Here is a 72,089-nt window from a genome sequence, read left to right on the forward strand (position 1 = left end):
CTTCAAAATGGCTTCGTTGGGGATAACTTCTCTCCAGGGGTGATAGTAAATCATCAAATATCATTTTACCCACGTCGGCTTCCAATATGCTACGACCAGTAGCATAAACTTACCTTCACTCACTATGGATCTTGTGTTTACATTTTGCCTCAGCCACATATTCATTTATTCTTTTCTTTTGCTGCATTTGTATCTGGTTTCAGATATATGATATTCATAATATTTTGAGTTTCCCCTGTGCTCGTGTATTTGTGTTTCTCCCTGCATGCATATAACATCCTCACTAATCACTGCTGGGAAATGTTTAGCTCAATCATGAAGGTTCATTCAGTATATTGCAGAATATCCATCATATTTTGTTCAGGATACACTGTTTCCTCTCATCAACTTTCAATCCATGTTATATGTACCCACTGTGTTGCATTAAAACACAATCAGTTTCACTGTGGTTCAGAATAAGTTGTAGATTGCTTGAGTTACAGAAGTCTAGTTCCATTGGATAGCTTGCTTTCCCATCGAGCATTCTGCTCCTTCAAGTAGTCACCCTGTATTGCCGTAAGCCATTAGCCTTTCCCAATAATATCAATCCAGGCCAATGGATCGGTATCTCACCAACCTTTAGTTTGAATTCTTTTAATTCACGGCAGTTGTCATCGTGAATTTGATTTGGGGCCACCAGAAAATGATGCAGGGAATAGGATGGCGGACAATTGAGGTCATCCACGGGGGTTGATAAAAAAAAAAAAACTTGGCTGAAACCCCTTTTGAACAGATAAGCGACAGTGCTTCATTCTTAGAATACCCTCGTGCAATCCTGAAGATCCTATATCTGTGATGAAATATTCTCAAGAGATGGGCCTCCCCATCTGCAATTAGCCTTATGATACCCTTTTGAATTGTGCTAGAGACAGACGTGATTCTCGAGAAGGTTGTGGCTCCATCAGTCACAACCCATAGTGCTCTCACTAAGCTCCCCCTTCAGAATGAGTTTGAACCAAACTACACGTAGATTTGCTGTAAGAGCCATTCCGCTGATAGTGAATTCCCCTGTTAATACCTAGGCTTGTGCAAAGTTACTAGAGTGCATACATTCTCACATTTTAGCTTTTCATAGCACATTTTTGGTTCCTTCAGCTTCTGTCCTTCATTTCAGCCTATATCTGCACTCAACCATTAAATCCTGTGTTCCATATATTTTGCACACCCCCCCCCCCCATAACACATCTAGTTACACTTGTATATATATATACATATATATATATATGTGTGTGTGTGTGTGTATTTGTTTACTTTGTTTTTATAATCTCGTTCCCTGTTTTCATCAGTGACACTTCTGGGTTCTGATTTGCAGTGACATCCTTCTTGTCTATCACACCTCATAATAGATACACACATATTTCCTTTTTAGGCTCTGGGAATCATTACATTAGTTGTTTCTTTTTCTTTCTGTCATTTTCTCAGATTGTGAAAAAAAGTTATTTTTTTTTTTTCATCTTCTTGCTCCGGTTCACCTGTGTTTATATCTTCAGCCTTAAGCATTTCAAAATTTTTGAAAGCTTTAAATGTGGCTTCATTATGTGGCCATTGAATACCTGTATCGGGCTGCTGCAACAGATCATCACTATTGCTTGGTTTGCCTTCACGGTTCCTTTAATAGTTGCATATACTTTCTGTTGTTATATGAATTCATAATGAACACCATTTCTGGATTCCATAAATATATAATACATTGCAGTTGAAAAGCCATTAGACGCACGGTATCTAGAGGATGGGTATTTTGCTGGCGATCTTCATTGGATCAACTACAACATTGGACGCAAATTGTGCTGCGAAATCTTTTAGATGTACCAGATCACCATTTACTGTATATAAGCATCTGCGGTTTTTATCATCCCTGGTGTATCACTATGTACACAGTCCACCTTACATGCATCTGCACCTACATTTTCTACAAGAGGCATCGTTCATCATAACAGTACCTCTTGTAACACATACTGATATTTATTAGTCTACCTTGATATTCATCACCACTTTTTCATAGTACCTGCATGCATATTTTCCATTTTTCAGTGTATTGCTCACTTGTAAGAACCCACAGCCTTCACCCGTCAACATACTTTCACAACCTTTGTATAGCTTACATATTATACACCTATTCACTGCCATATTCACCTACCACCTCCAGCATAACATTCAGTATAATGCTGCCAGAATTGTGTTTCATTGGTCAGCACAAGCGAGCTTCACCAATAAATTTTGAAAATCCTGGGTGATTTATCATGACAGCACCATTTTCTGTGTTTTCAGTGTGATCTCTGCTATGAGGGTCAGCTCCTTTGCATCTTTTTCTAGTTGATTCGGTTTCTGTGCTCCTTATTGAGTGATTTTGCAGTACTTAGCTGCAGCCTCCGTGCTCCTTACTGCATATGCCATGGCAGTTCACAAACAGCCATGTTGCACCTGCCCACCACACTTGGGCGCTCAATGCTTCCCTTAGAATAGCATCCTCAGCATAATATTTACCTACTGTAGTAATACATCCAATATCACAAACATATGTCCACCTCATTGCTGTTATTATTCTTACACTTACCACTGTTTATACCTTTCACATTCATCATTCCACTTATACATAGATGTATATATATATATGTATGTATATATACATATATGTATATACATATACATTCATATCCTCATACACATATGTATATAAGAGTATGTATACATGAGTATATGTACATAAATACATATCAATTGTATCTTTTTCCACATTTTGGATCTCAAATATCTTGACATATGAACATTTTTGCTATTGACATCTATGTAGCATGTACAGTTTCCTTCCATCTTCCATACTAACTCAAGTGTTTTGCAGGGAATATGTGGAAAAGATCATTATTTGGAGCTGTAAATTCTATTTCATGTATTTGTAATAGTTAGATCTTAAATGAGAATTTACATTTCATGTTTTAGATAGAATGAATGAGCATTGTAAATATCATGATTTACTTGTTTTTCATGCATTTTTTTTTCTCAAATTCCCACAATGGTGAAACACGAATGGCACGTGCAACTTTTCATAAGAGGTAAGTTAATTCTAAGTTGATGATTTACACCAACGGCCATAGTCGGGATGTAAACAAAACTTAGTATTCTTATCTTTTATGAAATAACACTGGATCCGCACTGGATCCATTTTCAAAATTCATCATGTTTTTCTAAAATATTTTCTTCTTTTATCAGAATTTAACTTAAAATTAACTCAAAACATATACCAATGGCCATAGTCAGGGTATATTGAGAGTTAATTTCATTTTAAATTCTATAAAAGCACTAAAAATGTGTTTTATTCTTCTTTTGAATTTAAATATAGATTATCATATAATATATTCAATGACCATAGTCAAGGATGTATTATATTTTCAATCTTATTTTAATTCATTTAAAGAATGAAATAGCTTTTCAAAGTCTAAATTCAAACTTATTCAAATTCATTCATCATATAGGGTAGAATTGCATCATATTTTTCAAAATTCTTTCAAAAATCCAAGTGATATTGGGCATCTTCTCTATTCTCCAAACCTATCTCAATTTCAAAGTCCAATTTGACTTTGAAATTTCCAAAATTATTTCAATATTCAAAATCCTAACTCGATTCAAAATCCAATTTCAAAGTTCAATTTAACTTTGAAATTTCTGATTCATCCTCTGATTCAAAATCAAGTTTTCTTCAAATTTTAAATTAAAGTTGAGATTGACTTTGAATCTCAAGTCCAAACATTCCTAAGTTCAATCTGGGTTTTCAAAACCCAGATCCATCTTCAAAAGTCCCTTTTTGGACTTTTCAAAAAAAAAAATCCTAGTCTCAAACTTGGACCCAAATTTCCAAGTGTAAAACCTTATTCCATTTTGGATCTCTAATCACAGATCCAAATTTCATTTAAAATCCAGATCCAATACTACTTTGGATCTCAAACTTCAGATCCAAAGTCCAATTCTCAGGATCTAGAATCCAATCCTACATTGGATCTTAGATTTCAGATCCAAATCCATTCTAGGATCTAGAACCCAATGCCACTTTGGATATTAGACTTCAGATCCAAAATCCATTTAGGATTCAGATCTTATTCTACCATTGGATCTCAGATTCAGATCCCAATTCCAATTCTTAGGATCCAGAATCCAACCCTACTTTGGATCTCAGACTCCAGATCCAAAATCCATTCTTTAGGATCTAGAACCCAATTCACCCCAGACTTCGGATTTCAGATCCAAGTCCAGTTTAGGATCCAAAATCCAAATTCTACTTTGGATCTCAAAATTCAGATCCAATTCCATCTTAGGATCCAGAGTCCAACCTTATCTCGGATCTCCGATTTCAGATCCAAATACTTTCTTGGATTCCACATCTTGAATCTAATTCCATTCAAAATTCCAAGTCCAAATTCCACTTTGAATTCCAATTCTCAAAGCCAGCCCCATCTTTCATTCAAACCAAGTCCCTATTTCAAATCCTAAAAATGAATTCAAAACTCTATCCAGAATTTGGATTCGGATTTCATCTTGAAAATCCAACTTTTACAAACCTCATTTCTCAATTTCTTTAGATTTCCCATATTCAAAAGTGGAATTCAATTCCATTTCAGATATTCGCCCAAGTTCAAAATTCTAAATTCAAAGTCCATTTATGACTTTGAAAAATTTCCTCCATTCTCTTTTTATTACAAGACTTCAAAATTAACTTCCAAATTCCAGATTTATCTTTCCAAACTCGTGATCATTCTAAAGACTTAGAACTTTTAAGTTCTAAGTTAAGAATCATTTTTCTTCACTTTATCAATTTCACTTGGAAATTCTTCAAAATATTTTCAAAAGGAGCATACCTCTTTGCATTTGCACAAGCATGATTCATTGTGCATTTAGATTTAGGATAAACACTTAGATAAATTCATTGCAAAGCAAAAGGCATAAAAATTCGACCCTTGGTTCGATTACCCCTGGTAAAGGCGCCAGGAACGGTCGAACCTCGTACCGACGAGCGGATCCCGTCTCCCGATTTTCCCGCAAATATTTCAAAAACGGAGGCGAGTTATTTCAAAAATTCTTTAAAATTAAGGTCAAGTGAGACCCGCAAAAGAGTTCCTCTTCTATTCTCTTCTCTTCTTTATTTTTCTTTTCTCCCTTTCTTTTCCGTTCTTTTATCTTTCCTCCCTTCAAAAAGGAGGAAAATAAGAGGTTGGAAAGAAAAAAAGAAGGAAGAGAGAGAACATTATGAGAGGAAAATTTTTGCGATGATCACAGTTTTGGCGACCGTGATGGGACCCGTCTTCGTCCGATTGAATCTATGCCTTTTCTTTTGCTTTGACATTATCTAAGTCTTTATTCTTCATATGTCAGCTTCATTTTCATGCAAACCTTAGGAGCCTAGACTCTGTCCTAAAGCTGAAATCATTGCATATAGGATTTAAGTATGGTTTGGTAGGACCATATTGAGGAGATTATTCCATGCTCACATTAGACTTAGGTCTTGAATACAACTCTCCTCAAATTTTAGGGATTGAATGTAAACAATGTATGCAAGTGTATGCTTCCTTTCATTTAGATCTATCTCTTTAGGACTTGCATTAGAGCCATCTGACTTTTGCCTGTTGAACATGTTTTCAAAAACATCCCTTACCTATATTGTCCCGGTCTTCACGTTGCTGGGCTGTCTCACTGAACCATAGTTCGGGAGAGAGCCTCACAACTGGACCACCTATTTGGGTTCGTGCCCCCCTACCACGTACCTAAGGGCCATAGTCCAAGGTATATAGGTAGTTGCTCAAGGATGTTGGGAAGCCATTACCTTAGAACCGGAGAAATATTTCTATGCCACGTACTTCGAGCTTCGGCTTGGGTATATCGGCGTATCTTGATCGGAATCAGATAATTTGAACCCTAAAGTTAGGATTAAGGTCCTACAAGCCATTTCAAATATTGCATTTAGAGTCAGCCTTTAGGGAGTGCTGTATGCGCATCCTTGTTTGTGCAGCTTTGGTTGTGTGATATTTCTCTTATTTCCTCATATATGTATCAAACCTTTTTCAAAAAACCCTGGGTGTATTATTCAAAACTTACCTTTATTTTCAAAAACCCCAGGTGTATATTTTCTATCTACCTATATCTTCTTTTTCCTCTTTTTAGGTCAAATTTTCTTCAAAACCCTGGAAAACTCTTTTAAAAATCCCCTCAATCTTTCAAAAAGTCCAGGTTTGATTCTTTAAAAAGTCTATCCGTAAGTTCTGCATTCTATCTGACTCGCTTCCTCCTTTTGCCTCAGTATCACTCTGATGGCATCTGAATCTCCCGATACTATCTTTCCTTGGGATCATGTCCTCTATCAAATAAGGGATGGAACCCCAGATCTGCGGGTCATCCAGTCTCGTACTTTCTTCCCACGGTGGTATTATTCTTGGTTCGCCACCTTCTCACGTATGTTCCCAGATCACTTGGATGACTGCGGGTTGGAGATGGCATCAGCGGTAGGCAAGCGAGTCATCAATGGAGCGTTGATTCAGGCCATGGCAGAACGATGGAATCCATGTACCTGCACATTCTGGTTTCCATGGGGAGAGATGACTCTACTGATGGACGAGTTTAACAACATTATGGGATTGCCCGAACCAGCTGGTCAGCCAGATGATCCTGTCGAGCAGCAATTTTTGATCAACATCAAAGGGGTAGATGTTTGAGAAGCCTTAGCAAGAGCAACGGGGAGCAGATCCTGGCCTCTCACCGAGATTGGTGGGAATCAGTTCATCGACCTGTTCGAATTATATCATAAGTACGGAGCCTACAAAGAGGTTGACACTTTATCCCGAGCAGCGAATGACAGAATTCAGCACGCCATGATCCTGTGCACAGTGGGGTTAGCCTTCTTCCAAGATGGTCAAAATTTTATAGACATCAGAGTTGCTCAGCTCTTTCGGAGATGGGGAAGCAAGCAGACCCGTCAGCTCTCAGTCTCCATGGCCGCATTAGCCTTCCTTTACAGAGGCTTGGCTCGATTTGCTCTTGGGGACACCATTCTAGTAGAAGGATGCACTTATGCCTTGCAGTCATGGTTCCTGCGACACGTTCCTTCGAAGGCCAGTTCTTTCAGGTTCAACAGTAAGCAGCCGAAGACGGTCATCCAATGCCGAGCTCTGATCGAGAAGCTGCATCAGGAGGAGATCACCTGGGATTTCTTTGACAGAAGAGAGACTATTTCTCGATACACTTATGCCCGTGACAAGCGCTACAAGTTGATGGGCCCTTTCTTTTGTATTGATTATCAGCCGGAACGATGTCTGAGGCAGTTTTCGCAGCGGCAAGTTCGTGCCAACACCTGTTTCCCGACAGGCAACATGTCAGAATTCAACCTGCAGTCGGATCAGTGGTCTGGGGCATATCATGTCGCTAAATATACCTGGAACGCATTTATTTCTCTGTCTATTTTCCTGGGCCAAATGTATCATCCGAATATCAAGAGTGGTGGCAAACTGTCTGCCCACCCTCTCTTTGTCTTTGAAAAGATATCAATAAAAATTTACTTTTTGGCCAAAAAAAAAAATGTTGCTTTCTGTATTTTGTTTGTAGCGCAAATAAAAGTCACAAAAACTTGAGTGACGACCTAATCCCGGGTAAAAGGGATATTCCTTCTGCATTTCTTCAAATCTTATCATGGTTGACGATCTCGCCTAGGTAACAAGGCACATTTCTCTGTTATCATCAAATGGTAATACAATTATCACAAATCGTGTGATGACCCAATCCCGGGTAATGGGATAATCTCTTGAAATTGTCTACCAAATCCCTTCATTTCTTGCTTTCTCTCAAAGAAATTATGATTTTCAAAAAAAAAAAAACTTCTCCATACTCTAACCATTCCCATATTCTGCAGGAAAGCTTTGACATCTAAAAAAAATGGTTCAGACAAGGGCTGATAAGAGGGCCGCTCAACAACACAGTGATAACGAGTCAGAAGAAATGAATTCTCCCAGATTGTCCAAGAAACATGGCTCCGGAGATGAAAGCGATGTTGATCCGGCCATGTACTGGGTTTTTCAGAAAATGATGACTAAGATGATGGCTGAGCAGGCCAAAGCTGCTCCCAAGAAGGCAGCTTCTAAGAGCAAAGCTAAGAAAAAGCCCATAAAGAAACCGGTTAAGATCAACAAGCAGAAAGTACAACGTGACAGCACCTCTGAGGGTTCTGGGTCAGAAGAAGTCTCTGAGGAAGAAGAGCAGCTAATCTACATCCCAAAACATCTGCGGCAGCTCAAGAGGCCGGTAGAGGAGCCAGTGTCAGTGAACAAGCCCAAGCATGGGGCCCCCGCAGAGGACTCGATCCAGGCACTGACCAAAATCGTCAAAGACCTGCAAGTCCGGGACAAAGGAAAAAGGTCATATACCAGGCAGGATTTCTACCTCGATTTAGAGGGGGACATCAATTTGGAGAACCTCCCCCGAAAATTCATTAAATTTGATGGATCCGGAGATCCCAAGGCCCATCTTGCCATGTTCTTTGCAGAATGCGCCCGGTTCAGCGAAGACAACCGTGCCCTATTTCTCTGTTTTTCCCGCAGTTTGGAGGGGATAGCTGCCAAATGGTACGCTGAACATGTCAATCCCATCGAATTGAGGGATTTTGACAAGGTGGTCAACATGTTCGTTGAACGCTTCCTATTCAACACGGAAGCTCTGCCCACCCTGAACCACCTGTGCAACCTAAAACAGGAGCCCAATGAAAAGGCCAGGGATTTCATTCATAAGTGGAGAAGCCTTTACAACAAAATGAGAAATCCTATTTCCGAGGAGCATGCTCTCCAAGTCATTCTCAACAACTTCTCCCAGCCCCTAAAAAGCCTCCTCTTCCCATATCCCTCCAAATCGTTTATTGAACTGACAGAGCGAGCAGAATGGCTCGAGATGAGAGTAGAGAACGGGATGTATGAAGGTGTCGCCTTAGCCAAAAATGTGCAAGACCCAAAGAAGAAGGCACACTTCACCTACTCCGCCGAGGTTCCAGGGGATGATCAAGGCAGTAGCAGTAAATAGGGCAGTGGCAGTGACACAAAGCCCGAGCAGAACAGAGGAAGGAAAGGGAAATTCTTCAAGAACAATGATAAGCCTCTCCCGACCGGTCCTCAACAAAAGGGGGACCTTCAAGAAAAACCTAAACATATAAACTGGAGCAGGGATCAGAAGTTTTCTCCCCTCGACCAGCCACTGGAGAAAATTTTGGAGTATTTGCTGTCTCACGGGATGGTAAAACTTCCCAAGGTGGCAGATCCATCGGTGCTCATGGGAAGATTTAAGGAACAATACTGCAAATTCCACAGGGCGATGGGCCACGACACTGAGTATTGCTTCGTCCTGAAGCATCTGATTCAGGATTGTATTGATAAAAGCATCCTCATCGAGGATGAAGAAGAGGGCAAAATGGACATTCTGTCCGCCCCATTCCCAAAACATTCAGTGTCAACCATTTCAGAAGGTTCTTTTCTCCCGCAGGGTCACATACATCCTTGCTCCAGCGAAGAAATAAGTTTGCAGCATCAGGTGATGGTTCTACATCAGAATCAACCTGCATTTCAGAGAGGGGATATCCTCTCATTTTTAAATATTAGAAACATGTCAGTTGAGAGTGGAAAGATCCAAGTTTTTCCAAAAAGATTTGTGAAAAGGGAAGCCTGCATAGAGGAAGCAGAAACCTCGGAAGTAGCAGAAGAGCGGGCCAAAAGCCTTCAGAAGCCCATCACAGCGCTCTCCAACATCTCTATTTTCGAATTGACTCATGATTCTCCCCAGCATCAGGAAAAGCTCAATGATCTATTAAGAAAGATCAAAGTAAAGCTGGGCACCACGCCCGAAGACATGGCGCAGATAGTAAACCAAGCAATGACTAACGCGCCTATTACCTTTTTAGATGAGGACTTGCCTAAGCCTCATTCATTCCACAACAATGCATTGTATATAGTGGTCAGGACCAGGGGCATGACCGTCCCACATGTTCTTGTCGATGGGGGCAGCAGTCTGAATATTTGCCCAGAAATGACAGCGAAAGCATTGGGATTAAAAGAAGAAGAATATATGCCTGATCCCATCACCATCTATGGCTTCGATAATCACGGGCAGACTGCCAAGGACAAGATCTTCTTGGAAATTTTTATTAACTACTCAGTCATACGGTGTTATTCCATGTCGTCAATGTGCCACCAACTTACAATCTGTTGTTGGGACGAACATGGATCCACAACGCCAATGCAGTTCCGTCGACTCTTCACCAGTGCATCAAGTGGTCTAAGGGTGGAATGATTACTACTGTTTTGGGCGAAGACCCTGAAGAAAGGCTGCCACAGCCTATGATTCCTCGTCCCACATTTACAGCTGATATTCCAAGCATCCGAGAAGCGGATGAAATTAATCTCAATGATAGTCTGGAGATGCTAAAATTAAAAGATGTCATGGAAGAAGAAAACATTGCAGCCACGGTCCAATGGCAGGGACCTTGTTTCTTCAAGTTAGGAGGACGCATTGATTACGCCTCCTTCAAAGATCATCCCTTATTTCCTCAATTTTCTAAAGCAAGAAAGGGATTTGATCTGCTGATAAAACATGGATACCAGCCATTCCGAGGCATGGGAAAAGATGAAGACGGCATGATCGAGCCCATCATTCCAGTTCGGCATGCAGACAGTTCAGGGTTGGGGTTCACCGGCCAGGATTCCAGCAAAAGGACCATTTTTGTCAGAGGAAGCCAATAAAGAGATGATGCCTTAGTTTTCCTTGCTTTCTTTTCTTATCTTTTGTTAAATCTTGTAGGGACAACACGATCCCATCTTTTGTCAATGTCTTGTAAATACTTTATTTCTAATCAATAAAAGATCAACTTTCTCTTCACATTTTGAGCATCTATCATTTCTTCTTATATTTTGTCTATATCATTGTTCTTTACTTATACAAAAGTTTGATTTGGCTCGTACTTTCTCTTAAATAAAAACCTTTCTTACATTTTCAGGACCATTAACTCCTGAATCAATGACAAGATTTGTTATCAATCCCAAGTATCTAAAATTGGCAAGGTTTCCTGAGATGAAAAACAGAGCAGAGGTCAGTCAGACAGCGGAACAGACTGAAGAGCCAGCTGAATTTGATTCCACTATTCAGGATTTGCCAGAATTTGCTCACATTCAGAAGCAGGATGAACCATCATCTTTGGTTCAGGATTCAACTGAGGATATTAACATTGGGTCGGAAGATAATCCAAAAATTCTCAAAATCGGGTCGAGTCTAAGCGAAACTGAAAAGGCTAGACTCATCCAATTCCTCAAAAAGCATCAAGAAGTATTCGCCTAGACTTACGAGGATATGCCAGGATTGGATATCAAGCTGGTTGAACATCGACTCAAGTTGAAACCAGAAGCCAGACCGATCAAGCAGAAATTGAGGAAATTAGACCCTCGAATTGAGCAACAAGTCAAGGAAGGACTCGAAGATTTATTGAAAACAGGCTTCATCCGGGCCATTGATTATCCTGATTGGTTGGCAAATATCGTAGCTGTCCCTAAAAAGAACGGAAAAGTTCGGATTTGCATTGATTTCAGGGATCTTAATAAAGCCACCCCGAAAGATGATTATCCGCTTCCCAATATTGACCTGTTGATCGATAGCATAGCAGGTCATGCCATGTTTTCCTTCATGGACGGATATTCAGGTTATAATCAGATTAAGTTGGCCGTTCGTGATCAGTCAAAGACTTCATTTACTACCCCATGGGGAACCTTCTGCTATACAGTGATGCCATTTGGGCTCAAGAATGCCGGGGCAACTTATCAAAGGGCGATGGCCGTTATTTTCCACGATCAAATGCACAAGAATATGGATGCATATGTGGATGACATTTTGGTTAAGTCTAAAGAAGAAGAGGATCACCTTGATGCTCTTAGTCAAGTTTTTGAAAGACTTATTCTTTACAAATTGAGACTTAACCCTCAGAAATGTGTTTTTGGAGTCGAGTCCGGCAAGCTGCTCGGCTTCATCATCAGCAAGAAAGGGATCGAGGTAGATCCGGCTAAAGCAAAAGCCATTATTGACATGCCGCCTCCAACTAATCTCAGAGAACTGCGAAGCCTTCAAGGGCGTATTCAGTCTATTCGCAGATTCATCTCTAATCTAGCCATAAGATGCGAACCTTTCAACCATTTGCTTATTAAAGGAGTTAAGTTTGAATGGGGATCAGAATGCCAACTCTCGTTTGAGCGCATCAAGCAGTATCTCCTTAATCCACCAGTTTTAAAGCCGCCTAAGCTAGGAAAGCCTCTCTTGCTATATATTTCAGTCAATCAGAATGCCTGTGGTGGATTCCTCACTCAGTATGAAGAAGGCAGTTTGATAGAGCACGCCATCTACTACGTAAGCAAAACATTCATTGATTATGAAAAGAAGTATTCTCAGATGGAGAAGACTTGTCTAGCTCTGGTCTGGATGTGCCAGAAATTGAGACATTACTTGTTGGCTTCTGAAATTAAGTTTCTTTCAAAGCTTAATCCGCTCAGATACATTCTTGAACAACCTTTTCTCACTGGACGAATCACAAAGTGGCAAGTCCTGTTGATGCAATATGACTTAGAGTATGTTTTTCAAAAGTCGATTAAGGGCCAAGCGATCGCTGATCAGTTGGCGGATTTCCCTCTGACAGAAGAAATTAAAACAGAAGATGATTTTCCTGACGAGCACATCTGTAATGTCCAACAACCCCCAGTTTGGAACTTGTTCTTTGATGGCTCTAAAAACATGTCTGGCATCGGGATTGGAGTCTTGTTAATCACTCCAGAAAAAGAAATGGTCCCTTATTCTCTTAAGCTTGGTTTCCAATGCACTCATAATATGGCCGAGTATGAAGCTTTAATACAAGGCCTCAAAATTCTGCAATGTTTCAATGTCAAGAGAGTGCATGCCTTTGGCGACTCACTACTTGTTGTCAGTCAAGTTAACACTAAATGGCAAGTGAAAGATCCCAAATTGATCCCATATCAGAAGATCGTCTTAGCTCTTGTGGACAGCTTCAAAGAATTTCAGCTCAATCACATCAGAAGAGAGCATAATCAGATAGCCGATGGCTTAGCCAGTTTGGACTCCATTTTATCATTCAAAGGTGGTGAGTCATGTCGCTCTTTCGAAGTTGGCAGACTCGAGCAACCCGCCTTCGATTCAATTATGCAAGTAAACCAGGTCAATCAGAAGGAGAAGCCTTGGTATCAAAGTATCAAGAATTTCATTGAGTCTGGTGAATTTCCACCATAAATGCCTAAAAGGGAGCAACGTGCAATCCAGCGTATGTCTACCCGATATTTCATTCTCGCCAATGTCCTCTACCGCTGTGGATTCAGTTCTGAGTATTCAAGGTGCTTAGACAAAGAAGAAGCTATGTTAGTTATCCAAGAGGCACATGAAGGGATTTGTGGTGGCCATGTTGGCTATCAAACTCTCGTCAAGCAGATCGTTCGAGCAGGGTACTATTGAAATACCATGCAGCAAGACTGTCATAGATTTGTGAAAAAATGCGTCAAGTGCCAATTACACGCGCCTTATATTCATGCTCCGGTCACATATCTACAATCAGTTGTTTCTCCTTGGCCATTTTCTATGTGGGCTTTTGACGTCGTCGGCCCGATTACTCCTTCTGCTTCCAACGGCCACAAATACTTCCTGGCTGCGACAGAGTATTTCACGAAATGGGTTGAAGCTGTTACTCTACGCACAGTAGAAGGCCGCCATGTGGTTTCTTTCATTCATAAGAACATCCTTTGCCGCTTCGGCATACCACATGATATTGTCTCAGATAATGGAACCCATTTCAAAAATGAGAGGATGAAAACCTTCTGTTCTAAATTCAGAATTTCCCATAATTTCTCAGCTCCTTATTACCCTCAAGGGAACGGCCAAGTCGAAGCCACCAATAAAATCTTGATTCGTATTTTGGAAAGAACTGTGAAGACAGGTCGAGACTGGCATGAGAAAATTCATGACGCGCTTTGGGCATATCGAACCACCATTCGGACTCCGACTAATGCCACTCCTTCAGAACTTGTTTACGGGACTGAAGTGGTGTTACCTCTCCATATCCAAAAGCCCGCTCTCAAATTCGCTTCTCTCGTAGAATTGCCACTTGATCAGTATCAGCAGCAGAGATTGGTGCAACTAGATTTACTGGATGAAAAGAGGCTCAAGGCAGCAGAGCATGCTCAAGCCTATCGACAGAGGATAGCTCGACACTATGCCAAGTCCGTCATTGAGAGAAAATTTCGAGTTAATGATTTGGTACTAAGATCAACGGCTCATCTCAAGCATCGACCACAAGGCAAGTGGTCACCCAATTGGGAAGGCCCTTATGTGGTTAAGGAAGCTTTGCCTCGCAATTCGTATCGTCTAATCAACGCAGATGGAGTGGAGATGCCAGATCCCATTAATGCTTTGCATTTGAAGAAGTTTTATACCTGAAATGTTCATTCAAAAACCTTTTGTACTATTCAAAGAGTCATTTCAATAAAAACAATGATCTTCTATCAATTCTTACATTCTTCTCCATGATACTGGGGCATTTTATTCATAAACATCTTTCTCATCATATGCAGGCAGGATTAGACGAAAGTTCTTCTCCTCAAATTTTGTTAATTCTTAATTGATCCTGTGATTTTTATTGTCTTTTCATTTGATTCATTTTGCTTTGATCAGATTTACATCAAGCTAATGCTCGTTTATGTTTATGTCAAGTTTTAACAAATTTTTCAATCTTATTAAAAAAATTTTTTTATCTTCAAATCACCCTTTCAGGATAAGGGATAAACCTGATACCTCCTTTCAATGAGGTATTCTTTTTATTATTTCCCCCGTTCAGGATAAGGGGATAAATCCTGAATTATCTTCTAAAAACTCATTTTGAAAATCTAAGCTCATCTTCAAAACCCAGTTCTCGCACTGGTTATTTTTCAAACTTTTCAATCATATATAGAGCACATTTGAAAAACCCGGTTCTCACACCGGTAACCTTTTAAAATCAGTCTTCTGATCGAAGACCTTTCTCCTTCTAAAAATTCAAGTTCTGACTTAAATCTCTCAAAATTTCATGTATTTCCAAAAGATCCAACACTCGTTGGTCATATATTTCCAAAAGATTCAGCATCTCGCTGGTCATGAATTTCCAAAAGGATCCAACACTCGTTGGTCATATCTTCCAAAAGATTCAGCTTTTGCTGGTCATATATTTCCAAAGGATCCAGCATCTCGCTGGTCATGTATTTCCAAAAGATCCAGCATCTCGCTGGTCATGTATTTCCAGAGGATCCAGCATCTCGTTGGTCGTGTATTCCAAAAGATCCAGCTCCCGCTAGTCGTGTATTCCAGAAGATCAAACCCTTAGGGTGCGACTTCTCAATCCTATCATTTCCAAAACCTTCAAGATCTTCAATCTTTTAAAATTCTATCAGTTTCCCAACCTCTGGTTGCAATATCTTTAGAATTTCAACAACCCTCGGGTTATAATTTCTCAAGTTCAATCATTTTTCAAACCATCAGGTTAAATCCCTCATATTTGAAATCCAGTATTTTTCACTGGTCGGAATTCGAAATCCAGTTTTCATAACTGGTCGGGATTTGAAATCCAGTTTTCATAACTGGTCGGGATTTAAAATCCAGTATTTTTTTCACTGGTCGGGATTTGAAATCCAGTTTTCATAACTGGTCGGGATTTAAAATCCAGTATTTTTCACTGGTCGGGATTTGAAATCCAGTTTTCATAACTGGTCGGGATTTGAAATCCAGTTTTCATAACTGGTCGGGATTTAAAATCCAGTATTTTTCACTGGTCGGGATTCAAAAATCCAGTATTTTTCACTGGTCGGGATTTGAAATCCAGTTTTCATAACTAGTCGGGATTTAAAATTCAGTATTTTTCACTGGTCGGGATTCGAAAATCCAATTTTCATAACTGGTCGGGATTTGAAATCCAGTTTTCATAACTGGTCGGGATTTAAAATCCAGTATTTTTCACTGGTCGGGATTCGAAAATCCAGTTTTCATAACTGGTCGGGATTTGAAATCCAGTTTTCATAACTGGTCGGGATTTAAAATCCAGTATTTTTCACTGGTCGGGATTCAAAAATCCAGTTTTCATAACTGGTCGGGATTTGAAATCCAGTTTTCATAACTGGTCGGGATTTAAAATCCAGTATTTTCACTGGTCGGTATTTAAAATCTAGTATTTTTCACTGGTCGGGATTTGAAATCCAGTTTTCATAACTGGTCGAGATTTAAAATCCAGTATTTTTCACTGGTCGGGATTTGAAATCCAGTTTTCATAACTGGTCGGGATTTAAAATCCAGTATTTTTCACTGGTCGGGATTTGAAATCCAGTTTTCATAACTGGTCGGGATTTAAAAATCCAGTTTTTTTCACTGGTCGGGTTTTGAAATCCAGTGTTTTCACTGGTCGGGATTATCAAAAATCCAGTTTCGCATAAACTGGTCGGGATTTCCAAAAACCTAATATTATTTCATCAGTCCAGTTTTCTAAAGTCTGATTTCTCACACCATTTCTTTAAATTACAGCTAAATGTCTCATCAAAATCTATATTGAGTGATTATCTCACAAAGAATTCGCGAAAATTTTGCCAATTTGCTAAAAGCATTTGTTGATTCTAAAAGTCTGACTACACAAAAAGAATTTCCTCATATTACCTCTAATATTTCCTTCAAAAAGGTGGAACCTTTTGCGAAAAAGAGGTAAAATTCAAATATTTTCCTGTTGATCAACCAAAAGGATGTAAGAAATGTCCTCGATATGATCAATGGAAGAAATCTTCAATGATGTTGAAAAGCCAGAAGCGAATCGATATTGACCTTGGCTATGGCACATGTTTTAAAATGACTTTCTGGCAACCAGGCAGTGGAAATATCTTAAGCTATAAAAAGAATTCACTCAAACCCATATCTCCTCATTTTCGTTTAAAAGTTACAATCAAATATCCGCAAAAGGGATCTCTCAATTGTCGTCAAGATGAAGGCGAATTAAGCGAGTAGACCCCCGGGGCCAAAGAAGATTTGAAACATCTCCAAGATGACGGAATTTGTGACGGATCCTTCCAGGGAAAGTTCAGATCACCGTCGAGATGAAGGCGAGTGTGATGAACCTACCAACAAACCCTAAAAGATATTTGATTTCTGCTATCATCTAAAGACCTTTTGAACCAGTGAGATCAATAGAACCCCTGAGATAAAAGAAGGATCGGAGCATCTCCAAGATGAAGGAGTTGGTGACGGTCCCTTCCCTGAAAAAGAGAAAAAGTCAGGACATCTAAATGAAGGATGAAAAAAAAAAAACCGAGAAAGCCCAATAACTCAAAAAGAGTGCAAAAAGATCATCGTAGGGAAAACGCCCAGATATCAAAACTGCCAAAGTTGCTAGAAGTCATCTTTTCTCATGCAAAATTCTTTTATCAATATCTCTTCATTTCTTGCTTTTATGAAATTAAGAATATTTCTTTTATTCTCATATTAGGGAAATGGATAGCTTCCTTGAAGAAAATCATCAGTGCTAAAATTTTGAATTTGACTCTTAGAACTGAGGAGTTAACCTCATTTGGGGAAATACTCTAGGTAAAAGAGAGAATATCTTTCGCACGTACGTGCATATCTCCAAGCGTTTGAATTCACTATGATTTTATCTTATTGGCAAAATTTTCTAGCTATTCCAAGAATAAAATAAACATTCAATATCCATTTTGATGCAACCTAGCGTTGTTTATATTTCCAAGAAGAGTTACCTCTGAAAAAAGTATCTCTTCCTGTCCCATCACGGTTTTTCTCATTAACGAATTCCGTATGGATTTCCCCACTCAGGATAAGGGGCAAACCTGAACCGTTTTGCGAAAGATCATTAATTTCAAAAGTTATTTCAGTCTCAGCAATGAGACGCCCAAATTCTTCCCCTTTTCGAAGCTTTAGGGAACCCTATATTTTCTCCTTTCGCAAAAACCCCTCTCGGATTTGTTCGTCCAAATTCCAAAGGTCCCATCGTGCTTTCTCCATTTTTGAGAAACCCGTATGGTAGATTTCCTATCCAGATTAAGAGTTAACCCGGAACCTCGCTTCGCGAGGTATCTTCCTTACAGGTTCGGATTAAAACTGAGTCACATTCCAATAAAATTCCTCGTTTTGACGAGATGTTTTCTTCCAGTCCCATCATGGCTCTTTCCATCTAGTAATCCATGCTTTGTATATCCATCCAAGAAAGGATTTTACTTGAGCTTCGTCTCAGAGGCATTTTTCAAAATGTCCCATCAAGGTTCTCGTGTATTCCTTTCCTCATTTCAAATTCATCTTGATATATTTTCGTCCCATCCAGGTTAAGGGCTAAACCTGAATCATTCCAAATAATAGTATCTGGTCTCACCCATGAGACCTGATCAAAATTTTCATTTCCCACCATTTCAGAATTTCCATCTAAAGTCCCATCACGATTTCCTCATTTTCTACTCGATCATATCATCTTCGAGGATTTTGTCTCCCCAAAACCATTCAGGATAAGGTTTTAAAGCCTGAAAAACCATATGCTCAAAATAATTCTCCCACACCCAGTTCAGACCTGCTGACTGGGGCATTTTCAAAATTTGGAATGTTGTCTTTGCCACTAAGCTCGACTTTCAACCGGCTTAGTAGCAAAGAGGGGCATCTGTGAACACTCCAAATTTTTCAAAGATTTACAAAATGACCCTTTTGCCCCTGACTCCATCTTCTGAGAAATCAAAGCAAATTCTTCAGATTTTCTGAATTAAAATTCCATATTGGTACATTCAAAGTTAACTTCGGATCCGAATCCAGGATTTTAAATCTATTTTTCTCCAAAAACCGGATCCAAACCCATTTCTGAAGAAATTTTCTCAAAATGGCTTTAAAATTCTCAGAAAAAAAATTCTCTTTTGTAAATAGTTTACAAAAACACCAAAAAAATTAGTTTTAAATCTTCGATTTCTCGTAAAGCTTTAGGATTTTATTCTAAAAATACAAAAAAAAATATATAACATAAAAACCAAAAAGAACAAGATTTTAGAAAAAACTACGAGGAAAAACAAATGATTTCAAGCTTTGCAAAGTTGTCTTTTGCTAAAAACCTCATTCAAAAAGCCATTTTACAAATTTTTTTTTTAAAAGGAGTCTTCTTTCTGGAAAAAGAGAAAATCCACAACAAACTCCTCCCGCGCTCCTTCCTTCTCCTCTTTCCATCGTTAATCTCAAAACGGCCTTCTTCTCTCTCCATCCTCCATCTCCAACGACTTCCTCTCTGGAGCCTTCCAAGCCCTCTTTAAGAGGAGACCCCCATCTTCTGTGGGGGTATCGCTTTTTTTTTTGGCTAATCATTCACTGAGATTCGTCTTCATACAACAATTTTTCTTGAGCATGCTTTAATCATCTACTCTTTCTCCTTTGGTGTCGATCCTCTACCCTCAAGCATCGGGTCTTCAATCAAGCATCCATCAGTTGGCTTTCCTGGAGGCATCCATTACAATCGACCTTCACCAAATTTCCTCTTCCTGGATTGTTATCGGCACACACTCAACTCATCATCAAGCAACATCTGCAAGCATTCACGGAGCTTCCCTGCAGAAAAATCCACTTACAATCCGTTTCATATCAAGCAACATCCATTTCGTCCTTCCGGCATTTCCTTTACGAGCTACTGAAGACCCTTCCCTCTTTAGGATCCTGAAAAAGGTAAGAAACTCCTCTTTTCATCTCCTTCCTGTTTCTGATTCCTTTTCTTTTTATTTTTTTTTTTTGGGCCCTGTAGAAGCACCAGCGACAGTGTTGAGTTGCTTATAGCAAACTCAACATTTCCATTGTGCAAAAACACTGGAATGATTTCATTCCAACAGATTTCCTTTTCCTACTTTTAAATTCCATTTCTCTTTTTTTTTTTACCATCCGATATGGTTCATCAGAACCCCAAATTCGGATTTCCTGTTTCCATCTTCAATTTGATGTTTATCATCCTTGTGCTGAGTAGTCGATTTTCTGTTTTTGTATGGTCATTTCACTTGGATGTTGTTATTGGTCGCCATTACATTCCTTACTATTATTAACTCACCCAAAAGAAAAAGGATCTGGGGGCGATGATAATTAATTCTAGCTTCAAAATGGCTTCGTTGGGGATAACTTCTCTCCAGGGGTGATAGTAAATCATCAAATATCATTTTACCCACGTCGGCTTCCAATATGCTATGATCAGTAGCATAAACTTACCTTCACTCACTATGGATCTTGTGTTTACATTTTGCCTCAGCCACATATTCATTTATTCTTTTCTTTTGCTGCATTTGTATCTGGTTTCAGATATATGATATTCATAATATTTTGAGTTTCCCCTGTGCTCGTGTATTTGTGTTTCTCCCTGCATGCATATAACATCCTCACTAATCATTGCTGGGAAATGTTTAGCTCAATCATGAAGGTTCATTCAGTATATTGCAGAATATCCATCATATTTTGTTCAGGATACACTGTTTCCTCTCATCAACTTTCAATCCATGTTATATGTACCCACTGTGTTGCATTAAAACACAATCGGTTTCACTGTGGTTCAGAATAAGTTGTAGATTGCTTGAGTTACAGAAGTCTAGTTCCATTGGATAGCTTGCTTTCCCATCGAGCATTCTGCTCCTTCAAGTAGTCACCCTGTATTGCCGTAAGCCATTAGCCTTTCCCAATAATATCAATCCAGGCCAATGGATCGGTATCTCACCAACCTTTAGTTTGAATTTTTTTAATTCACGGCAGTTGTCATCGTGAATTTGATTTGGGGCCACCAGAAAATGATGCAGGGAATAGGATGGTGGACAATTGAGGTCATCCACGGGGGTTGATAAAAAAAAAAAAACTTGGCTGAAACCCCTTTTGAGCAGATAAGCGACAGTGCTTCATTCTTAGAATACCCTCGTGCAATCCTGAAGATCCTATATCTGTGATGAAATATTCTCAAGAGATGGGCCTCCCCATCTGCAATTAGCCTTATGATACCCTTTTGAATTGTGCTAGAGACAGACGTGATTCTCGAGAAGGTTGTGGCTCCATCAGTCACAACCCATAGTGCTCTCACTAAGCTCCCCCTTCAGAATGAGTTTGAACCAAACTACACGTAGATTTGCTGTAAGAGCCATTCCGCTGATAGTGAATTCCCCTGTTAATACCTAGGCTTGTGCAAAGTTACTAGAGTGCTTACATTCTCACATTTTAGCTTTTCATAGCACATTTTTGGTTCCTTCAGCTTCTGTCCTTCATTTCAGCCTATATCTGCACTCAACCATTAAATCCTGTGTTCCATATATTTTGCACACCCCCCCCCCCCATAACACATCTAGTTACACTTGTATATATATATACATATATATATATATATGTGTGTGTGTGTGTGTATTTGTTTACTTTGTTTTTATAATCTCGTTCCCTGTTTTCATCAGTGACACTTCTGGGTTCTGATTTGCAGTGACATCCTTCTTGTCTATCACACCTCATAATAGATACACACATATTTCCTTTTTAGGCTCTGGGAATCATTACATTAGTTGTTTCTTTTTCTTTCTGTCATTTTCTCAGATTGTGAAAAAAAGTTATTTTTTTTTTTTCATCTTCTTGCTCCGGTTCACCTGTGTTTATATCTTCAGCCTTAAGCATTTCAAAATTTTTGAAAGCTTTAAATGTGGCTTCATTATGTGGCCATTGAATACCTGTATCGGGCTGCTGCAACAGATCATCACTATTGCTTGGTTTGCCTTCACGGTTCCTTTAATAGTTGCATATACTTTCTGTTGTTATATGAATTCATAATGAACACCATTTCTGGATTCCATAAATATATAATACATTGCAGTTGAAAAGCCATTAGACGCACGGTATCTAGAGGATGGGTATTTTGCTGGCGATCTTCATTGGATCAACTACAACATTGGACGCAAATTGTGCTGCGAAATCTTTTAGATGTACCAGATCACCATTTACTGTATATAAGCATCTGCGGTTTTTATCATCCCTGGTGTATCACTATGTACACAGTCCACCTTACATGCATCTGCACCTACATTTTCTACAAGAGGCATCGTTCATCATAACAGTACCTCTTGTAACACATACTGATATTTATTAGTCTACCTTGATATTCATCACCACTTTTTCATAGTACCTGCATGCATATTTTCCATTTTTCAGTGTATTGCTCACTTGTAAGAACCCACAGCCTTCACCCGTCAACATACTTTCACAACCTTTGTATAGCTTACATATTATACACCTATTCACTGCCATATTCACCTACCACCTCCAGCATAACATTCAGTATAATGCTGCCAGAATTGTGTTTCATTGGTCAGCACAAGCGAGCTTCACCAATAAATTTTGAAAATCCTGGGTGATTTATCATGACAGCACCATTTTCTGTGTTTTCAGTGTGATCTCTGCTATGAGGGTCAGCTCCTTTGCATCTTTTTCTAGTTGATTCGGTTTCTGTGCTCCTTATTGAGTGATTTTGCAGTACTTAGCTGCAGCCTCCGTGCTCCTTACTGCATATGCCATGGCAGTTCACAAACAGCCATGTTGCACCTGCCCACCACACTTGGGCGCTCAATGCTTCCCTTAGAATAGCATCCTCAGCATAATATTTACCTACTGTAGTAATACATCCAATATCACAAACATATGTCCACCTCATTGCTGTTATTATTCTTACACTTACCACTGTTTATACCTTTCACATTCATCATTCCACTTATACATAGATGTATATATATATATGTATGTATATATACATATATGTATATACATATACATTCATATCCTCATACACATATGTATATAAGAGTATGTATACATGAGTATATGTACATAAATACATATCAATTGTATCTTTTTCCACATTTTGGATCTCAAATATCTTGACATATGAACATTTTTGCTATTGACATCTATGTAGCATGTACAGTTTCCTTCCATCTTCCATACTAACTCAAGTGTTTTGCAGGGAATATGTGGAAAAGATCATTATTTGGAGCTGTAAATTCTATTTCATGTATTTGTAATAGTTAGATCTTAAATGAGAATTTACATTTCATGTTTTAGATAGAATGAATGAGCATTGTAAATATCATGATTTACTTGTTTTTCATGCATTTTTTTTTCTCAAATTCCCACAATGGTGAAACACGAATGGCACGTGCAACTTTTCATAAGAGGTAAGTTAATTCTAAGTTGATGATTTACACCAACGGCCATAGTCGGGATGTAAACAAAACTTAGTATTCTTATCTTTTATGAAATAACACTGGATCCGCACTGGATCCATTTTCAAAATTCATCATGTTTTTCTAAAATATTTTCTTCTTTTATCAGAATTTAACTTAAAATTAACTCAAAACATATACCAATGGCCATAGTCAGGGTATATTGAGAGTTAATTTCATTTTAAATTCTATAAAAGCACTAAAAATGTGTTTTATTCTTCTTTTGAATTTAAATATAGATTATCATATAATATATTCAATGACCATAGTCAAGGATGTATTATATTTTCAATCTTATTTTAATTCATTTAAAGAATGAAATAGCTTTTCAAAGTCTAAATTCAAACTTATTCAAATTCATTCATCATATAGGGTAGAATTGCATCATATTTTTCAAAATTCTTTCAAAAATCCAAGTGATATTGGGCATCTTCTATATTCTCCAAACCTATCTCAATTTCAAAGTCCAATTTGACTTTGAAATTTCCAAAATTATTTCAATATTCAAAATCCCAACTCGATTCAAAATCCAATTTCAAAGTTCAATTTAACTTTGAAATTTCTGATTCATCCTCTGATTCAAAATCAAGTTTTCTTCAAATTTTAAATTAAAGTTGAGATTGACTTTGAATCTCAAGTCCAAACATTCCTAAGTTCAATCTGGGTTTTCAAAACCCAGATCCATCTTCAAAAGTCCCTTTTTGGACTTTTCAAAAAAAAAAATCCTAGTCTCAAACTTGGACCCAAATTTCCAAGTGTAAAACCTTATTCCATTTTGGATCTCCAATCACAAATCCAAATTTCATTTAAAATCCAGATCCAATACTACTTTGGATCTCAAACTTCAGATCCAAAGTCCAATTCTCAGGATCTAGAATCCAATCCTACATTGGATCTTAGATTTCAGATCCAAATCTATTCTAGGATCTAGAACCCAATGCCACTTTGGATATTAGACTTCAGATCCAAAATCCATTTAGGATTCAGATCCTATTCTACCATTGGATCTCAGATTCAGATCCCAATTCCAATTCTTAGGATCCAGAATCCAACCCTACTTTGGATCTCAGACTCCAGATCCAAAATCCATTCTTTAGGATCTAGAACCCAATTCACCCCAGACTTCGGATTTCAGATCCAAGTCCAGTTTAGGATCCAAAATCCAAATTCTACTTTGGATCTCAAAATTCAGATTCAATTCCATCTTAGGATCCAGAGTCCAACCTTATCTCGGATCTCCGATTTCAGATCCAAATACTTTCTTGGATTCCACATCTTGAATCTAATTCCATTCAAAATTCCAAGTCCAAATTCCACTTTGAATTCCAATTCTCAAAGCCAGCCCCATCTTTCATTCAAACCAAGTCCCTATTTCAAATCCTAAAAATCAATTCAAAACTCTATCCAGAATTTGGATTCGGATTTCATCTTGAAAATCCAACTTTTACAAACCTCATTTCTCAATTTCTTTAGATTTCCCATATTCAAAAGTGGAATTCAATTCCATTTCAGATATTCGCCCAAGTTCAAAATTCTAAATTCAAAGTCCATTTATGACTTTGAAAAATTTCCTCCATTCTCTTTTTATTACAAGACTTCAAAATTAACTTCCAAATTCCAGATTTATCTTCCCAAACTCGTGATCATTCTAAAGACTTAGAACTTTTAAGTTCTAAGTTAAGAATCATTTTTCTTCACTTTATCAATTTCACTTGGAAATTCTTCAAAATATTTTCAAAAGGAGCATACCTCTTTGCATTTGCACAAGCATGATTCATTGTGCATTTAGATTTAGGATAAACACTTAGATAAATTCATTGCAAAGCAAAAGGCATAAAAATTCGACCCTTGGTTCGATTACCCCTGGTAAAGGCGCCAGGAACGGTCGAACCTCGTACCGACGAGCGGATCCCGTCTCCCGATTTTCCCGCAAATATTTCAAAAACGGAGGCGAGTTATTTCAAAAATTCTTTAAAATTAAGGTCAAGTGAGACCCGCAAAAGAGTTCCTCTTCTCTTCTCTTCTCTTCTTTCTTTTTCTTTTCTCCCTTTCTTTTCCGTTCTTTTATCTTTCCTCCCTTCAAAAAGGAGGAAAATAAGAGGTTGGAAAGGAAAAGAGAAGGAAGAGAGAGAACATTATGAGAGGAAAAATTTTGCGATGATCACACAATCGCCTGTATTACCCATGTCGTTCACCAAAAAAGCCTTTGCACCATAGTGGCGACACCATCTCTGTCATCTCCTATTTTCGGTGGCCGCTCTAGCTGCCCGACTTCTCGATGTTTCTCTTTCCTTGAAACAGTTGCTTCATATCTCAGGTGTCATGCTCGCATCTGTTGTCGTGGTCTTCGACCTTCTCCCTTTCTCTATGGCACCTCAATCTGGGGTCGTTCTTGAGACGTTGACTCCCTCCTTATTCCCTTTACCTGGTGTTGGGGCGGTGTTCTCTCCGAGGCACCGCCGTTTCGCCCGTCGAGGGCGTCGTTGCAACCCGCACCCCTCAGCCTCCCTTTATGGTGGTTCTCCTCAGCGTTCAGCCAGAGCTCACACCCCTTAGAGTTTTACTGACTTTAAACTATGAAGGATCTATGATGGAATATTAGAGGACTGAATTGTCCCGCCAGCGTCTGTTCCTGATAAATTGGATTCGCCAAGAAATGACAAATCTTATTGCCCTATGCGAAACAAAAATGGAAGCAGTCTCTCGCTCTGTCATTTCTGAAATATGGAGAGGGGCAGACTTCTTCCTTAAGCCCGCAGTCCACTACGTTGGTGGTATTCTTATTCTCAAAAACCTTCTCTGGACATCTCCCAAGTCGACGATGGCTTGTTCTCTCTTTCGATTGCCCTTTCCTTGAATGCGGAGGCCTCTCCCATGGTGGTCATTATTGTCTATGGCTTCAATTGTCCTCCCCTTCGTACAACGTTATGGTCCAATTTAAACATGATTATCGGTTCTTTTAAGGAGCTACACCTTCTTATGGGGGACTTTAACTGCTTGTTGTCTATTCATGACTCAAATTCGCTCGTTTCTTCGCCGGTCTCTATGCGGGGTTTCCAGGATTTTGTCCAACAACATTAACTTTACCCTGTTCCTCCTACTGGCGAGCCTTTCTCGTGGTCGAATAGAAGATTTTGCCCGTGCTACAAGCTGCTTGACTCAGTGCTCGTCTCTCCCGATCTGCTGGAGATCCTCCCCTACATCACATGCTTCCTGCTTTTTCCTTTTGTCTCGGACCATAGCCAGGTTGTCACTCATTGGGGGGAAGGCTTTACCTCTACAAGGTCTTTCGTCTTTGAAAAGTGGTGGCTAAAGGAGTCAAACTTCGAATCTATGGTCTACTGTTCGTGGAGCAAGCTTTCTACTGTAGTCAGGGCCGCCGTCCAGTGCCATGAGAAGCTTTTTTGCTTGACCCGTGACATCAAAGATTGGCTTCTGAATAATAATATCAGTAAATTCCAGCAAATGGATGTCTGAGAACAAGAGTTGTCGGCCATTCATCATTCTATGTCTCTCCCAGATTCCCTTTTCGATTTGACTCTTCAAAGCTTAAAAGTCAGATCCACTGAGCTTTTTTTGCTTCTGCAAACCTGGCGGATCAAGGATAAAATTCGATGAAAACAATGGGCGAGGGTGCATTGGCTTGCAACTGGTGATGACAATACTAGATTCTTCCACTCCTATGCTTCACACAACCACTGGAGGAACATTATTCCCTCTATCTTCATTGGAGGAGTCAGCTACTCCGCCGACAATGTCTTACTCGCGGTTTCCTACTATTTCAAGACCCTTTATGCTGCCCAGATCTCCACCGATGGCACTATTGGTCCTCTTCTAGTCTAGGATATTGATCAAGCTCAAGTCAGAGCTATGCAATCTAAGTTTGCTGACACTGAAATCATTTCAGCTATCAACGGTCTTTCAGGATGGGAAGCTCCTGGCTACGATGGCTTTCCCATGAATTTTTTCTATATCTTTTGGTCTTGCATTCAGCATGACATTATCAATGTCTTCGCTGAGTTCCATCGCAACGGTCGACTGTCGGTTTACACGCACTTAGCCATTGTCTCTCTCATCCCGAACGATGTGTCGGCCTCTGATATCTCAAGGTTCCATCCGATTTTGGTTATGGGTGCACTCTACCATATTATTGCTAAGGTTCTGGCCAATAGGCTCAGAGTCGTAGTTGCTCAAATCTTTTCAGACTCCCAGTTTGCTTTTATCCCCTACAGGCGAATTCATCACTCATTCATCTTGGCCTCGAAAGTTCTTCACTCTTTGCATATCAACGGCCAACCTTTCTTCTCTCTCAAGCTCAACTTTCATAAAGCTTTTGACTCGGTCCATTGGTCTTTCTTATTCCACATGCCAGCCAACTTCAGCATCGATCACCATTTTTTTCGATGGGTGCGAGAGCTGGTTTCAAATGCTCACTCTTTGATTAAGCTTAATGGAACCAGAGGTAGGCAGTTCAAGCTTGGGCGTGGTATTCAGCAAGGTTGCCCTCTCTCCCCTTTGTTATTTAATGTCAATGTTGAGGGTCTCATGTTGGTGTTCAAGAGGGTTGCGGATAAAGGCATAATTGATCCCATGGACATCCAAGAATTCCCCCATCATATTCTCACCTATGCTGACGACATGATCCTTTTTTGTTGCGCTTCCGTGCAACAAATGTTGAGATTCAAGCGCATCCTTCACCTTTTCCTCTCTCTTTCGGGTTTATCCCTTAATGACAGTAAATGCTGTTTGTCCATGTTCAATGCCCCCCTTTCATTGTTGGCTACCGAACAACAGATTTTTAGCTGCGCAACTTTGGATTTATCTATTTCCTATCTGGGTTTCCCTTTGCAAATAAAGTACATCCCCTCAACCGCTTGGACTGCCACTATCTAAAAAGTTCATACCAAAATTTCTTCCTGGCCGGCTTCCTACATTTTTATCGGCGGTCGGCTTACCCTTATTAGGCACGTCGTGTCCTCTATCCCAGAATTTTTTATGTCCATGATTTTGATGCCCTTGGGTGTGGAGAAAAAGTTCTCTCGTTTGATGGCGGATTTCCTTTGGTCTGGTTGTCAACCTCAGACTAAGCACCACCTGGTTGGATGGAACTCATTGGTGTTACCAAGGCATATGACTGGTCTAGGGATCTTCACTCCCAGACTAAAGAGTATTGCTCTCATCGTGAAGTAATGTTGGATGGCGCATTGTCCAGGCAATTTGTATGCTCCTCTGCCATGCTAAGTACAGTTCCCTTGAGTCGATCTACTATAGTCGTCGTCCCCATAGGCTTCATATCTCGCATCTGTGTCGCATGTGGCTTAAGGCCATGTCTTTCATCCTCATGCAAGATGGTGATTCCGGCCTTGATGCACATCTTTTGCAATGGGCAATTGCACCTAGCGATGCTTTTTGCACAAAAACTTTTTATCGGTCGCTTCTTCCTCCTGGGGCTGACTGACTTCCTGAGCACCTTTTATGGGTTAATGACCCAACTTTCTGCTCTCGGTTCTTAGCCTGGTTAATTTTGCACGATAGGGTCTAGACAGACAACTTCCTAAAGAAGGTGGGTTTTTAGTATCCGAGTAGGTGCGTCCTTTGCGAAGCGGTGGAAGAATCCACCTACCATCTCTTTTGGGTCTGCCCAATCTTTGTGGATCTCTATAAAAGTACGTGAAATCAACCTGAAGTCATCATGAGACAGGAATCCTTCACACTCGACCTTCTGTGGGGCCCGCCGTAGGTTCGTAGTTGCAAGCGGTAGCGGCTGACCTGGAGAACTTGGCTTTTTACTTCCTGGTGGGCTGTGTGGATGACTCACAACAATGTGATCTTTCATCAAATTCTGGTTACCTTCAATAAGCTCATCCATTGCATCTTGGCTTATGTGTACGCAATTTTGTGCCTCTCTTGTCATGTTATCCACCTCCTTCAACCACTCTCTTCCTCAATACCTTAGTTGATCCCTATGTTCTTCTATTTTTCTATGTTTTGCATTCCACTACAAGAAAACTGTTAATTAGCGACGAAAATTTGCGACGGATTTTTTTCGTCGCACATTTGCGATAGATTAGCTAGAGAAAACTTTCTTCATGAATACGTCGTTAAGTAGCAATAGATTAGCGATGAAAGTTGTTTCATCGCTAATCTGTCGCTAGTTAGCGATGAATTAACGACAACAATTTTTTCGTCGCCAATTCTCAATACAAGAAAACATTTTAGCGAGGGAATTTTTTTGTCGCTAATCCGTCGCTAATTAGCGACAAAAAAATTCCCTCGCTAATTTTCGATTTAAACCAAGCGCGAAATTTTCCCTCTCTCCCCGTTCGAAATTTAAATCGACCGCGCTCGATTTAAACCGACTTCGATGATGCAGAGTGATCGTTATGCAAGTCAGTTCATGGTGGACGGTGATGATGCAGAGTGATCACTAGAGGACGGCGACGCTGGTTCACGGAGGACGACGACGCCGGTTCATGGAGGACGGCGATGCCGGTTCACGGAGGATGACGGCGCCGGTTCACGAAGGACGACGATGCCGGAGAGCATGCCGGTTCACGGAGGATGGCAACGCCGGAGAGCATGCGGGTTCACAGAGGACGGCGACGCCGGTTCACGGAGGATGACGATGCCAGTTCACGGAGGACGGTGATGCCGGAGAGCACCGGTTCACGGAGGACAGTTTACGGAGGATGGTGACGCCGGTTCACGCAGGACGCCGACGCCGGAGAGCACCAGTTCACGGAGGACGATACAAGTCCGGCGACGAGGCAGAGCGATTGTTTTGTGCAATGCCTGTCGGGCGCGGTATAAGTCCGGCTTATTGCTGCCGGAATACCGCCCGACAGGGATCCATTTTTTTTATAGTTTTTTTAAAATTTAGCGACAGATTAGCGATGGATAATGTCCGTCGCTAAGCTGTCGCAAATTAGCGACTGAATTAATGACAGATAAGTTTTTTCACTAATTAGTGAGCAAAAATTCGTGATGGCCTTTATCCATCGCTAATCCGTCGCTAAACAGTTTAGCGACGAATTAGAGACGGATAAGCGATGAATATAGTCCGTCGCTAATCCACGATTTTCTTGTAGTGTTTGTGCTTTCGGCCCTTTGATTTGGATATGTTGTTTGCTTGCGGGCTTAACTCTTTGTTGATCCCCTGCTTTAGTAATGTTGGTATTTCTTTCGTCTCTCTCTCTCTCTCTCTCTATATATATATATATATATATATATATATATATGTATATATATATATATATATATAATGTTTTGGGAAAATAAGAGAGGATGACCTACTTTGTATTGACAATATTTATATATATATATATAATGTTTTGGGAAAATAAGAGAGGATGACCTACTTTGTATTGACAATATTAGAACAGGCAGGCTGACTGTACATCTGATGTAGAGATTACTTGTCTCTTTTGCCAATTGAACCACAATCCAATTGGTTTTCTCGACGGGTTTTCCAGTTCTGCCAGGTGACAAATTATAACGGGATGAAGTTAATCTGAAAATTTTGTGAAAAAATATGGGTGAACAGAAGATTCCAAAGTATAACTATAGAATAAGAAAAGGGTATTTGAAATTTCATTAAAAAAACTTCTTTTTAACTGGTTATGAACCTTTTAAGGGGATGCACTTGAAAAAAGGCATGTACAAACAATACAGGCAGCCTTTCCAGGGAGGCGAAGGTCCTATCCTTGGAGTTTTATGCTTCTGGGACGATGACAGGTATGGCAGGCTGGCCAGTGCGACGAAGTCTTTGATCATAGATATGATTTTTTTTGTGTAATATATATATATATAGGCATCCTTCATATGGTCTTAATTTTATAAAATGAGTTCAATGAACACACATGTTTGAGATTTGTTATTGAAAAAATCATGCCAGAGAAACTATGAGGTTCAATTTCATGACTCAATGTAACACAAACCTGAGATCCAAAAAAAATTGGATTCATAATTGATATTTTTTATCAAACTTTTCGCATTATAAACATTTAAAAATAAAATCAAGTATTTGTACCGATTATTTGAATTTAAAAAGACATGTTTTAAACAAAGTTTTGCTAACTATAGTTTTGTTTTTTGACAGAGAAAGCTGGGTTAGGCAGACGCATACAGTTATACGACTATACCGTTGGGATTCGAACTTGCAACGTCAACAGGAGGTGACGTGCACTAACTGCTCCTGCCAGATAAAGAGGTTGGTTGCTCTCTATCGTTCAAACTACATGCATAGCAACACTCATAAGGATAAGATTTAAAGTCTTATTTTAAGAGGCTTAGGAGTTGGTTCACCAATCATGTATTTTAGAGAGACATGAAAATAGCACTAAGAAGTATCTGGTTTGTCTCTTGTGAATATATCAATCCTTCAAATAAATTTCAATCATCAAATCAAAATCAAAAGTGCAATAATTGGATTCGATTGGATTGGCTTGGAGACAGGTTGTGGACCATTTATTAGAAACCACTATGGATCGAATGCAATTTTCCCAACTCAATTTGAGCCCTTGAAGAAACAAGAACCGTCTCTCTCTCTCTCTCTCTCTCTCTCTCTCTCTCTCTCTATATATATATATATATATATATATATATATATATATATATATATATATATATATATATATATATAGCAACAACAACTATGCCTTCATCCTAAAACAATTGGGGTCAGCGATATGAACCAAAAAAGAAATTCATTTTGGGTCTTCCACATGAATCCTTTTCCTCCAATCATTTCTATCCAATGCCATGTCCTCGGTGAGGTTCAAAGCATTCGTATCCTTTCCTATCATCTTCATCCAAGTCTTCCTAGGCCTACCCCGACCTCTTTTAACTAATATATTTTCTCATTTCTCCAACCTTCTAACTGGAGCATCATTAGGCCTTCGCCGAATATGTCCAAACCACCGTAAACGATTCTCTCGCATCTTATTTTCAATGGGTGCAACACCTACCTTCTTACGTATCTCCTCGTTCCGAATCTTATCTTTTATTGTATTTTCACACATCCATCTAAGCATCCGCATCTTAGCTACACTCATTTTTTGAATATGATGTCTCTTGGCAGCCCAACATTTCGTACCATATAGTAAAGTGGGTCTAATAGTCGTCCTATAAAACTTTCCCTTCAACCGCAATGGCATTCTACGATCGCACATCACTCCAGTTGCACTTTTCCATTTCATCCACCCAACCTTTATTCTATGATTTACATCTTCATCAATTTCTCCATACTTTTGAATGATGGATCCCAAATATTTGAAATAATCATTCACCGGTATTTTTTGCTCACCAAGCTTCACTACACTCCCATCACTACTTCGTTGCTTACTAAACCAACATTTCATATATTCAGTCTTACTGTTACTCAACTTAAAACCTCTAGCTTCCAATGTCTGTCTCCATAATTCTAACTTAGCATTAACCCCAGCTCTAGACTCATCAATCAAAACAATATCATCAGCAAACAACATACACCACGGTACATTTTCTTGAATTGATCTCGTAAGCTCATCCATCACTATCGCAAATAGGAAATGGCTTAAAGCAGATCCTTGATGTAACCCAACCGTTATCGGAAAATTGGTTGTCACCCCTCCACAAGTGCAGACATTGGTTACTAATCCTTCATACATATATTTAATTATACTAATGTACTTGAGAGAAACATTATATATATATATATATATATATATATATATATATATATATATATATATATACACACACACACCAAGAAGGTCCCTTTGTCTGGCAGGAGTAAGGTTATCGAAAGTGTCATACCATATGGGTTCGAAGCACGTTTCGAAAGCGCAAAATGTGACAGTTTTGAAACGTGCTGGGAAGCTCGTTTCCTATTATTTTTTTATTTTTTTTTTCATTTTTTCTAGGTTGCTTTCTAATCGCTTCTTATGTCTTTTTCGAGACGATTTCTTGTTTGTTTTTAAGTTGTCTTGCGCTTATCACTTCTTAAAATTTTAAAAGTGTCTTGTTTTTCGTTTTCGCTTTCCCCTCTCACTTTCGGACTGGCAACTCTTGGCAGGGGCAGTTAGTGCAAGTCACCTTGTAATGCGACATTGCAAGTTGGAATCCCAATAGTATATGGTTGTATAAGTGATAGGGGTCTGCCTAACTCCAAATTTTTCTGTCAAAAATAATAATAGTGTGTGTCTATATATATATATATATATATATATGTGTGTGTGTGTGGGGGGGGGTTTGATAATGACGTTAGAATATGGTCCCTGGTTTGATAACAGTGATTGTTCTGTTTCAGCAAATGGTTGCAAGTTTATTGTTGGTCACAAAGTGGTTACGTTAGAAATACTTAAAAAAAAAACATTTTTTTAAGAAACAAGCTAACTCATGATTGGCTCGTGACAAGCTTACACGTTGAGCGCAAGCAAGTGTTTATGCTAAATGAATCAAGCTCGGGGTCGTTTCGGCTCAGTTACCAACTCTATCTTCGAGGACTTTCACTTCACCTATCAGAGTTTTTTTCATTAGCTTCACTAGTCTTGTGGCAAGGGATTCCCACCCCTGGATATCGAACTCTTAACATCCTTCAACTTGAACACCTTACGCTGATTCACCTGGTCAAGTGTGCAGAGTCATTGTGGGCTATTCACTGTTATATCTTTAGATAGACATAGATTGCAGTTTTAAAATGTGAAATATGTCCAAGGGAACAACCGATGGACATGGAAGATATTTTAGAATTATAGAGATATTGAAAGTTAGATGAAGCATTGTGGGCATAATGTTTCACTCTTTATCTGGAAACATGACAGTGGGTTGCTCCTTTATAGCAGCAAGATACAAGGCTGTGCATATTTCCATCTTGTTTGGCCACACACCCACCACAAGTTGTTGATCATTAAAAGATTTTATTTGATATATATTTTTAAAGCTATATGTGTGCATAATAATCCACAAACGTATCACCAAAGGGCATTAAAAGCTTGGCTCCACTTGTCTGGTAGGAGCAGTTAGTGCACGTCACCTTGTGTTGGCCGGGACGTTGCGAGTTCGAATCCCAACCGTATAGTTGTATAACTGATAGGGGGAGTCAGCCTAACCCCCAACTTTCTCTGTCAAAAAAGAAAAAAGGTTCTTGAAAACTAGTTTAACTCGTTTTTTGACAGGCGAGCTGGGGTTAGGCAGACCCCTATCAGTTATAAAACTATAGCATTGGGTTTTGAACCTGCAACAGCCCAACACAAGTTGACATGCACTAGCTGCTCCTACCAGGCAAGGGGAGCTCCCGTTGCCCACTGGTTTAATTCATAAGGGTGGCCTTGTAAAGTGCACTTACTGAATCCCTGAAGAGTTTGTTTCTGTAAATCCTAACTTAGAAGGACCATGTTTCACCTATATGTAATTTAATTATATTGCTTGAGCAAATAGGAAGAACAAGGCCAGGGGTAAGGGTGAACAACTGGCCAGGTTTGGGCTGCCAACCGATAAGAATTGGGCCCGACCCGACCCGGCCGGTTTACTATTTGGGCTTGGACCAAACATGGGAATTTGATACATAGCACCAAGAAATGTTGGGCATTCAGTTTCAACCACTGAGCAAACAGTGGCCTAAGATTGAATGCATGGAAAAAGAGAACAAAGAAAAAGAAAAAAAAATAATGTTATATTCCACCGTCAGCCAAATACAAAATTGCCTTTTGAGGGTAAAACTGAGAGTGACCCCAAAGTGGGGTTTGGAGCCCCTCCCTTTAGAGGCTATGGCTTAAAACATCCAGCCATCAGACTCAATCCTTCTGACCAGGGAATAAAGTAAGAAAATCCTGTACTGAGATTTCTGGCCCTTTTTTGCCAGAAGAACAACCCCCTTTTCATTTCTAAGGCTAGTCTTTTATTCAACTTTATGAAACATCAAGCTCTTGACCATGAAAGATTCTACTTCATACTTGAGAGTATATATGAAGATATCCACTAGGCTTTAACCAGATCTGGATCAGGGATGACGGGCTGAAGTTGATTGGATCCATCAGGTCCAGACACAAACCTATAAGCCATATCTCCACCAAAGGATTGCAATGTAAATCCCGCATACTGCTCAGGCGTAGGGTCTTAGCCTAGTTGTTTTATGCTGTCGGGATGACCACCCTAGGTATGGCAGGCTAAGCCAGCACAACTAGGTTTTCATGTTGGTTGTGGTTTATGGGGTTTTGTTTTTTCTGCTGATATACTGTAGATCTGCACGTCTACAAGGACTTGGTTGAAGCCAAATGTAGGTGCGCCTATATGAATCTGGATCTGGTAAACTAGGATAGATCTAGATCAGTCTGCTTGGATGCAAAACATACATTCGGATCGGGATGATCTACTGGAAGCCTGATCAGTGGCCATAATGCTTTTTTTCAAAATTTAGGGTAATTTACAGATAGGTGCCTAAGGCATAGCAATTTATATTTAACCTCCTTGGTTTCCAATATTTTAAGAAAAATGCCTTATTTTCTAATAAATTGCTTAGATAACCACTTCAATTATTTTCTATTCACCAAACTCGAATTAACTCTTAAAAATGACAATTTAACCCTTCTTTTGGAAGATGGTGGTAAGTTGGTACATGGAGACTGTGGAAAGCGTGTGGTTGGGATAGTTATTATATTATGTTACCAATCTATTGAGAGAGAGAGAGAGAGAGATATGTGGTCAATCGAGCAACTTGTGAAAAAGTAAGTTGTTTTTTTAATACATTAAACCGGAGGCCACAAAAAAGTAAAATCACCAAACATTAGGCCCCAATACGTACACTACCCCAAAAATCGAAGTTGATCATTTGGATGGATCCACATTTCTTATCCTCTTTGAAGTTCTCTTAGTAGATAATGACAGCCGCGGACATAAGATTTTCATTGTTGACAGCTTTGTCTTAACATTAGATTAAGGCTGATGCTGACAACTAGAGTATGACATGAACATTGAAACGACAGAAAACCATTGGATGAAGTGCAGCCAGAAGAAATCTTAGCATGTAGACAAGGATTGCTTGGTAATTTACCTTGGGGGACTATTGTGTTGTAGTCAAGGGACAAGGAAAGATGGTGATGTCACAATAGTAAGAAAAGATGCTCTCTGCAACCATGAGATGGGACATGACCTTAGACATCAAGTATGGAGGGCTTGTAATGCAATAAACCCTTTCTTATTGAATATTAAAAAGAAAATTTCTCGGAATTAGACGCAATTAATGATGAGCTTACTTGTGCCATATAAATTATTGCTGCATATGGTTAAAATGGTGCAGAGAAAGAGTTTTTCTCTTTGTCAAGTAATTAGACTCAATTAGTGATGAGTTTACTTATATGATGTAAATTGTTACTGCAGATGTGTGCACACGTAGAAAGAGAGAGTTTTTCTCTCTAGTCAAGGAATTAGACTCAATTAGTGATGAGCTTACTTATGTGATGTAAATTGTTATAGCAGATGGTTAAAATGGTGCGCGCGCGCGCACACACACACACACAGAGAGAGAGAGAGTTTTTCTCTTGTCAAGGAATTGGACTCAGTGATAAGCCTACTTATGTGATGTAAATTATTACTGCAGATGTGCACACACACGAAGAGAGAGTTTTTCTCTCTTGTCAAGGAATTAGACTCAATTAGTGATGAGCTTACTTATGTGATGTAAATTGTTACTGCAGATGGTTAAAATGGTAAGCACACACACACACAAAGAGAGAGAGAGAGAGAGAGAGAGTTTCTCTCTTGTCAAGGAATTAAACTCAATTAGTGATGAGCTTACTTATGTGATGTAAATTGTTACTGTAGATCGTTAAAATGGTGCGCACGCACACACACACACGCAGAGAGAGATGTACATAAGTTGGATATCTTTTTCTCCCTATAGTACTGTAGCTTACATGACATAAAGAGTCCAGTATATTAGTAAGGGAAAAGAATGCATCAAATCTTTAACAATCACACAGAGAGGAAGATTCCAAACAGGCTCATAACAGCATCTGGTCATCTCATGAAACTGTACACCATTGAGAATGGTAAATAGAGAAAAAGGGGGAAAGGATAAAATGGAACAAAGTAGAGGCTGGTTTATTTTGATTGGCTGTTCTCTTATTGCTACATTTCCTTCTCACATTCAGTGTCTTGCAAGAAAACACTCAGGGATGTTCAGGTGAAGACGCCCTCTTCATTGAAAGTTTTGGGAGGCAGATTCTTTATTTTTAGGTGGGTTTCTCAGAACGTCTCCTGTTCAAATCTGAAAAATACAAGACAAAGTTACATTAATAAAAAGAGGAAACTATTAAAAAATTATGAAGCTATTAAAAAAATATGAAAAGGAAAAAGGGCAACTGAATTTAGAGTTAGATTTTGATGTGGCAGATAGTACTGATTTTGTGAAATTGATGCTGAGAATTTGGACTGACCATGTATGTGCACAGTCTACTTTTCTACTGAAAGAAACCCATTTTCTTCAGCAATCCTTGATCGGTGAACATCTGCCTTTGGTTCTCCATAGTCCATTGAAGACCACCATTTTCCTTTAACAAACAAACAGAAAAGGAAAACTATAATATATTTTGGTTTCACTTATTCTTTTTCTATTTTTAATAAGAAAAACTAAAAATAGAGAGCCTCTTTACTTGGCTTTCAACTTTTCATACCTGAGATATAGCGTTTTGGTTTAGGTTGTGAAGTGACAGAGAATAGTCTGGACTGTTCAAGATGGAGAGATTGTTTGTTATGTGAAGAGTAGCATCACCAACTCGAGAAAATGTTTCAGATTGGGCTGTGAGTGGTGAGAAATTTGACTCTTGAAGTGCTAGTAATGGTGCAGATATGTTCTGCAAGATTCAAAAGAAAAAAAGATCAGAAGAGGGAAAAAAAATACTAAACAAGTGCAGAACATGCAAACAGAGCTAGAGGCAAGTTTTAGTGGAAATTTTCCATTTTTTTGTACCTCTTGCTTAACATCATAGTCATCGAAATCCATGCTGAAATTGTACACCATAGGATTCAAAGAAGCAAGCCTCATGGATAGAAACTGCAGATGGTTAAAAGTTAAGGGTCAGTTAACTAAGGATATTAGAAACAGTAAGATAATTAACAAGTAATGCCACCAAAGGTCTCTAACTAACCTCCACTTGATTTTGTAAGGACTGAACATAGTTGATTATTTCATCCAACATGAGGGCCTTTCCTGTCACCTGTTTAACAAGGGGAGGAAGTAAGCTTCGAAATTACAAAAGAAAAAAGAAGCTAGGGAAAAGAAAACCTGAAAAAATATGTTTGATTTGACAAACCTTGTCACAACCAGGAACAAGTTCCTGCAACATCTTCATCCTGTCACTGATTTTTTCTCTCCTTACCTTCATTTACCAATTAGAAAAAACATGGGCTTCAGATTTTAATTTCAAATTTATATTAACAATTTGCGTTCTCTAAGACTATTACCCTCTCTGCAAGGCTATGACTGTCTGTTGCTTGACCCCTCCTTGCCCTCACATGAATGTAACCTTTGGTAGACTCTTCATTTTCCTTCCCGTTCTTCTTCTCTTCTGTTTCTTTTGTTTTATTGGCAACCTTCGCTTTCTTTGCTTTCCCATCCTTTGTTTCCTGAAAAATTAAAAGATTCATAAATACCCCCACAAAACAAGGCACAAACTTCTCTTATCTTGTGTTTTACTATGTGGGGGTTTCTTGGCTTTGCTTTACCTTGCACGGGCCATTAGACCTCCTCTTCTTTCTCTCCATGGACTTCCGGAAATCACAGTTGTCATTAACAATCTCAGGCTCCTCCCCCTTTTTCCACTGCATGTCCTCCATCTCCTTCATGATCTGGCTCACAAAGCCAGTGTCACTTGTGGGATGATGATCCAAATGGCCATTATAGGAAGGAAGAACAGGGGAGAAACTCACCAAGGTCTCAAAACCAGAGGGCCTAGTGCTACTGCTGTGGTTCATATTCGTCTGGAGCACAAAGTGTAGAAAAGGGTTGTCTGCAAAGGCTGACATTGGTGGGGGGATGGATTGATGATAATTGAAAGGGAAAAAGGGAGGAAAGAGAAATATCAGTTTCAATGGCAAGTCGAGCAAAGTGTGTGTGTGTGTTGGGGGGGGGGGGGTGTTGTTCTCAGAAGGAGAGAGCAGAATGGTCTATATAAAGACGAGGGACAGAGCAAGAAAGGCTTGTATTTTGCTTGGCCATGCAAGAAAACTTCGCTATATTTCGCTGGTCCCAATGGTTTCTTTTTTGTTTTTGGTCTTTTCCTGCCGCTCGGTGTCCGAGATGAAGTTTACACTCTTTACGGATTATCATTAAACGCTTTTGTACATATCTGCTTCCTTTTTTGTGTGGATTTTTAGAGGGAATTTATTTAAATTAGCATAAATGGTCAACTAGGCAGTTGATGCTGACATGCTTCCTTATTTTCACAACTAATTTTCATAAGGTACACAAGTGGTTTTGGGCTTTCATTTTCTTTTTCACAATGATGATGATATTGGTAAACAGTGAAGGGCTTTGAAGCTGGGTACTTCCATAGTAGTATATGGAAAGGCAGGTAAAAATTCACCAAAAATGACTACATGATTAAAAAGAAACCTTTGTGCATATATATATATATATATATATATATATATATATATATATATATATATATATATATATATATATATATAAAATGGATACACATCATATATTTTTTGAAGTTTTTAATGTAATCTTTCAGGTTTTGAACATATCTAATAGAAGAATGAGTCTATTTTACCAACATTAAAGAAGAGGACAGAGGTTCATTAATTATATTTTTTATTTTAAAGTTTTATTGAAAAAGGCTTGTTTAATTTCAAACACACTTCATCTGTGCTTTAACTTGAAAAGGAATGATAGTTTTGGTACCAGGTTTGGCTTTTGAAATAAGACCTGTGGTTGTTGACTTTCCTCTAATTGGTGTAGATACCACTGGTTGATGGTCACGTTTGTCTTTTGAATGGTACATAGGGTTGGCCAGAACAAGAGGAGAGCCATTAACTTATTAGGGGCGTTTTTTGTCCATGAATTTGATGCCAGTTCACCTACTCACCAGGTTCTGACTAAAAGGGGTCTAGAGGAATTCATCAAGAGTCACTGAGCTGATTTGAAAGCGAGGAGAATTAGCCCTATAAAGTTTGAAGATTTGCTGTAGTTCATATAGAAGTGAAGACAATTAGCCTATAAAATAAGAACAAACATAGAACTTCCTCCATTGCAAAGCATTATGAGTTTTTGCCTACAAGGCTTCCACACACTTGGCTAGGTGGTTCAGGTTAAGGCATACAAGTTGAAAGACATTGATAGTTAAATCCAGGATATGCGCTCCTTGCAGTGAGGTCCAAACCAATGAGGAACTATCCCAGTGGGCAGGGAATAGTATTAGTGGAGTTTTACACTAATGACACTAAAACAAGGCCACGGTCAATGTGGCACCTCTCTCTCTCTCTCTCTCTCTCTCTCTATATATATATATATATATATATATATATATATATATATATATATATATATATATATATATGTGTGTGTGTGTGTGTGTGAAAATGAAAACCTACAAAATACAAAACCTATTAAATGAAACACACTACAAGAAAAACATGGATTAGCGACAGACGCTTTCCGTCGCTAACATGTTTAGCGATGAATTCGCTACGAAAAGCGTCTGTCGCATAATCTGCATTGCTAAATTGTGACAGAATTTGTCTGTCACCAATCCATCGCTAATTAGCGACGGATCATGCCCATCTCTAATCTGTCGCTAAATAAGAACCGGTTTGGTTTTGCGATGGAATGTATTTCATCACTAAAACTTAACAATGGATATGTATCCATCGCTAATGTTCATCAGCAATTTAGCGATAGACTAAATTCTGTCACAAATCATCGACTGATTTAAATTGGTGACAGATTAGCGAAGGCTAATTTTCATCGCTAATCCATCATAATTTAAAAAAAAAAAAAATTGAAGTGTGTTCTTGATGTCTTCTGTGGCAGCTGCTATTGCTTTCTTAACCTGCAGCAGATTTGGCCTAATATTATAACTCATGCAAAAAATTTAATATCCACTCTAAAAATATAGGAGTTTAAATAGTTGTAATGTTTAATCTACTACAAACCTTAGCCTTCAGAGACAGTTTAAGAACACTATCAACCATAAATGATTTGACATATTGAGTATCAAAGTGAAGATCATTCATAGCTTATACAATTTCAAGAAGCAACGACTCCCTCCATGGACACTGAATTTCAACATAAACCTCCTCCTCTGTGACAGTGACCATCACGTCTGTTATGCCATGCTTGCAAAGTACCCATTGGAGCTTAGGCTTTGGTTCATTACAAGTAGAACCATTTCGTTCGACTGTGCAAGGCTTCTTGCTGACAACAGTTCTATTGCTGGCATAATTGTCAGAGGTTCTCTCAGCTACATCTGGGTATCTCTTTCGTCCATCCAACTGTTTGAAAGTTTCCAACTCTTCTACTCTTTTTTGAAGCTCTTTCAAGTATTCTATTATATCTCCAAGGAGTGATACTTTGTCAAGCTGCAAAAACTGAAAACTCTCTCAAGTGTTAGTGGCTAATTGTTTCTGATAAAGCAACAATTGTCAAATCTAGTTTTCACATAATTATTGAAAACTAGTAGACAAGCCCAACATTCTAATTATGATCTTTGAAAGGCAGTGAATCACGTACTCATTTCTTTATTGATGAAAATAAAAGTAAAATATGCTTACAAGCCCAAACTTGGCACTGCACAGGAGAGCACGTACACATTGCTTGATAATCAAATTCATAGAAGTAAGCCAATTTCTCAGGGAAAGTTGGGATAGACTGGTGCAATAGGGGACTCTGAAAGGAGTCAATGTTTTCAGCCATGTTTTCCTTTGGCATTATTCTATATTCGTACTCCATCTTTCATCCTAAGTCAAGTAGTAAGTCGAATCTATAAGCTAATAAGCTTCTGAAAGAAAGACTTAAAAGGGGTGGCTACTAGCGTGCTCTTGATCTTACTACGAGCTTAAGTTCCATAGCTTTAGGCTGTCAGACATGTCCCAGATAGGCAAAAAAGGGAAAGAGGAAGGGACAAAGGAGGGCAAATAGGGAAGGAAAGTTGTTCTTGAGGGGAAGGAGAAGATGTGCACAACTGCAGGCATAAAACTAAAGAGGCTTTAAGCTAGTAGCTTCGGATCTTGCACAACTCCCGATCAAGTCAATATTTATTTCATCATTTAAGTAAGAAGAACTAGGTCCATAGAGTGAAGGATTTCATTTTGATAGACAATTGTATTAAACTATCCAATACACTCTTACTGAAAATGCAAGAAAATGATGTCAAAATTATCATATAATGTAACAAATAACATGTCAATTGTGATCCAAACCAATGACTCTTATTTTACCATGATGGTTCCTATATTAACTCTTATTTTTACCAGTCCACAAACCAAACAGTCCTTAACCAACATTATATCCTTTTCCACATACATGCTTTATGGATCTCTAGTGAACTTTGAATGAAATGAAAGGCTACATTTTTTGGCGTTAATGTACCTGATGAGAATTACAATCTTCTAAAGTCTTAAGCAAAGCCAAGGTTCATCAAAATTAACAGTAGTATGAGTTGGAGTAAGAGAATCAAAGCAATGTAATAATATAAACAAAAATGAAGTATTTTTCATTTTTATTTTTATTTTACATGGCATACAAGTAATAAACAATTAGCAAAGGTGCAAGGAAGAGCACTGGAGAAGTACCTTATTAATTTAAGGAACAAGTGACCTTAAGACAATAAATTGTTCATTTAATTTTTTGCTTCTTCTTTCTTCTAATAAAATGTGACTACCACCACAATTATAAACCTGTTTCCATAAATTGGCTTTGCCATAAAACTTCTCTTGGGTCAGAGAGTGCTTACTGTGCAGCCAAGTAACTTCAAACAAAGCTTTCTTCAATAACTTTTATGGTGTGTCAATCAGTTGCATCTGGTAGTTTACACCTTTTTCTTCATTTTGAAAAGCAAGACTCGTTACTGCCACTTGACAAGTAAGTTTTGAAAGAGAAGCCATGTGAAATATCCACATGTTTTGGCCTGAGAGAATTACACAGAATAGCTGAAAGTGTTCTTGAATAGTGGGAGTTGTCATTCTCATTTGCATCTGACGTGAACTTAGTATGGGTACACGCTTGGAGTTCTTGCATATACTGGTGCAATTTTTCATCATGAATAGGAGTTTTAAGCTTTTCATTGTTTATAAATGATTGTGAAATGTAGTCACTTGAATTCATTGAACCATGTGCTCCCTCACTAATTTCTTTATCGGCATGTGTCCAATTCTGAACTTGACATGTATTTGTCAATTCATCGAGCATGAATGAGTCATCAGGCTGTTGATTTTGACCACTTTCAGTCACTTGAATTCATTGAACCATGTGCTCCCTCACTAATTTCTTTATCGGCATGTGGCCAATTTTGAACTTGACATGTATTTGTTAATTCATCGAGCATGAATGAGTCATCAAGCTGTTGATTTTGACCACTTTCAGTCGAACCATGATCAGGAGATGCCACCTTTCTTATGACCACATGTGATACATTAACCACATTAGTTTCAAAATTAGTTTGTTCTTTGGGTGCATGAGAATTAAGTGGATAAGGTAAAAAAAAAATCTTAGTTCCAAGAATAAAATTACAGAGGCAAATTCAAAGGTCAACAAAGACACAAAAATAGCTTTGATAGAGAACAATTAACAAGAGCACACACACATGTAAACACAAGATTCAACAACAGATCCATTACACGATGTTGCATATACTGCATTTTAAATAATTTATTTATTACATTTACTACAATTGCAGGTATAAAATGCTAGATACTACATTCATGATTTTAGAGATTAATGTCCATCAGATGCTTGTTAGTGTAAATCATATCATTCACAGTATAGATACAAGACAATATTTTACCAAATACATTAAAATGAATACTATGGATTAAAGCTGCCATCCAACTCAAAGGTGACCCATGATAAATGCAGATATTGATAAAAATGACATATCCTTACTGGCTATGAGATGCTACAATTTTTAACAAAAGTACTCATCCAAGATGCCTCAAATACGTTTCCAAGATTGAATAAAAGGTTTACAATCACATGAAAGTGTTGTGAGCCATGTGTAACTAGACACAAGAAGAATGAGATAGTATTTTTCACGAAATATATGCATGTTCACCTCGAAAATATATATGAATCAGCAGTATCAAGTCTCAAATGTAACAAATTTATCCAGCTCTAAGGAAGGCCTATTGCCTATTATGGAATGGGTTTGAACCTCTTACTGTAGCCTAGCGTTCGTGTCATTTGAGCAGAGCAATCAATTATATCAGCACCATCATCTACAACTTGCTGATAGGAAAGATTTGTGCTTCCAGCAAAGACTCCACTAGCACCGTTGTATGTTATAACCAAAGGCTTTCCTGAAAACTATTGCCACATTTGTCAAGTTAGAATACCCATTCCTACTACATTATAAACTTTTTCATGTGCCCCATGTGTGCATACAGACAGTCACATGACAAAACATACAACCATACACATGAGATATAGAATGAGTAGCTTACCATTGCCAGATAATGTGTTGTTCCTGATCATGAAACCTACAATGGTGAAAATAGAAGCATGTTAAGATCAATCTCATAGATTAAGATTTATAACAAACAATTAACACCCATCTCAGTTTTCCAGATGAAGAAACAACACTCTTGCAAAACCCATGCCCTATTTTTTCCTTGCAATTGCAGCATCATCTTCAGCAACCTTTAGATGGACAATACAATAAAGCAATTAAGACCCACACTCCATGATTCACCGAGTAAATTTCCTAACTTGTCTTAGTTGAGAAAAAACACAACAATTTCCAAGGAGACAGATGCAAAGCACAAAAACACAAAATGAACTTTCTAATCAACTAAATAAGATAAAACAGGGAAATTAGAAAGATCGTGTAAAGCCAATCTACCACCAACCCATGTTGCGATGGATCAAACTATTGAATTTCAAACAAACATCATCTAAAAATCAGAAAGATGTGATTACCAAACAATGGGCATCCACGGTCAATAGCCAGATCCACCGTAGTTCTTTGCTTGATCTCCCAGTTCTAACAAAGATAATTATAAAAGGTTGTTTTTCAAACTAATGGCTGAACAAAATGGAAGAAAGGTTTGCATTACTATACTTGTAAATTGATCTAAGACCAGTTGGGACCTCAGAGATTTTCTGTATAGAGCCATTCTCATATATTATCTTGTTTTTCAGAGATGGAGACCAAAGACCCATCTCAATCAAGTCATGAAGAAGGTGTTTGTTAACCACTACATATTCATCACTGCAAAACAATTTATATGTTATCAGATGAATACATCCTTCAAAATTTAGCAAAATGAAAAAAAAAAACTGCCTCTAAATAGCACCTTAACACCCTATTTTTAAATTTTATATATAGCAAATACATATATGAATAAGAAATGAAAAACACTAAATGAAAATCAAAATAAGATGACACTAGCATTTATCAGAACATTGGTTTTATATGACACTAGCATTGCACTTGGCGGACTGAATCCCAGAGATGAAGATGAAGGGTGATCAGGTGCAACAATACATTAAAAGTGTGAAATCACATTGCACTTGATCCTTTACTTTTTTTTAAAGGAGAAGAATGAAAATATTTTATTTATCAGAGACATGAATGACAAAGTCCTCAAGTTACAGATTAGGAGATTGGGTCGAAGAACTCTCGACCACTATAACCTGCCAAGGATTAAAGAAAAATGTTCCTCATCTAGATCAGGTTCAGTCCAGGCCAGTTTGCTTGTGCTAGAAGCAAGACGTCAGATAAGATCCGCACAAGCAGAACATTTAGTGGGCTTTCTTTTCCATCAAAGGTCCTCACATATTACGCTCCTTCCAAGCAGCCCAGCAAGATACAAGCAGCTAGGCATGCCAAAAGAACAGCCGGCCAGACCCCTTTGGAATGAATGACTGGTTCAAAAGTAGGTCTCAATTCCTCACTGATAGAGATTGTCATTTGCAGTCATGAAGCCATAAAGATGTGCTGGAAATAGGTGCAAGCCCCAAATAGGTGGCAGACAGTCTTTCAAAGACAGCAAAGCCCTCTAAAGCGAATCCCCAACATGCAAGATTCTCCTGCGTGAGAACACCATCTGAAGCCACTAGCCAAACGAAACACTTAGATTGGGGAGACACACCAGCCAACCAAAGCAACCCCTTTGAAAATGGGTCAGCCCCAGTGCAGCCGAACACGAGACTGTAAGAGGAGATGGAGAACTCAGCTGATGATGAATGAAGCCAGGAGCATCGAAACTCATCATTACCAGGTGGAGCGATACAAGCTCTTAAACCATTCTCCAAATTGGCGATTTTTGGCAGAGGAGAGTGTGAACACCCCAAAATTTTCAAAATCTTTTAAATATTTCCTTTTTGCCCCTGACCCCATTTTCTGAGTAATCGAGTCAGTTTTAAATCTAAATACAAGTTTGTTTCTCAGGTTTTATTAAAATTAAATCTATTTTATATATCTGACTCGATCTCGGATCCAGATCCAATATTAGAATCCAGATCTGAGCTTCGTTATCTAGTTTTTAAACCAAATTCTTAAAATTACCAAAATAACTTTTGAAAAGCTCAGACAAGTTCATCCGATATCTGTTTGGATCCATCGTGTTATATTCCTCGATTCGAGTTTCAAAACTCAAATATTCTCTCAAAACTCGGGTCCAAACCCATTTTCTTCCAAAAATTGCTCAGAAAACCTTTCCTTTGTAAATATTTTTGAAAAATTTTGCAAAATTATTTTTCCTTAGTTTTTAGAATTTCATTCCAAAGAAAAAAAACACAAAAATATTGAAATTCAAGAAAAGAACAAAAAAAATAAAAAAATAAATGAAGGAAATTGCAAAAAAAAAAATGGTTTTTAGAAACCCGTTTTTGGAAAAAACTTTTTAAGAGGCCCTTTTGTAAAAAAAACTTTATCTTCAATGTTTAAGAGTCGAGTTAGGGTTTTGAAACCCTAACTCTCGCCTTCTCCCCTTCGCTTCCTCTCCATCTCTCTCCCGCTCCTTCTCTCGCATCTCGGCTTCTGGAAAGATCTTCACGATTCAACGGCCACCAGACCTTCCTCCACCCTCCGATCTATGGCTTGAGGCCATCTACCCTTCATCTCTAACGAAAGTGGCTTCTGGAGCTTCTTCTTCTTCTTCTTTAAAAGGAAAGCCATCCCTTACATTGAAGAGGAGGGGATAAATCATATGATCTTCATCTCTCCATAGAGTATCTGTTTCCCTTTTCCCATTTACGCTCCCTCTTCTTCACTTGGGTTCTGAAGAAGACTTGCAGTTGCAGTCTCATTTGAATTACTTCCAAGCTTCAGAAAATCTGTAGAGCCACGATCAGTTAATCCTCCAGCAATCCGGTAAGAACTACTCTTCCCTTCTCTGCTTTTCTTTTTATTTCCTTAGTTTTGATCATTCTGCATTCTGTTAAAGCACTCCTTGTGGTAATTGCTTTGCTGATATGCAAAACCAATCCACATATGTGCGATATCAAAGGGAACAAATCATGTTCCAACATTTTTATTTCTCATTTACTTACAATTTTGCTAATTCTGATCCATGTTTTTTTGTCCATATTGATTGTAATTTGCATTAGGATTTCCCCTCCGATTTTGGTTTTCTGTTTGTTTTTTTTATTTTCTTCTGACCTTGACATTTCGTCTATAAATTTTACTTCTCATTTACATCCCAATTCACGTTTGATTCCTTGTCTGCATTTTGCACATAATATTATCATCAACATCCTACAAAGATTCTAAATATCTATCGTGATATTCCCCTTTATGTCAAAAAAAAAGAAGAGAGAAGGGATGGAAATCACTTGCTAAAAAAAAGAAGATGGTGCAAAAGGTAAGCAACAGATATGAAGCTGGGTCGTTAAGCATTTGATTCAATGGACAGAATGTCTCTGTAGGAAGCCCATGCATACATAGGGAAATTGCTTATGAAAGTAAACATTGGAGCAACGACCTAAAAAAAAAGAGAGAGGGGGGTTTCTCTCATAAAGGGGGAATCTAACTGGTATAACTCTGAATGGCACAGAGCTTCCAGCAAGGCCTTTGCTTAATCAATAGGCCACCATTTGTCTGTCATGGATACCAATATCTGGTTCCCAAGTGGCCAAGGGAGCCCTAACAAAGATAAATCTTGAGTTGGTTAATCGAATGAACTTCACTGCACTCGTGTTCGGGTAACTTTATTTTTCAGGTCAAGGGATCTCATTGCGTCATGGATGAGAATTTCTGCTGGGGTGCTATTACCAGATTGATGGATCATCGTGTTACTGAGCATCATTTCATTTTGTTTTTCTTTTTATATATACGTTAGCTTGTGTTTCCTGTATCACTTTTTTTAGGTATTGTAGAAATTGGATTCTTAACTTCCTGGAATTTTTTTTTCTCTAAGGCAGCGTTGTATTTAACAACATTTACACCCTTACATTATCTTCAACACATTCCTGCATTTCCTGTTTATTGTTACATTTTTTTATTTTTTATTTTTTATTTTTTATTATTATACTTTTGCCTATTGTCTCAATGTCATGTCATTGATTGGCAATTGTTGTTGGCTTTAGGATAATCTAATACATATTTGGTGCCCCTTTCGACTAGCATCTCTGATTTTAGCATGGCACTCACCGTTCAGATTTCATTACATAATGTCTTGCTTCCATCTTACCTTAAGGTCTAAGTTGCAAATGAATTCATTTTGCACATAGCTTTCCATGTGTTCAACCACGTTGATGTTTCCTATATATGAACCTTAGTCCATTCACATCACCCACCTGTCTATAGTATTCACCTCCTCTGCTGGACTCAACCCCTGTATGGGTCATGTTAGAAACAATTATCAACATTCATAAGCTCTTACCAGTCATATGGTGGGAAGTAAATTTTTTTTTTTAATACCTTCATGCCTTCTACAAATCTGATATTGATATTTGGGGAATTACAGATGGTGTATGATAAGATCATGAACCGTCATATTGTTGTGGACTCATTAGTAGTTCATTGCATCTTGTACATAACATCCTCACTGTGTCTGCAAATTACATTCCTCATCCACCATTGTTTTCACAGCTTCCTTGCTAAGAGTGCTTCATTATCAGCATACGATTACTTAGGAATTCTCATACTACCTGCATATTATTTCCAATGATGTCCGTAAGGAGATAAGTTTCTGTAACAAGGTGGGAATTCTAGTTTTGGGTGTGGTTGAGTACATGAGTGGCATCCAGTAGTTGCTTTCAGATTTTAAGTTGGTGAAAATTGTAGAAGATGGTAGTGAGGAGGACATTACACAGTCAACTCTTAGCTACATTAAAGAAAAAGCACCAGGGTTACTTTCTCTCTTTATGTACACTGAAGCTTTTGATATCAGCAGTGGTGGTGCTGCTAAAATATGCATAAAAAGGCTTGTACCTTTCCTGGGAAAGATCCCATTGGATCTGCTACTTTGTAAGGCTGCTGAAAATGGTCGGTCCTGTTTTGTTGACCAAAAATGTGGTTCTGCTGCTCCTGCACTCCACAAGATCATAGAGAAATTAATTCCTTTGCTTCGATCCTAGGGGTCTGAGTAATTTCTCTCTCAGTGAACTGTTGATATTTTAGTTATAATCTGTATATTTCTTTTGAAAGATTTATTGTCATGATTTCCCATCTGTGTTATTACATCATACAGATTCTGTTATTTCTATTTTTTTTTCTTATTTCACTTGGATTTGTAAGGTTTCTATATAATTTTGTTCAAAAAAAAAAACCTCCTGCTAACACTCACCTATGCTTGGATTGCTGCCACATATTCACTTCATTGTATTTAACACTTACGGCCCCAACACATAGGAGCAACCACCATGTTTTTCTCATAGTAGCATCCCAATTTCCTCATAGTAGCACCTCAGTTGCACCATCATTACATGACACCTGTGGTGTTAAAGTTTGTCTGCAAAGCAGACTACTCACTACCCATCTCACCCCAGCCTTACACTTACTGTACAATACCTTCTTATTATCTTTGCCAGCACTTGCCCACTTTCCTTCATCTATATCATACATTCCCTGTGTCATAACACTCAGATATAAGCATGAGCATCCTTCCATCTACTGCCCACACCTCTAGCACATATGTATCTCCAATATGCAATATTTAGCCCATATCATAGATATATCTCAAAAAGTTTAGGACCTTTTTCTTCAGATTTCAATATCTATTTTTTTTTAGTTTAACTTAAGGCATTACACCCATGTTCTGATGTGTAAATTTGCTGGAACATATTTCTAGTATATACTTCATCATTTACTTTACATTTTTCAGCAGTATGAAATACATACCTGAATGCCTCGTAAGTAGTAGCTTAAGTCCAAATATTATAAATTGCTTTTTACATATATATATATATATATATATATATATATATATATATATATATATATATATAAATTTGGTACTAAATAAGTGGTGTGCAGGAAATGCGTGGAAATGACTATTCCCTTTCCTAAGATTAGGAATTCTTGTAATTTTTTTTTAGGTTGCATATTGTAAGAGCCAGATCATAATGAGAATTTACATTTCCAGCTTTTAGATAGAATGAATGAGCATTGTAAATACCATGAATTATTTGTTCTCATATTTTTTTCCTTTTTTTTTTTTTCAAAATCTCACAAATGGGAACACGAATGGCACGTGCACCATTTCGTAAGAGGTATATTAATCCCAAGTTGATGATTTACATCAATGGCCATAGTCAGGATGTAAACAAAACTTAGGATTTTTATCTTTTATAAAATAACATTAGATCCACACTGGATCCTCTTAAAAAATCATCATATTTTCAAATATTTCCTTCTTTTATCAAAGTTTAATTTAAAATTAATTCAATATATATACCAATGGCCATAGTCAGGGTATATTGAGGGTTAATTTCATTTTAAACTCTATAAAAGCACCAAAAATGTGTTTTATTCTTCATCTGAATTTAAATATAGATTATTATATAATACATTCAATGACCATAGTCAATGATGTATTATATTTTCAATCTTATTTCAATTCATGTAAAGAATGAAATATGGTTTTTCAAAATCCAATTTCAAAATTCTTTAAATTCATTCATCATTTAGGATAGAATTGCATCATATTTTCAAAATTCTTTTCATAAAATCCAAGTGGTTTCCTTCAGATATCTTCTTCACTTCTCAAATCAATTTTCAACTCTATGTAAATTCAAATATCATTTTCAAATTCTAACTTTAAATTCGAAGTCCAATTTTGACTTTGAAATTCATTTGTATATCCAACATTCAGATTCTAATTCAAATCAAATTTCAAAGTCCAATTTAACCTTGAAATTTCTAATTTATCTTCTAATTTCAAATTCAAAACCAAGTTTATTTTCTTACCTTCAAAATCCAAGTTTTGAGATTAATTCTGAATCTCAAAAATTCAAGTCTTTTTCTAAAGTTTTGAATTCAATCTGGGTTTTCAAAACCCAGATCCATATTCAAAAGTCCCGTTTGGACTTTCAAAACTCAAAATCCAAAATTAGATCAACTTGGATCCAGTTTTCTAAATACAATTCTACCTTTGGATCTTAGACTTCAGATCCAACTCCATTTTAGGATCCAGAACCCAATTCTACTTTGGATCTCAGACTTCAGATCTAATTCCATTTTTAGGATCTAGAATCTAATTTTACATTGGATCTTAGACTTCAGATCCACTCTACTCTAGGATCCAGGACCCAGTTCCACTTTTTGGATCTCAGATCCAAAATCCATCTTAGGATCCAGAGTCCAAGTCCATCTCGGATCTCAGATTTCAGATCCTAAACCTATTTTAAAATCCAAAATCCATTTTAGGATTCAGAATCTAACCCCATCTTGGATTTCAGATCTTGGATCCAATTCTATTCAGGATCCAGAATCCAATTCCATTTCATTTCCAGCTTTCAAATCTAAAATCCATTTTCAGATCTCATCCGAACTTCCTAAATCCATTTTTCTATTTTACCATTTGGATTTCTCAAATCCATCATGATTTCAAATTTTAAATTCAAATTCCATTTCAAATATTCATTTTCTTTCCTAAATCCAAGTTTAAAATCCAAATTCAAAGTCCATTTCTGACTTTGAAACCTCATTTCAAACTTCAAATTATTCTTTCTCAAAATCAAGATTTATTCTTCCAAACTCTGATTACTTAGAACTTCTCTGATCTATCTCGAGTTCTAAGTTGGATTTTATCATTCAAAAACTATTTTCTTCACTTCATCATCAAGTCTATCTTAGAACACTTGAGAATTTCCAAATCAATTTTTTTCAAAAGATCATACATCCTTGCATTGCACAAACATGATTCTTTGTGAATTTAGATCTTTAGGATAAATTCTTAGATAATATTTAGGCAAAACAAAAGGCATAAGTTCGATCCTTGGTTCGATTACCCCTAGTAAAGGCGCTAGGAACGGTCGAACCTCGTACCGACGAGTGAATCCTGTCTCTCCATTTTTTTCCCCGCAATATATTTCAAAACGGAGGCGAGTAATTTTTTAAATATTTTCAAATCAAGGTCAAGTGAGACCCCGAAAAAGAGTTCTTTTCTCCTCTCTCTTCTTTTTTTTCTATCTTTTATTTTCCTCCCTTCAAAAAGAAGGAAAATAGAGGTTAGAAAAGGAAAAGAGAAGGAAGAGAGAGAAACCACAAGAGAGAAAAAAATTTGCGATGATCACAGAGAGCGAGTAGGTTCCCATTTCAAAGGCGTGCCCAACAATTGGTATTTATTCCTGAAATATAGTGTAAGATTTTCATCCCCACGACAAATCTACCACCAGCATTTAGAAATCAAAGCGTGAATAGAGAGAGGAAGAGACAGATTACCTAGGGTTTGAAGAATAGAGAGAGGAAAACAGATTACTAGGGGAAAATGTTCGTTTCTGCGAAAAGGAAAAGAAGAAAATGAAAATTCAAGGGGTTTCCCCATTTTATCCTGAGAAAGGATGTTGAAATCCTACCTCTTCACTGCCCGTCGTAGGTCGCCAGAATTTCACCGGTGGTGGGCTCGCAATGGTAATTAGTGACAGATTCACGATAGGAAAATTTTCATCGCTCATTCGTCGCTAAGTTATGATGGAGTTTGAGACATAATTTTTTCATCGCGAATCCGTTGCTAATTAGTGATCGATTCATGATGGAATTTGTTTTGTCGCTAATTCCATATTTTAGCGACAGATAGTTTTCTCTCGCTAATCCATCACAAATTTGCGATGAAAAAAATTTGTCACAAAGTTCCGTCGCTAATTAGCATTTTTCTTGTAGTGACATGCTATTGGATTTTCATAAATTTTTTGTGTTTTTTTTTAAATTCTGATGGTACCACTATAAGAAAAATGTGGATTAGTGACGGACGCTATCTGTCGTTAATCTGTTGCTAATTCATCGTTAATGTGTTAAGTGATGGATTAACGACGAAAATCGATCATCGCATAATCCTGGTCGCTAAAATGCGATAAAATTTATCTATCACCAATCCATCGCTAATTAGCGATGGATTAGCGACATATAATGTCTGTTGCTAATTCGTCGCTAAATAATGATTGGTTTGGTTTTGCAAAAAAATATATTTTGTCGCTAAAATTTAATGATGAATACATATTCGTTGCTAATGTTCGTCGACTGATTTAAATTAGCGACAGATAATATCCATCGCTAATTTGTCACAAATTTAAAAAAAGAATATTTTTTATTTTTAAATATGAATATCGAGAAAAATTTCTCGTTATACAATTTATATAACCTGTGTATAAAAAATAAAATACACATAAAAACTATATATACAAAGCAGGTGAAACAAATTTAACACAAGTTATAAGTTACAGTACAGTCCTTTCCAAGTTCTAATTAGTTACAAGTACGTGAAACAAATTAAACAAATGAATCTAATCTTTGCCAAGATTCGAGGCATCATCCTCTTCATTTTCTCGATCTGCCCCTCCATCCATGCCTCCATCAGCTCATCTACGCTGATCATCTCCAGCATCCTACAAGAGAACTGAAATGTTAGTATTGATAAACAAAATATAATGAAATAAATTATATGCAATGCACCTAGTCTAATTCAATTAAAGTAAATGGTTGAATGACACATAGACTAGCAATACAGTGAAGGACAATAACAAAATTCAGATATGTGTTCTAATTCTGACAAAAAAAATTATAGTGATTCAATCATGCATATATGTGTTCTAAGGTTGTCAAAAAAATGTCACAGTGATTCACACATGCATATAATGTTTATAAGGCTGTCAAATAAATGTGTTATGTATCACAATCATGCATATATGTTTTATAAGGCAGTCAAAAAACTTTCATAGTGATGAAATCATGCTTATATGTGTTCTAAAGTTGTCAAAAAACTTTCATAGTGATTCAATCATGCATATATGTGTTCTAAGGCAGTAAAAAAATTTCATAGTGATTCAATCATGCATATATGTGTTCTAAGGCAGTAAAACATTTTCATAGTGATGAAATCATGCTTATATGTGTTCTAAGGTTGTCAAAAAACTTTCATAGTGATTCAATTATGCATATATGTGTTCTAAGGTTGTCAAAAAGCTTTCATATTGATTCAATCATGCATATATGTGTTATAAGGCAGTCAAAAAAGTTTCATATATGCTAATATCATGTTCATATGTGTTCTAAGGTTGTCAAAAAACTTTCATAGTGATTCAATCATGCTCATATGTGTTCTAAGGCAGTCGAAAAAACTTCATAGTTATCCAATCATGTATATATATGTCTTAAGGTTGTCAAAAAACTTTCATATTGATTCAATCATGCATATATGTGTTATAAGGCAGTCAAAAAACTTTCATATATGCTAATATCATGCTCATATGTGTTCTAAAGTCGTCATAGTGATGAAAGAATGCTTATATGTGTTATAAGGTTGTCAAAAAACTTTCATAGTGATTCAATCATGCATATATGTATTATAAGGCAGTCAAAATTTTTTAAATTTTTTATAGTGGTGAAATCATACTTATATGTGTTCAATCATGCATATACTAGCTTGAAATCTAACGACATGAAACAAATTACAAGAATCTTTATACCTGACGGGCACTGGAGCTCATGTTGAATTCCGACAAAGTTCTTCTGTCTAAAAAAAAGTTGCACAACTCATTATGGACAAGGTTGAGAATGACTTTATATAAAAAGTCACGCATTTTTTCTTCAAGATGCTGATAGACACCATCTCAAGACATAGCAGGGTCAATCGAACAATGGGAGTTGATGCTGGTGGGAGAACTCTAAGAGCCCTGGTTGCAGGAGGCAACGACTGATGTGGTGTTCATGTTACTCCCAAACCCGAACACACGACCCTTTTTGGGTTCACCGGTTAGTCACCCATGCTGCATGATCAAAAGACGGATGCTGAGTGGAGTCATTACCATATCGCTCTACCATCTGCTGCTCGTATGAGTCCTACAAAGTAATGATTATAATATGAATTAAGAAATAAGAAATACAATATTTATGATAATGTAATTTATAGTAACTTGTATATTACAATATTTATTAATACAATAAATACATACCGATGTTGCTCTCACCTTCTCCGATACAAATTCTTTTGTGCTCTTACATTTATGTGTTTCAACAAACATATTCTTGTAAGGCACAATGCCTCCTTTTTTTGCTTCCTATAAAATTAAATGATAAAAAAATCAATTCAAAAGTATGCAAAAATACTTATAAATTTGACGATATATATATTGATGAGTTACCATTTTCTTCTGGTAGCTTCCAAAAGTCCTAGATCCACCTGTGTGTAGATGGGCATCAGGCATCTTTGCTTGATTTTGTGCAGCCTTTGCTAAGTGGTTTTGAAATTTATTGCTTGCCCACTTGTCGCACATTCCCTCCCAATAATCTCTCCTGATAGTAGAAGGGCCATGACCCTTCCACTGCAGTGGATCATCTATCCCACAAACTGCTTTTATTGCTGCAGTCTTCATATTATGATGCATGTCAGCAAATCGATTGACAGCCACCTTCTACCACACTACCCTCACGTCTTTCTCCTCATTCGTAGTCGTGAAGTGATGCGAAGCCTACAAATACTTTCAGAAAGTTAACACACATGATTATAACAAAAAATTAAATATGAAACACATTAAATATGATAAACGATTGCATACCATGAATGAGGACAATAATATGTCCAACACCTCCTTCGGGTACTCTTTTTATTGAGTGACCGGTTTTAAAAGATGCTGCAGTAGTGACTTCCTAATTTCTTATACTACTTCTTGTGGCTTGAACCTTATGCTGCACATAAATTGATACACATTAACAATCGAGTGTCGATATACACTATTTATAAGATAAGTATTAGACAAGTGACAATGAAATACTTATGGCCGACTATCGATATACACTATTTTAATGAGTCATTGTGTGTCAGACTGAGAAGACCCTACATCCGATGTTGTCTTGTGACGTGTATGAATAGATGGTGTAGGTGGGTCATGTGCAGGCGAAACATCACCTATAGAAAATTGAGTTAGAAATTCATACAATGCATATTTAAATTAATTAAGTATATAATTAGTTAAATGATATACCTATCGAAGCAGTCCGTGAAGATGAAGGCTGAGACTGGTTACCATTGGGTGCTTGACCACTGTGACCTCCACGAACCATATTCTAATAAAAAAAAAATTTATTTGGATCAGTTACACAACTCTATATCTTCATGGATACATAATCAAATCGAAAATAACTTCATGCAATACATTCAAACATTGCAATATATTCAAATCATTGTAATACATTCAAATCATTCACACCAAATCATTGTAATATATTACAAATCATTCAAATCATTCACATCAAATATTGCAATACATTCAAATCATTCATCATTTACATCAAACATTGTAATACATTCAAATCATTGCAATAAATTTTAATATATTCAAATCATTTAAATAATTCACATCAAACATAAGGTATGTATTACAAAATGTTTTTCACTATCTCGAGTATGCTTTCTCATCACTTGTTTGACTTTTATATGTTTCTTCTTCCTCCTCTTCATCCTCTTCTTCTTCATTAGGTGCTCATCCACTTAGTATATTATTTGGATCACATTCTTTCATACGTGTACCATCGAATAATGAAGATGTGACATCATGACCATAAGAGAAGTCATACATATCATCTGATTGATAGTAATCACCCTCTTCAACATTCTTGTCTTCATGTAACTGATCATACTCAGGATATACTTTAGACTTCACATTGCAAACTCCCCACCATTCATTTTTATCTGACTTCCTTGTATTCGGATATGAAGTATAGTAAACTTGTTGAGCTTGCAATGCTAATATGAATGGTTTATATGTTCCAAACCTTGATTTATGATTCATCTCTACAATGCCTGAGGCTTTGTCGACTCTTGTTGTTGTGGGATCAAATCAATGACACTTGAATAAAGTTATCCTGTTATTTATGCCTAAGTAAGTCAACTCCATTATGTCTTCTATAACACCGTAGTAGTCAAGTTTATTTTCACCGTAACTGCTACCCTTGACACACATGCCAATATTCATCATTGACTTGTTTATACCGTAGTCTTCTGTATGGAATCAATAACCATTTACGATATATTCATTGTAATATTGCACAACTTTGGTTGAACCATTTTGTAAATCACATATTCCTTGGTCATTAATATCACCATGACAGACCTACAAGCATAAACAATGATTGAAAACACAACCAATTAAGTAACATATTATTGTTTACACGGAAAGAATGCATGTCATCGTCCTTACCAACTCTTTCAACCATGCCACAAACTTATTTTCATGTTCTTTTTGTAATTCTTAATCAGTGAGATGGGGAAGTTCTCTTTGCAACTCCAAATCAAATCGTCTGCACTTAACAAATAATTATATTACCGAACCATGTACGTAGAAAACTTAGTGTAACATATTATGTATACTTACTCGATGTAGGGGTCAATCTCTGAGCAATTAAAAAGGATATAGATTTGTGTTGCGTCTTGCTCTCGATCTTCCAAGAGTCTTGACCAGAAATTGTTAAAGGCATTCCCAAGTGGTTTAAATATCGATAGTTTATCAGCGACAATAATGTGTTCTCCATCATCATTACAAGGTGGGCAAGTGTAACGTGTTGGAATGTGAGGCTTAAAGTACATAAATGAGAAATTTGAAATCTCTTCTAAAGTGTATGTCTCACAAATTGAACCCTCCACTCTTATTTTATCCCGAACATTTTTTTTTAGGTCAAACATGCACTTGTCAACAATATACATCTCGTAATATAATAAATTTTTAATAGCATTAGAGAAAAAAATATATAAAAAAAATTACCTTTCAAATAGGTACATCCACCGATATTGCACAGGACCACCAACCCTAAGTTCATATGGCAAGTGTATGATCACATATTTTATAACGTCAAAAAATGCTAGAGAAAATATCTTCTCTAGCTGACAAATAGTAGTGACAACATAATCCTCTATATTCTTTACCTCAATTACTACAACTTTTGATGCACATAATGTTCTAAAAAACTGACTCAACTCAGATAATACCCCCCATATAGGTTTGTCTAACATATCATGGAATGCTAGAGGAATCAACTGTTGCATGATAACATGACAAACATGGCTCTTCAACCCATATAATTGTCCCTCGTCTATCTTCACAGCCTGAGCAATGTTAGAGACGTATCAATTTGGAAATCTCAATTGCCGCAACCACTGACATACCTGCTTTACTTGATCTACTCCAAGCACATACCTTGTCTTTGGTTTCAGCACTTTGCCATTATACTCTTTAAGTTCCAATTCTGGTCTTTTACATATTACTTTTAAATTTATATGGGCCTTCGGATTATCCTTCATTTTTCCTTTGACATCCATTACCGTATTGAACACATTTTTCTCTACATGCATCACATCCAAATTATGTTGTATCAATAAGGTCGATCAATATGGTAGTTTTCAAAATATAGATTTTTTTGTCCAATTATGATTCTTCTCAAATCTAAGGAAGGGCCTCGCACTACGGGCATCTATTTGTCTATATAGAAAGTATCGCAATCATCTTAAAATCTTTATGCCAGACAACCGTGTAGGTGGACCTTCTATTTTAGTTGTGCCTACTTTGAACGCATTTTTTTGTCATCAGAACAAATGGTCACTTGGTAGAAATCAATGGTGACAATCAAACTAACACGGCTTCCTTTCATGCATTAATCTAAAAGATTTTGTATCCTCCATGCAGTACGGACATGCCAACCTCCTATGTGTGCTCCAAGCAGATAACATACCATATGCAGGAAAGTCACAAATTGTCTTTATAAGAACAACATTTATATTGAAGTTTTGTTTTTTGTGGGCATTGTATGTGAGAACACCGTCATCCCATAGTATTTTCAGTTCATTGATCAATGGCCTTAAATATATACATCAAGATTTTAGCCTAGAGACATCGGGTCAGGGATCAATAGAGAAAAAAAGATTTTAACATTTCATACACAAGCTTAGAGGAAGGTTATATGGGGTAACAAATACTGGCCAACACGAGTATGTGGTTGATCTACCCCCAAATAGAATAAATCCATCTGTACATAAATCGAGTCTAACATTTCTCACTTTCATTGTGAAGGTCTGATGCGTATGATCAAAGTGCTTCCAAGTTTTTGCGTCAGCAGAATGCGTGATCTTGTCTTCATCATGCCAAACTTTATTTGCATATCATCTCATGTGTGTAGCTGTCATCGAAGACATACAATCATTGTAATCTAAGGGCGAGAGGGAAGTAGCAGAGCAACTTGTATGTCACTTCTTTTGATCTCATGCTACCATTTCCCCTTGTCTTTGGCTTGAACCAAGGATGCCCATATGAGAGACATGATCTACTATTTTCTTGATTTTTGAAATACAACATATAGTAATTTGGACAAACATCTATCTTTTGATACCCCATACCTAAAGCGTTGACCATAACTTTCATACAATAGAATTTTATGGCAATTTCTCATCTTTGGGCAACATACTCTTCACAATAGAGCACAGATGGTCAAAACATGATTGACTCAAATTATACTCGGACTTCAAAATCATTAGTTGAAGAACTGCAGACAAGATAATGTGACTCTTGCAACCATTTCAAAGTGGCTCATCAACATCTTTAAGTAAATCATAAAATCTACTAGCTGCATCATTTGCTGCTTTTTCCTCTATCCTAGTTGGTACATCATTAGGACCCATAGCAAAACCCAGTTGTGGTCCTACGACATCAAATATCAAATCCACATATGGATTATCATATACCACATACATCTCTGTGTCAAAATTATTTCAAAATTCTTCACCATGAAGCGTCTAATTCTGATAATCACTCACAAAAGCCTTTCTGTATAAGTGATGTCTAACGCCATAAGATTCTGCAAATCGATTGTTCTTACACATCGTGCAGGGGCACCTGATCCGACCTGTGGGATCCACTGTACTGACACTTGCCATTGCAAATTCAATACAACTATCAACACCATCTATATATTCAAGCGATATCTTATTGTCAACTATCCTACAGTACATCCATTCACGGTTTGCAGTCATTTTGTCCTATGATGTTACAAATATTATCTTAACCAGTTAAAAGAGAATCATAAGAATGCTATGATGAAGAAAATATCAAATTTATTATGCATTCATGGTAGATGTAATGATTTAATATATCACACACACACACATATATATATATATATATATGATGTCATTCAATCACAAGAACAATAATGCATGCATTGATAACTTAATATTTTTATGTGCAAAACCATTCATTTGAAGCATGTTTGAAGCATTGATAACTTATCATTCATTTTCATGTGCAAACTCATTCATAACAAGATACATTCATTTGAAGCATATTTTCATGATATAATTTTACATGGAAGGCATAATCAAATTGAAAATAACTGCATGCAAGCATAGATACAATTACATCAACATTGCAATACATTTAAATTAATTATATCAAAACAATGTCAAACATATACCTGCAGCAAATACACTCCAATATCCCATTAACTACTACCATGACTAGCATGGAATCCAAACTTCAAAAATAAGAGCATTTCTATTTTCATATATTAAAATCATGCTCAGCATGATCTCTGAACTCCATCAAAGCAGTTCTAGATATCCACAACTAAGTGAGCATGAACAGAAAATTGTTGCATCCAAGAAATTAAATAACTTGTGATGTGCTTGCATCACTTACTCACCATGGGTATGTACCTGATTTGCATGCTATCGCCTTTGCATTTTTTTTATTTTTTTTTGCATTTTATTTTTAGCCGCATGCGATGCTTAGCACTAAGCATCGTGCAATTAGCTCAGTTACGCACCTGCAAAGCACAATTATATACGATTAAGAAAAAAAGGGGGAGGGGGGGGAGGGATGCTGGGGCCAAAAGGCTCCTGCGGCTCTTGAAAAGGAGGAGGCAGGGGTCGATGGCCCCTGCCTGACCAAGACAAAAAAAAAAAGAGGGAGGAGGCGGGGGGCACCAAGACAAACAAAAGGTGTGTGTGTGTGTGGGGGGGGGGGGGATGGCCCCTGCTGGACCAAGACAAAAAAAAAGGGGTGGGGGTGCATGGGCCAAAGGCCCCTGTGGCTCTTGAAAAGGAGGATGCATGGACCAAGATGAAAAAAAGGGCGGGGGGGGGGGGGGGTGTGCGCAGGGGCCGATGGCCCCTATCAGACCAAGATGAAAAAAAAAGGGTGGGAGGCACAGGGGCGATGACTCTTGAAAAGGAGGAGGCAGGGGCCCAGACCAAGAGGAAAAAAAAGAATAAGGCGACAACAAAAGAGGTGAGAGCGATCACCTCAGGGAGAGGGAGCACAGACGATGATGAGAGGGAGCGTGGATGGGGGACTCCAACGAGGAGAGGGAGAATGGATGGGGGGCTTCGGCGACTAAGGACAGTGGGATCCAACGATCGAGGAGGCTCGAGAGGGAGAAAAACCAAGAGGGAGGAGGGGGGGGGGGTGAGGTGACCGGACGGGGTCGGTCACCCGATGTGGAGGCACCGTTGGAGCTGCCGGAAAAGGGGCGGCGATGGTCGGACAGGAGGATCGATGGCGGCGAAGACAGAGGATTAGGGTTTGATTTACAGGAAATCAGAGAGAGAATGTCGTGGCTTAGACAAGCTTATATCAAAAAATAGTGATGGATTAGCGACAAAAACATTCCGTCTTAAACTCCGTCGCTAGATGGTGACTTCCTTGCGACGAAAAACTTATGTCGCTACATTGCGACAGAGTTTGACACAAAACTTTTATGTCGGTAATCCATCACTAAGTAGCGATGAAGTATAAGACAGAATGTTTCCGTCGCTAAATCCACAACAAATTTCAATTTTAGCGACGACTATTTTTCTCTCGCTAAGCCATTGCAACTTTACGACAGAAATAATCCATCGCTAATTAACACTTTCTTGTAGTGTACAATATGATTTATATGCTTGTTTTTATAGGAATCACTTATTGAAACATTTGATTTTGATGCATTGATAGGTTTTATAAGGTTTCAAAAATCAACAACTTATAATTTTCATAATTATTTTCGGCTCTAAATACCAAATTTTCATCCAAAATGCATGATCAAAGAATCAATTTCTAGTAAATCACCTATGAGGTTTGAATTTTAAAAAAATATATAGAAAATCCACTATATATCATGTTTCATTTAGTAGGTTTTCATTTCCTTATATATATATATATATATATATATATATATATATATATAGAGAGAGAGAGAGAGAGAGAGAGAGAGAGAGAATGTGGTAGGTGCTTAATATTGAAAATGCACCCATGCTGATGCAACCTTTTTTTGCACAAAATGTGCAAAAAACACTTTAAGCAGTGCTTTTGAAGCACCGCTAAAGGTCCCAGTTCTACCAAGACCTTTGGCTCGGTGTGCTATTGCATGATTTAGCGACATTTTAAAGTGCTGCTAAAGGTCCTAGACGAACTCGAACCTTTATAGCAGTTCAAAAGCACTGTTAAAAGGCTTTTTTGATTAAGCGTGGATGAGATTAAGCACCTACCATCTCTCTCTCTCTCTCTATATATATATATATATATATATTTATATATATATATATATATATGAATGAAAACCTCTCCAATGGAAACCCTCCCAAACCTTTCCAATGATGTTTTTTTTCAAAATTCTAACAGTTTAGATGTGTTCAGCATGATTGATTTAGATCATGATTTTTGGATAAAAAAACTGGTATTTGGAGTCTTGAAAATTTATGAAAATTATACAACATTCATTTTGAAACTCCTAAAAACCTATCCATTACTCGAAATCAAATACTCCAAGAACTTATTCCTATAAAAACAAGTATATAGATCACATTTGTACGTCAAAATTTTGAAAAAAATACAAAAAATTCAATAAAACATCCATTGGAGAGGTTTGTGAGGGTTTTTCATTGGAGAGGTTTTCATTTTCTTATATATATAGAGAGAGTGAGAGAAAGAGAAAGTAGCATGTATCATCAAACACATCATTGTTTGATAGCACAACTGTTGTCGTTGATTGCATGTGAGGAGGCTCATGAAATGAGGAGGCATGGACCAAGACAAAAAAAAGGGGGGGGGGGCGAAGAGGCTGATGGCCCCTATTGGACCAAGACGAAAAAAAAGGGTTGGGGTGCATGGGCCAAAGGCCCCTGCGGCTCTTAAAAAGGAGGAGGCAGGGGCCATCGGCCCCTGCCGGACCAAGACGAAAAAAAATGGGGGGGCGGGGGTGGGGGTGGGGGGGGGGGGGGGGGGGGGGGCTGTCCCCTATCGTACTAAGATGAAAAAAAGATGGGTGGGGGGCACAGGGGCAACGACTCTTGAAAAGGAGGAGGCATGGGTTGATGGCTCCTGCCAGACCAAGACGAAAAAAAAAAGAATAAGGAGACAATGCAGGGGGAGAGAGGGATCACCTCAGGGAGAGGGAGCGCGGACGGGGGGCTCCGGCAAGGAGAGGGAGTGTAGATGGGGGGCTTCAGCGACTAAGGACAGGGGGCTTCAGTGACTGAGGAGGCTCGAGAGGGAGAAAAACCAAGACGGAGAAGAGGGGGGGTAAGGTGAACGGACGAGTCGGTCGCCCGACGAGGAGGCACTGTTGGAGCTGTCGGAAAAGGGGCGGCGGTGGTGGGACAAGAGGATCGACGAAGATAGACGGTGAAGGCAGGAGGGTTAGGGTTCAATTTGGGAGAAATCAGAGAGAGAATGTCATGGCTTAGACAAGCTTATATAAAAAAATAGTGACGAATTAGTGACGAAAACATTTTGTCTCAATTCCGTCGCTAAATGGTGACTTCCTTAGCAACGAAAAACTTATGTCGCTACATTGCGACGAAGTTTGACATAGAACTTTTATGTCGGTCATCCATCGCTAAGTAGCGACGGAGTATGAGACGGAATGTTTCCGTCGCTAAATCCACAATAAATTTTAATTTTAATGACGACTACTTTTCTCTCGCTAAGCCATCACAACTTTACGCTGAAAATAATCTGTCGCCAATTTTTGTCGCTAATTAACATTTTCTTGCAGTGTGCAATATGATTTATATGCTTGTTTTTATAGGAATCACTTATTGAAACATTTGATTTTGGTGCATTGATAGGTTTTATAAGGTTTCAAAAATCAACAGCTTATAATTTTCATAATTATCTTAGGCTCTAAATACCAATTTTTCATCCAAAATGCATGATCAAAGTATCAATTTTTAGTAAATCACCTATGGGGTTTGAATTTAAAAAAAAAACATAGAAAATTCACTATATATCATGTTTCATTTAGTAGGTTTTAATTTCCTTATATATATATATATATATATATATATATATATATATATATATATATATATAGAGAGAGAGAGAGAGAGAGGTTCTTAATATTGAAAATGCACCCATGCTGATGCAACATTTTTTTGCACAAAATGTACCAAGAACACTGTTAGCAGTGCTTTTGAAGCACCGCTAAAGGTCCCAGTTCTGCTGAGACCTTTGGCTCGGTGTGCTATTGCATGATTTAGCGACATTTTGAAGTGCTGCTAAAGGTCCTAGAGGAACTGAGACCTTTATCAGCAGTTCAAAAGCACTGTTAAAAGGCTTTTTTGCTAAAGAAAATGCTGAGTGTCCATCACATGCGTCCAAAGAACACTCAATGTACTTCCGTTTGATTAAGCTGGATGAGATTAAGCACCTCTCTCTCTCTATATATATATATATATGTATATATATATATATATATATATATATATATATATAGAGAGAGAGAGAGAGAGAGAGGTTCTTAATATTGAAAATGCACCCATGCTGATGCAACATTTTTTTGCACAAAATGTACCAAGAACACTGTTAGCAGTGCTTTTGAAGCACCGCTAAAGGTCCCAGTTCTGCTGAGACCTTTGGCTCGGTGTGCTATTGCATGATTTAGCGACATTTTGAAGTGCTGCTAAAGGTCCTAGAGGAACTGAGACCTTTATCAGCAGTTCAAAAGCACTGTTAAAAGGCTTTTTTGCTAAAGAAAATGCTGAGTGTCCATCACATGCGTCCAAAGAACACTCAATGTACTTCCGTTTGATTAAGCTGGATGAGATTAAGCACCTCTCTCTCTCTATATATATATATATATGTATATATATATATATATATATATATATAGAGAGAGAGAGAGAGAGGTTCTTAATATTGAAAATGCACCCATGCTGATGCAACATTTTTTTGCACAAAATGTACCAAGAACACTGTTAGCAGTGCTTTTGAAGCACCGCTAAAGGTCCCAGTTCTGCTGAGACCTTTGGCTCGGTGTGCTATTGCATGATTTAGCGACATTTTGAAGTGCTGCTAAAGGTCCTAGAGAAACTGAGACCTTTATCAGCAGTTCAAAAGCACTGTTAAAAGGCTTTTTTGCTAAAGAAAATGCTGAGTGTCCATCACATGCGTCCAAACACTCAATGTACTTCCGTTTGATTAAGCTGGATGAGATTAAGCACCTCTCTCTCTCTCTCTCTATATATATATATATATATATATATGTATATATATATATACATATATATATATATATATATATATAGAGAGAGAGAGGAATGAAAACCTCTCCAATGGAAACCCTCCCAAACCTTTCCAATGATTTTTTTTTTGAAAATTCTAACAGTTTTAAATGTGTTCAATATGATTGATTTAGATCATGATTTTTGGATAAAAAAAACTGGTATTTGGAGTCTTGAAAATTATACAACATTCATTTTGAAACTTCTAAAAACCTATCCATGCCTCCAAATCAAATACTTCAAGAACTTATTCCTATAAAAACAAGTATATAGATCACATTTGTACAGTCAAAATTTTTGAAAAAAAATACAAAAAATCCAATAAAACATCCATTGGAGAGGTTTGTGAGGGTTTTTCATTGGAGAGGTTTTCATTCTTATATATAGATAGAGAGTGAGAGAAAGAGAAAGTAGCATGTATCATCAAACACATCATTGTTTGATAGCACAACCGTTGTCATTGATTGCGTGTGATCAAACAACGATGTTTCATCATTTTTTGTGCATTCACAAGATTTAGCGTCAGCCTTGCTAAATCTTTGGGTGGAAAACGAGAATTAGCGACAGTTTAAAATCGCCTGTAATTTAAATTTTTTGAAAAAAAAAATGCAGCATTGCGCTGCGTGCAGTTCAACAAAGTTTGAAGGAAAACCCGTTCCAGCAGGTCTTCCTATATATATAGTAATGGGTAGGTACTTGATGCTTTTTGTGCCTAGTGCGTGCCTACCTCCAGTGGATAGGGGTTTTGATTGGATAGGGGTTTTGATGTTGTTTTTCAAAAATCTGACCTTACCTTACAGATGTGTTTTACATGATCAATTTGTTAGGAAATAACACTTGGATCATGTTTTTTTGAGAAAAAAATGAGTTTTTAAGCATTTAAATATTTTTAAAATTTGTAAACAGTTGATTTTTGAATCTCATGAAAACCTAACTTAGTGCTGGAATAGGACAATCCAAAAGTAGATTCTATAAAATCAAGCATGTAAATCACATCTATATGGTCGATTTTAGAAAAAATAGAAACAATCTTTTGAAAGTTCGGTAGGCACAAAAAGAGTGAGGCACCTCTCTCTCTCTCTCTCTCTCTCTCTCTCTCTCTCTCTCTCTCTCTCTCTATATATATATATATATATATATATATATATATATATATATATATATATATATATATATATATATATATATATATATATATATATATATATATATAAACCATTTGGGTTCCTAAGCACCAACCTAGGTACCATGTTCATCGACTCGTGAACAGCCCCAATGATATCTCAACCGTGGCCTTGATTTGGGGTACATTCACCTAAGAGTTGAGCTTGTGTAAAGCAAGAAAATCACTTAAGGGATAACACTCTAATACCTTTTAACCATAAGTCCCAAAAAAATCCTTAAACTAAACGTAAGAAATAGTGCTATTTTTCACTTCAGTTTTGTCTGAAAGATAAACTAAAGATGCCTAATGTTCCATGGTGTCACTTTTGAGTACCTTTCTCCAAGTCTACCTGTCCCTCCCTTTGTGTTTCTCAAGCAAGCATCAAATCACCTCTTTGTACACATATACAGCTGTTGTTTCAAACTCTCTAGATATGCCAAACACATACATGGATGGCATTCCTTTAGGTTCTACCTTTTCTAGAGATTCCCCAACACTTCTTCTAATATGCTCATTCCTTATCCTATTGTATATATGACACGCATCTTTTACTATACCAAGAACCCATCCTATCTTCAATTAAACAAAGCCATTCTTTACAATCACATCTGGCAAAGATAAATGGGGAAAGAAAAGCCTTGACTTGACAAATTACAAATTCATCCTATTAATTGTCACATAGATACTGCTACGAATACATGGATACAACCATTTTTGTGAAGTTATCAATATGAATAATATATAAGGGGACACGATACAACATGACACAGGACCAAAATTGAGTATCCATGTGACGTAGGTACTTTTATTTTTCAGAATGATAGTTTCTATAGTAAATTGCGAACCTCTCCAATTTTTCACCAAGAAGTATATAGAGAGCCTCTAGGGAGGGTTGGTGAAAAAGCAAGGGAGGTATGGATGTCTCAATCGTCTTGTATACTGTAGACTGCATTCGTATAAAAGCGGTCTCATCTTAGGTCGACCAAGGGCTGTACAAAATGGGAAAAGGAGACCCACATGCATCTAGTGCCTGCTAGGGTTCGAGCCTCCAAGAACCCCCAACAAGGCGGGAACGTCCGACATCGATAGAACAATGAGGTTATGTTGTTACCAGACAATTGAAACCTTTTCACCACAGTAAAAATTGAATCGGGGAGTCAAGTAACTTGGAGAGAGAGAGAGAGAGAGAGCCGAACTAAGAATATCAACATTACGACAGGTACAACAGACCTTGAAACCGGCAAACAAAACAAACAGGACCCAAAACGATAAAGAACACATAAGCCAAAAAAAGAGAACAAGATATAAAACAGAAACAGAGGCAATCAGTCCGGATCCGGGGGAGGCCTTAGCGGTAAGTGGCGCTGAAGATCAGGAAGATAGATGTGTAACGAGGCGTATACATCCGCCAGAATATAATTTACTAACTTATTGAACTGAACCGGGTTTTGCCTAAAAATGGCATTGTTGCGCAATATCCAAACAGAAAGCAACCAAGTTCTTCAAATGATCCACCAACTTTTACATCTATGAACTGGCTTGGGGCCCCACAAGAGGTCCACAGCGAAAGACTCTTGGCGCACGCACATGACCGGCTTATTCCAGGTAGCCTTAAAGATATTCTGAAAGACCTGACATTCCCAGAATAGGTACAACGCAGATTCCTTAGCCACCTCGCAGAGAGCACATTTACTCACAATACAGAAACCTATAGACTTAAGGAAGCTATCTGTCTGCACCCGATCTTGCAGAATAATCCAAGCAAAGAAGCGTGCTCTCGGAGGAGGACCTTTGCCTTAGATAATACTTGTAGAGAAACGATTCACATCTGCTAGAAGGAGAGAAAGGTAGGTGGCTCTGGTGCAGAAGAAGTCATTCGACGTGATCGCTCTACAAAAGAACTGGCTCTCAGCGACATCGTCGCCCTCACCATCACACACAGTAGACCAAGCTTGAATCCACGATCTACGTAGGTGCGAAATGGGTGACCTAATCGCACGATGACCCCCAAACAAAGACTCCACCAATCCATATTTAGCCTACAGGAAGTTTGCACAAGGGGACCTCGGTTGGTGTGCAAGCCAACTTTGCTTAACAACCAGAATAATACTTCTTAACCTGGAGTCCGAAATCCCAACTCCCCTCTATTATGCGGCAACCTTATATTGTCCCAACCCATAAGGTGACGCTTTTTATTGTTACCTTGCCCAGACCACAGAAACCTGAGCAATACGTAGAGAGCTTCTTATTGACCCCCATAGGCATAAGGAACACGTACATAAAAAATTTTGGCATAGCATTTAAAACATGTTTGATGAGGGTAAGCCTACCGGTAATCGAAAGGTAGGAGGCTTGCTAGGTCAAAATCTTAGTCTGGACCTTTTGTAGAGTGGTGTTCCAAGCAGCCGATGAAATACATGAGAGCTGAGGTGGCAGACCAAGGTAGAAGAAAAAATTGTCCGAAGTGGTGCACTGAAAGATCTTCTGACCGATGGCCTGCATATGCGGAGGAACATTGATCATGGAAATGCAGCACTTATCATTGTTCAGCGAGAGACCCGACATCGATAGGAAAAAGAGAATGATGAGCTTGACTGTTAACATTTGTTGGATGGAGTCAATGCCGAAAACAATCATGTCATCGACGTAAGTAAGAATATTGCTTGAGAACTCCTGAATTCTGAGTGGTTTAATAAAACTACAATCCACGACCCTCTTGAACAATACCACAATGCCTTCAGAAATGACATTTATAAAAAGCAGAGGGGACAAGGAGCATCCTTGTCGAATACCCACGCTCAAGCTTGAACTGCTTACCACGGACCCCGTTAATCTGAATTTGGGATTGTGTATTAGTGATCAACTCACGCACCCAACTAGAGAAGAGTCGACCAAATCCAAAGTTTTCTAACATGTGAAAGAGGAAAGGCCAGTGCACCGAGTCATAAGCTTTGTGGAAGTCAAGCTTAAGAGTAAAGAACGGCCTCCCGCTGGACTTGAGAGAGTGAACCACCTTTGTGACCATAATAAACGAATGATGCAGCCGTCTATGGGGAATGAAGGCAAATTGAGCATCTGAAAAAATCTGATTAGCGACAGAGCGCATCCTACTAGTCAATACCTTGGCGATGATCCGGTAGATTCCCCCTAAGAAAGAGATGGGTCGGTACTGCACTATGTCCACCAATGTAGCATCTTTAGGAATAAGAGATACAATGGCCAGGTTATAGATAGACGGTAAACGATCGTTGCGGTGGAACTCAACGAACATACTAAGAATATCACCCTTAACGCATGTTCAAAAGGTGTGATAGAAGTCCACAGGATAACCATCAAAACCAAGGGCCTTCCAACCAGACAAAGCTGTTACTGCCACAAAGATTTTCTCTTAAAAAAAGGATACCTGCAAAGACTTGGATAACGCATGGTTGATGCAATGAACAAAGTCCATACCCATCGACCCACCGGCCGAAGGATTTCTGGAATAAAACTTGATAAAGCAATCGGTCACCGCTGGGAGAAACTGATCCTCAGAATGGTAGACACCTTCAATGCAGATGGAAGGAATGGTCGGCCTCTGATGCCTATGAGAGACAACAGAATGAAAAAAATGAGTATTTTCATCACCCGCTTTAAGCGAAATAACACGAGACTGCTGCCTCCAGCGAATCTCCTCTTTTAGGCGCCACGACTGTAATAGCAGAGTCAGTTCTGCAGATCTAGCATTCAGGCTGGCAATGTCAGAGTTTGCCAGGGAGGTCGAATCTGAGAGAGACTGATGGATCGACTATAGCTCGCGCTCCCAATCCTCCAGATGCTAAAATTTGCTGATATGCCTTGAGATAAGCCACAATTTAATTGCTCGAGACAAGCGACGACACTTAGCCACACAACAAGTAGTCGCCCTAGCTGTGGTGCATGAGCCACACCAAAATAAATGAACTACAGACTCAAAACCTGGCTCCCTGATCCACCATTGCTCAAATCAGAATTTGATGTGGCGAGAAAATCCACGACCGCATCGGATAACCAACTGACTATGGTCAGAGACAGATGGAGGGAGAAGACAACACGAGAGGTCATTTAGCGAGGCCAGTAGATCCGGGGAGACGAGCACACGGTCAAGCAGGCGGTAGCACGGGCAGGTGAGAGCGACGATTGGACCAAGAGAAAGCTTCACCACAATGCGGAACAGAATACAACTGGTTTGATTGAATGAAATTTTGGAACCCAATCATATAAGCCGAGCA

At 38.0% G+C, this 72,089-nt stretch overlaps 1 protein-coding gene across 2 annotated transcripts; it reads right to left on the minus strand.

Moving 5' to 3' along the window:
• Positions 1 to 37,285: 37,285 nt before the first annotated feature.
• Positions 37,286 to 39,441, minus strand: LOC149811371 (transcription factor BC1-like). Of its 2 annotated transcripts, XM_089993660.1 has the most exons (9): positions 39,255 to 39,441; positions 39,051 to 39,173; positions 38,790 to 38,951; positions 38,639 to 38,704; positions 38,474 to 38,542; positions 38,296 to 38,379; positions 38,000 to 38,179; positions 37,763 to 37,876; positions 37,286 to 37,593 (listed from the first exon to the last, which is right to left on the minus strand). In XM_089993660.1, exons 1-8 carry the CDS (start codon positions 39,348 to 39,350, stop codon positions 37,787 to 37,789), a joined length of 870 nt encoding a protein of 289 aa, XP_089849786.1. In that variant the 5' UTR covers positions 39,351 to 39,441; the 3' UTR covers positions 37,286 to 37,593; positions 37,763 to 37,786. The 2 variants fall into 2 exon arrangements, with proteins under 2 accessions (XP_089849786.1, XP_089849785.1); XM_089993659.1 differs by having other exon boundaries at positions 39,051 to 39,441.
• Between the last annotated feature and the right edge of the window lie 32,648 nt (positions 39,442 to 72,089).

This window comes from Nuphar pumila, chromosome 17, assembly GCF_984573655.1.
Source record: "Nuphar pumila chromosome 17, dmNupPumi1.hap1.1, whole genome shotgun sequence".
Lineage (NCBI taxonomy): Eukaryota > Viridiplantae > Streptophyta > Magnoliopsida > Nymphaeales > Nymphaeaceae > Nuphar > Nuphar pumila.

Bases quoted from the DNA above. Each gene is read 5' to 3' on its own strand.
- LOC149811371 (XM_089993659.1), bottom strand. From the start codon at position 39,350: ATGTCAGCCTTTGCAGACAACCCTTTTCTACACTTTGTGCTCCAGACG. The intron at 38,705-38,789 runs GTAATAGTCTTA...TGGTAAATGAAG, and splicing joins GTCATAGCCTTGCAGAGAGG to GTAAGGAGAGAAAAAATCAG. The intron at 38,543-38,638 runs GTTTGTCAAATC...CTTGTTAAACAG, and splicing joins TTGTTCCTGGTTGTGACAAG to GTGACAGGAAAGGCCCTCAT.